This window comes from Gadus morhua, chromosome 3 (genome assembly GCF_902167405.1).
Source record: "Gadus morhua chromosome 3, gadMor3.0, whole genome shotgun sequence".
NCBI lineage: Eukaryota > Metazoa > Chordata > Actinopteri > Gadiformes > Gadidae > Gadus > Gadus morhua.
Window position 1 is genome coordinate 10,477,551 of NC_044050.1, and position 66,311 is coordinate 10,543,861.

Genomic DNA, 66,311 nt, shown 5'->3' on the forward strand with positions numbered 1-66,311 from the left:
TCTTCAGGTGCTCCTCTAACACACCGTCCAGTGACGCCACAACATCTACTTTGACTAATCCCCGAAAAATGCCAGGGTTGTTGGAGGATGCCGTCTCATCGTGGCCCCGCAATGCCAGCTCAAAAGCTCCACAGAATTTCGCACAATCAATGATCTTCGATAAAATGTGTCTGTTCTTATCAACCTCTTCGTTGTGTTACCTCACCCTAATCCTGTGTCCTTCATCCAGCTGTGCAGCTATGCTAATCCTTCCTAGCATAGCTAGCTTGACGGCGTTGTTCATGTGCACCTTCGAGCATTCATGTTTTTTAATGTGCTCGGATAAATGTTTTAGGTCTCTAACTCCTGTTACAGTCCACGTAGTATCTGTCCCCGGCATTTTAAAAAGTAAACACAGGAAGCAGAATACTGCATATGCAAAACCACAGTTAGCCAAACCTTCCTGTCATACCAGTTAAGAGAGAAGCTCCTCTGGTACGTTTTACCTTTCTCCTGTGTCTGCTGTGTTAAATTCAGGCCGGGCTTCTCAGGTCCAAGTTCTTTAACGCAGAGTTTTTCCCCTAAAGTTCTCCTTTCGAAGGGGTTTAGCAAGAGAGATTTTACAGAATTTTTGGGTAGCTGAAGCCCTGTGTGTTCTTGTTCTTGTCTACTTGACGCCGCCATCTCGATTTCCCACAATTATTTCTTGTTGCTAGGATACTTAAAGCTTGGGGCGATATTTTTAGCTCCCCAAGCTTATCAAATTTGATGACGCTCATTGGCTAATTTACTCGTTGCTATGTGTTTTTTCTTGCTCTGGACAGCCTCGATGGAGGGGAGTGAGGAACCGATGATGCGTTGCGCAGTTTTCACCACCCTCTGCAGTGCTTTCAGGTCAGAGACAGAGCAGTTGCCATACCATACTGTGACACAGTTGGTAAGGATGCTCTCGATGATGCAGCGGTAGAAGTTCACCAGGATCTGAGGAGACGGATGGGCCTTTTTTAATTTCCTCAAGAAGAAGAGACGCTGGTGAGCCTTCTTGATAAGTGTAGAGGTGTTGAGGGTCCAAGAGAGGTCCTCTGAGATGTGGACACCCAGGAACCTATAGCTGGTGACACGCCCAACCTCCGTCTCGTTGATACGGATGGGGGTGTGTGTGCCACCTCTAGACTTCCTGAAGTCCACAATGAGCTCTTTCTTCTTCTTAGTGTTGAGAGCCAGGTTGTTGTTGGCGCACCATGCAGTTAGATGCTGGACCTCCTCCCTATAGTCCGTCTCATCTTTGTTGCTGAGGGGACCAATTACCGTAGTGTCGTCTGCAAACTTGACAATCGTATTGGAACCATGTATAGTTGTACAGTCGTAGATGAAGAGGGAGTAGAGGAGGGGGCTCAGCACACAGCCCTGTGTGCTGAGCCCTGTCTGCCTGAGATAAGGCAGAAAAATCTAAATAATAAAATCTAAATAATCAGAGTCAGGCACCTTGCCTGTTGTGTTTATTGCGTTATCAACCAGCCCACCTCCTAGACCAACGTGACCAAGGAGATCCATATTAACATGGCCTACAACATAAGACAATTATAGGAAATGTTCATTGATTAAATACCTTTTCCCAAATGTTGTCATTTTTTTCTACCTCACAACTTATAACACACCCTTAAGAAATTTAGCATTATTCAAGACAATCAAATGCAGTTGTATAATGCAGAATATATCAGGAGTGGTCCAATACCAAAATTAGTATGTGGTTCAACGAGAGAGAATTAAGTGGACAATCGAAAATGCATGACTCAAGAATGTTGTTGAAATATTGAAGCACAGGCAGATCAGAGCATCATCTATATTGTGTGGGTATAGTGTTCCATAAACCTTTCTTTATTGTTTCTTTGAATCCTACCTAAGAAGTTTGAGTGTCACACAGGTATCTTCCGTTTGTTATCTATGTGTAATTATGCTTTATCATTTACTCATGTTCAAGTTTGTTAGGAATTCTACTGTTGCTTGCTATATGCTATACATTTTTCACTGCAAACATTTGTTTCAGCTTTACCCAGGAGCTAAACAGAGAATGAATGCATCATGTTGCGTCGGGTCATGAAAGGTTCTGGGTTAAAACTCTTACCTGTAGGCAGGGTCTGAAATTAATTTTCAACACATATATTTAGACTGTTTAACTGTTTGGCCCCAGAGTTTCCCACTTTGTCTAACAAAGATGACGCTTTGGTAATAATCTGGTGAATAGTTAAAAGTAAAAATAAGAAGGAAACAAAAAATATATACAATTAAAAAAGGTTCTCTAAAAAAATGACAATTTATTGACAAAAATAAGAATAAACTTAATTTAGGCCTACATATATTTTCATTGAGTGTCTACAACAGTTAGTAGATTAACATGGACATTCCATGATGTTAAGCACAAGTGAGAACATAAATTAAGCATTGAGTGAAGATTAGAGAAGTTAGAAATAAAGTGAAAATGTGTAATATGAAAAATAGGTTACTGCTGAAAGATTCTACCCCTTGATTTACTGCATTCTAGTCCTTTCCCCCCTCCTCTTCTACACAAACCGCTGCACCTCCAGTCATCAGTCAGTCAAGCTCCTGAAGTTGCAAGACAACAACAGCCTCATTGGGCTCATCTCTGGTTGACCATCTGGTGTCCTGATGAGATCAAAACAACCTGGAGTTCAATGCTTTAAAGAAAGTGGAGATGGTTGTGGACTACAGGAAGAACCCAGCCCCACCCACCCCCATCACCCTGTGTGACACCCAAGTCGATTCTGTAGAGTCCTTCTGCTTCCTGGGCATCATCATCACTCATGACCTGAAGTGGGGGATGAACATCAACAAAGAAAGGAAGCCCAGCAGAGGATCTAATGCCTGTGGCAGCTGAGGAAGAAAAAACTGCCCAAACCTATGATGATGCTCTTCAACACTGCCATCATAAAGTCCATCCTTTCCTCCTCCATCACCATCTGGTGGACTGCTCCCACTACAAAGGACAACATATCATTTGCTCAGCCGAAGACGGTGATTGGCTGCGATCTGCCATCTCTCCTGGACCTGCACCCCTCCAGGGCCCTTGGGCGGGCAGGCAAGATTGTGGCTGACCCCTCCCACCCTGGACACAAACATTCCCCTCCGGCAGGAGGCTGCGGTCCATCAAGAAAGAAAGAAAGAAAGTTCCCGCAACAACAACAGCAGTTGCCCCAACCAATACCAACCGTCGTGTAACACCCACTGACACCATACATACAGTCTAATACATAACTACTTAATCTCTTGTATTATCTATTCATCATCTCTCTATTATTTAATAATATTGTTATTACTAGTCATATTGTTTTCGCCTATCTTGGCCCAATATGTGTTAGGATTATGCACCAGGATGAATTTGTATGTATATATTTTTTGGGGCGTTAATGTTAACCTAACCAGGCTTTGAGCGCAACATACCTCGCTAACCCACTAATCGAGGTTTGTAATAGTAGACCCCACTGTTCACCCAGATCTGAACAGAGCCTTATTTACAAAAATATTCTAAGCAATACTTGCCAACAAATCCTCCTCGAAATAGATGTGTAACCACAGAATAAAGTCAACGCTGTAAATTTGATTACGTTTATTCATTTTGGTACACTGGTTTACATCAAGGTTCTACATATTTTAGAGCAGACCTTTGATAAACATAAAGAAGAAGGCTAAACAAACAGCAGTTCTGATGGTCATTTTCAGAGTTGGTCCTCCTGAGGTGGTAGCGTCACTCGATGTTGGTCCTGCAGTTGTACTTTGCCCTTGAGTAGAAGTGGGTCCTGCAGTGGTTGCTTGTCCTGAGGTTATTGTAGTTGGTCCTACTGAGGTTGGTCCTACCAAGGCAGGTCATGCAGAGGGTATGATTTTATATTGAAGTATATTATCTTGAGATGAATTAAAACTTTTACAGTACGTTTTACAGCCCACCAAATTTGCTTTGCTAACAAAGTGTTTAAACTAGCAATAGATGTGGAATTATAATTAACTTAATTGATCTAACATTTTTAAGTTGTGGTTACCTGCAGCAATAGTAGTAGTGTCCACATCAAGGAAAGTGATATGATGTTTTATTGCGTCCTTCAACACCTGCACTGCACGGCTTTTAGTGGGAACAGCAGATTCTTTGTTGAAGATCAGCAACATTTCCACAAAGACTGATCCCTTACTAGAAATGTAAAAATGAAAATGAAACGAAAAAAATTAATTTTTCTACCAGTATCGTATTGATTGGCTATCATCTATGTGATATTCATAAAGGTATTCATTAATAAATAAAGAGTATGGAAGTAATTCAATAAAATTGGTTGTGCTTACGCAAAGAATAATTCAATAAAATTGGTTGTACTTACGCAAAATAATTGATTGTACTCCTGGAATATGTTCCAGGAAAACTTGGTTTGAAGCCATTATTAACCTATGATAAAAGACAAAATGATTTAATATTCAACATATTTTATGTTTTTAATGTTCAAGTACAGGAATTCAATGTTTTTCATAAATCAAACTGAATTAAATCTTCATAACATTATCTCACCTCTGTTGTAACATTAGCAGCCAGCACCTGATAGGCAGTCGAGCTTGGATCTAAGTAGTCTTCTGTAAACGTACGTCTCATGCTGAATCTCAAATCAATCGTCCCTTCATTTTCTGTAGAGGGCTCAGTAGGCTCTGAGGGGATGGTAGTTTCTGTTACAGTACTTCTGACTGTCGGAGAGGAAGTTGTGGGAGCTATAGCCTGACTTGTTTGTCCAACTATAGTAGTTGTGGAAAATGTGGTCCTCAACATAGATGTGGGCCCTACTCTGATAGCAGTAGATCCTTCAGTTGTAGATATGAGTCCTAATTGGCTAGGTGTAAACCTTCTAGTGGTAGCTGAAGATACTGATGTCATTATTGTGCTTGTTGTTCCAGCTGTTCTTGTTGTTGTAGCAGAAGTGGGTCCGACATTGGAACTCATTTTTGTTGTTGTTGTTGGTCCTGCGGTTGTTGACACTGTATTTGTTGTTGCTGGTCCTCCCATTGTAGTTGTGGGTCCTGCTGTAGTAATTGTTGGCCCTGTAGTTGTTATTGTTGGTCCTGCGGTTATTGTATTGGGTTCCGCTGTGGTCATTGTTGTAGATCCTGCTACATTAGTTGTTGGCCCTGCAGTTGATTCTGTGTTTCTCAGAATAGTAGTTAATGGTTCTGCAATAGACGTTGTAGGTCCTGGAGTTGTTGTTACTTCAGAACTTGTCGTTGTTGGTCCTGCAGTTGTTGTTGTGGGTCCTGTGGTAGTAGCTCTTGGACCAGCAATTGTTGTGTTTGGATCAGGAGTTGTCAGTGTTGATACTGCAGTTGATGATGATCTTACAGTTGTTGTTTTTGTGTGTCCTGCAGTTGTAGCTCTTGGTCCTGCAGTTGTTGTTCTTCCTATAGTGGTTGTTTTTGTTGTTGTTGATGGAGAAGTGGTCGATGTTAGTCCTGCAGTGTTTGTTGGTCCTTCAGGTTTTGATCTTCTAGTTGTTATTGATTGTCCTGCAGTTGTTTCTCTTGGTCTATCAATTGTTGTTGTTGGATCACCATTTGACGTTGTTGGTACAGCAGTTGTCGTTGAAGACACTTGGGTTGCCAATGATCCTGCCGTTGCTGTTCTGGGTTCTGCGGTTGTAGCCCCTGATCCATGAATTGTTGTTGGTTCAGGATTTGGCGTTGTAGGTCCCGCAATGGTTGTTGCTCGTCCTGCAGTTGTTGTTGTGGATCCCGTGGTAGTAGTTAATGTTGTTGTTGTTGGTCCTGCGGTTGTTGTTGTTGTTGGTAAAGCAGTTGTCGATATTAGTTCTGCAGTTGAAGCTCTTGGTCCAGCAATTGTTGTTGGTTCAGCAGTTGGCATTGTTGGTCCTGCAGTCTTTGTTTTGGATCCCGCGGTAGCAGTTAATGTTGTTGTTGCTGGTCCTGCAGTTTTTGTTGGTAAAGCAGTTGTCGATATTGGTCCTGCAGTTGAAGCTCTTGTTCCAGCAGTTGTTGTTTTAGGTTCAACAGTTGTCGTTGTTGATTTTGCAGTTGTTGATGTTCCTGCAGTTGTAGCTCTTGTTCCATTAATTGTTGTTGTTGGTCCTGCAGTTTTTGTTGTGAGTCCGACAGGTGTTGTGGGTCCCCCCGTATTAGATAATGGTCCTGCAGTAGCATTGGTAGGTCCTTCTTTTGTTGCTGGTTCTGTAGTTGGCGTTTTTGGTCCTGCAGTTTTTATAGACCCTGCAGTTGTTGTTTTTGGCACTGCAGTAGTTGGTTCTGCGGATGCTGTTGTTTGTTCAGAAGTTGTAGTTGTTAGTCCTGCAATTTTTGTTGTTCCTGCAGTTGTTTTGGGTTGAGACATAGTAGTTAATGGTTCTGCGGTTGCAGTGGTAGGTCTTTCTTTTGATGTTGGTTCAGTAGTTGTCATTATTGATCCTGCAGTTTTTATTGTGAGTGCTGCCTCTGTAGCTCTTATACCAGCAGTTGTTGTTTGTTCAACCTTTGGCGTGGTAGGTCCTGCTGCTGTTATTTTTTGCACTGCAGTTTTTGGTTCAACAGATTGTTTTGTTTGTTCAATAGATGGCGTGGTTTGTCCTGCAGTTGCGGTTAATTGTCCTGCAGTAGCAGTGCTGGGTCCTTCTGTTGTTGTTGGTTCTGTAGTTGGCGTTGTTGGTCCTGCAGTTTTTGATGTTGGTAATACAGTTATTGTTGTGGGTCCCCCTTTAGAAGTTAATGGGCCTGTAGAGCCAGTGGTCTGTTCCGCAGTTGTTGATGGTTCAACAGTCGTTGTTGTTGGTCCTCCAGCGGTTGATGTTCCTGCAGTTGCTGTTGTAAGTCCTGCAGTTGTAGCTCTTGATCCATGAATTGTTAGTGGTTCAGGATTTGGCGTCATAGTGGTTTGTTTCGGAGTTGCTGTTGTCGGTCCTGCATCTGTTGTTGCTGACCCAGAAGTTTTCGATGTTGGTCTGGCAGTTATTGTTATTGGTCTCGCTGTAGTACTAAATGTTCCTGCAGTTGTTGTTAGTTCAGCATTTGTCGATGTTGGTCCTGCAGTTGTTGATGTTCCTGGAGTTGTACATCTTGTTCCAGCCATTGTAGTTGTGGGTTCAGAAGTTGTTGTTGATGGTCCTGCAGTTTTTGATGTAAGTCCTTCAGTTGTTGTGGTTCCCCCTGTATTAGTTAATTTTTCTGCAGTAGAAGGGGTAGGTCCTTCATTGGTTCTTGGTTCTGCAATTGGTGTTGTTGGTCCTTCAATTGTTGTTGTGAGTACTGCAGATGTAACTCTTGTTCGAGCAATTGTTCTTGTTGGTTCAATTGTTGGCGTTATTGGTCCGGCAAATGTTATTCCTCCTCTAGTTGTTGTTTTTGGTACTGCAACATTTGGTCCTGCGGATGGGGTTGTTTGTTGGGCAGTTGGCGTTGTTGGTCCACTAGTTGTTTTTCTTCCTTCAGTTGTTGTTGGTCCCCCCATATTAGTTAATGCTCCTGCAGAAGCAGTGGTATGTCCTTCTTTTGATGTTGGTTCTGCAGTTGGGGTTGTTGGTCCTGCAGTTTTTGTTGTGGGTCCCGCACTATTAGTTAATATTGTTGCAGTAGCAGTGGTAGGTCCTGCAATTGTTGTTGGTTCAACAGTTGTTGTTGGTCCTGCAGTTGTTGAGGTTCCTGCAGTTGTAGCACTTGTTACAGCAATTGAGGTTATTGGTTCAGAAGTTGTCGTTATTAGTCCTTCAGTTGTTATTTTTTGCACTGCAGTTTTTGGTCCCACAGATTGTTTTGTTTGTTCAACAGATGGCATGGTTTGTCCTGCAGTTGTGGTTAATTGTCCTGCAGTAGCAGTGCTGGGTCCCTCTGTTGTTGCTGATTTTGCAGTTGGCATTGTTGGTACTGCAGTTTTTGTTGAGAGTCCTTCAGTTGTAGCTCTTGTTCCTGCAGTTGTTGTTAGTTCAGCATTTGTCGATGTTGGTCCTGCAGTTGTTGATGTTCCTGGAGTTGTACATCTTGTTCCAGCAATTGTAGTTGTGGGTTCAGAAGTTGTTGTTGATGGTCCTGCAGTTTTTGATACAAGTCCTTCAGTTGTTGTGGTTCCCCCTGTATTAGTTAATTTTTCTGCAGTAGAAGGGGTAGGTCCTTCATTGGTTCTTGGTTCTGCAATTGGTGTGGTTGGTCCTTCAATTGTTGTTGTGAGTACTGCAGTTGTAACTCTTGTTCGAGCAATTGTTCTTGTTGGTTCAATTGTTGGCGTTATTGGTCTGGCAAATGTTATTCCTCCTCTAGTTGTTGTTTTTGGTACTGCAACATTTGGTCCTGCGGATGGGGTTGTTTGTTGGGCAGTTGGCGTTGTTGGTCCACTAGTTGTTTTTCTTCCTTCAGTTGTTGTTGGTCCCCCCGTATTAGTTAATGCTCCTGCAGAAGCAGTGGTATGTCCTTCTTTTGATGTTGGTTCTGCAGTTGGTGTTGTTGGTCCTGCAGTTTTTGTTGTGGGTCCCGCACTATTAGTTAATATTGTTGCAGTAGCAGTGGTAGGTCCTGCAATTGTTGTTGGTTCAACAGTTGTTGTTGGTCCTGCAGTTGTGGATGTTCCTGTAGTTGTAGCTCTTGTTCCAGTATTTGTAGTTGTTGGTTCAGAAGTTCTCATTATTGCTCCTGCAGTTGTTATTTTTGGCCCTGCAGTAGTTTGTCCTGCGGATGGTGGTGTTTGTTCAGCAGTTGGCGTTGTTGTTCCTGCAGTTGTTATGGGTCCCCAGGTAGGAGTTAATGGTCCTGCAGTAGCAGTGCTGCGTCTTTCTTTTGTTGTTGGATCTGCAGTTGGTGTTTTTGGTCCTTCAGTTGTTGTTGTGAATACTGCAGTTGTAGCTCCTGTTCGAGCAATTGTTCTTGTTGCTTCAACAGTTTGCGTTGTTGGTCCAGCAATTGTTATTTCTCCTGCCGTTGTTGTTGTTGGCACTGCAGTAGTTGGTCCTGCGGATAGGGTTGTTTGTTGGGCAGTTGGCATTCTTGGTCCTGCAGTTGTTGTTATTCCTTCAGTTGTTGTGGGTCGCCCCATATTGGTTAAGGGTCCTGCAGTAGCAGTGGAATTTCCTTTTGATGTTGGTTCAGGAGTTGTCGTTGGTCCTGCAGTTTTGGTTGTGAGTCCTTCAGTTGTAACTGTTGTTCCAGCAGTTTTTTTTGTTGGTTCAACAGTTGGCGTTGTTGGTCCAGCAGTTTTTGTTTTTGGCACTGCAATTGTTGTTGTTGTTCCTAGTGTTGTTTTGGGTCCCCACATAGATGTTAATGGTCCTGCAGTAGTTTTGCTAGGTCCTTCTTTTGTTGCTGGTTCTGCAGTTGGTGTTGTTGTTGTGGGTCCCGCAGTAGTAGTTAATAGATTTGCAGTAGAAGTGGTAACTCTTGTTCCATTAATTGTTGTTGTTGGTTCAGAAGTTGGCGTTGTTGGTACTGCAGTTGCTGTTGCGAGTCCTTCGGTTGTTGTGGGTCCCCCTGTATTAGTTAATGGTCCTGCAGTAGCATTGGTAGGTCTTTCTTTTGTTGCTTGTTCTGCAGTTGGGGTTGTTGGTCCTGCAGTTGTTACTGATCCTGCAGTTGTTGTTTTTGGCACTGCAGTAGTTGGTACTGCGGATGCTGTTCTTTGTTCAGAAGTTGTAGTTGTTAGTCCTGCAATTGTTGTTCCTGCAGTTGTTTTGGGTCGCAACATAGTAGTTAATGGTTCTGCAGTTGCAGTCGTAGGTCTTTCTTTTGATGTTGGTTCAGTTGTTGCCATTATTGGTCCTGCATTTTTTGTTGTGAGTGCTGTCTCTGTAGCTCTTGTTCCAGCAGTTGTTATTGGTTCAACCGTTGGCGTGGTAGGTCCTGCAGTTATTATTTTTTGCACTGCAGTTTTTGGTCCCAGAGATTGTTTTGTTTGTTCAACAGATGGCATGGTTTTTCCTGCAGTTGTGGTTAATTGTCCTGCAGTAGCAGTGCTGGGTCCTTCTGTTGTTGCTGGTTCTGCAGTTGGCGTTGTTGGTACTGCAGTTTTTGTTGAGCGTCCTGCAGTTGTAGCTCTTGTTCCAGCAGTTGTTGTTGTTGGTTCCAAAGTTGGCATTGTTCGTACTGCATTTGCAGATGTGGATCCCGCAGTAGTAGTTAATAGTCTTGCAGTAGTAGTGGCAGGTCCTGCAATTGTTTTTGGTTCAATAGTTGTCGTTGTTGGTATTGCGGTTGTTGATGTTCCTTCCGTTGTAGCTCTTGTTCCAGCGATTGTAGTTGTGGGTTCAGAAGTTGACGTTGTTGGTACTGCAGTTTTTGTTGTGAGTCCTTCAGTTGTTGTGGATCTCCCCGTAGTAGTTAATGGTCCTGCAGAAGAAGTGGTATGTCCTTCACTTGTTGTTTGTTCTGCAGTTGGTGTTGTAGGTGCTGCATTTGTTGTGGGTCCCACACTTTTACTTAATGGTCTTGCAGTAGAAGTAGTAGGTCCTGCAATTGTTTTTGGTTCAACAGTTGTCTTTGGTCCTGCAGTTGTTGAGGTTCCTGCAGTTGTAGCACTTGTTACAGCAATTGAGGTTATTGGTTCAGAAGTTGTCGTTATTAGTCCTGCAGTTGTTATTTTTTGCACTGCAGTTTTTGGTCCCACAGATTGTTTTGTTTGTTCAACAGATGGCATGGTTTGTCCTGCAGTTGTGGTTAATTGTCCTGCAGTAGCAGTGCTGGGTCCCTCTGTTGTTGCTGGTTCTGCAGTTGGCATTGTTGGTACTGCAGTTTTTGTTGAGAGTCCTTCAGTTGTAGCTCTTGTTCCTGCAGTTGTTGTTTTTGGTTCCACAGTTGGCATCGGTCGTACTGCATTTGCTGTTGTGAATCCCACAGTAATAGTTAATAGTCTTGCAGTAGTAGTGGTAGGTCCTGGTATTGTTTTTGCCTCAACAGTTGTAGTCGATGGTTTTGCAGTTGTTGATGTTCCTGTAGTTGTAGCACTTGTTCCATTCATTGTAGTTTTTGGTTCAGAAGTCGTCGTTTTTAGTCCTGCAGTTGTTTTGGGTCCCCCGGTATTAGTTAATGGTCCTGCAGTAGCAGTGGTAGGTCCTTCTTTTGTTGTTGATCCTGAAGTTGGTGGTGTTGGTGCTGCAGTTGTTGTGAGTACTGCAGTTGTAGCTATTGTTCCTGCAATTGTTGTTTTTGGTTCAATAATTGGTGTTGTTGGTCCGGCCATTGTTATAACTCCTGCATTTGTTGTTTTTGGCACTGCAGTAGTTGGTCCAGTTGGCGTTGTTGGTCCTGTAGTTCTTGTTGATCCTGCAGTTGTAACTCTTGTTCCAACCTTTATAGTTCTTTGTTCAGAAGTTGTCGTTGTTGGTCCTTCACTTTTTGTTGTGAGTCTTTCAGTTGTTGTGGTTCCCCCCGTAGTAGTTAATGGTCCTGAAGTAGAAGTGATATGTCCTTCTCTTGTCGTTGGTTCTGCATTTGGTGTTGTAGGTGCTGCAGGCGTTGTTGTGAGTTCCGCACTTTTAGTTAATAGTCTTGCAGTAGAAGTAGTAGGTCCTGCAATAGTTTTTGGTTCAACAGTTCTCATTGGTCCTGCAGTTGTTGAGGTTCCTGCAGTTGTAGCACTTTTTACAGCAATTGAGGTTGTTGGTTCAGAAGTTGTCGTTATTGGTCCTGCAGTTTTTGTTGCGGGTCCTGCAGTTGTAGGTCTTCTTCCAGCAGTTGTTGTTGTTGGTTCAACAGTTGGCTTAAATGATACTGCAATTGTTGTTTTTAGGACTGCAGTCGTAGGTCCTGCGGATGGTGTTGTTTGTTCAACAGTTGGCGTTGTTGATCCTGCAGTTGTTGTTGTGTTTCCTGCAGTTGTGGCAGTTTTTGATGACAGTTCTGCAGTTGAAGCTCTTGTTCCAGCAGTTGTTTTTTTTGGTTCAAAAGTTGTCGTTGTTGGTTTTGCAGTAGTTGATGTTCCTGCAGTTGTACCTCTTGTTCCATTAATTGTTGTTGTTGGTTCAGAAGTTGTCGTTGTTGGTCCTGCAGCTTTTGTTGTGAGTTCTACAGTTGTTGTGGGTCCCCCTGTATTGGTTAACGGTCCTGCAGTAGCATTGGTAGGTTCTTCTTTTGTTGCTGGTTCTGCAGTTGGCGTTGTTGGTCCTGCAGTTGTTATTGATCCTGCAGTTGTTGTGTTTGGCACTGCAGTAGTTGGTACTGCGGATGCTGTTGTTTTTTCAGAAGTTGTAGTTGTTAGTCCCGCAATTTTTGTTGTTCCTGCAGTTGGTTTGGGTCGCCACATAGTAGTTAATGGTTCTCCAGTTGCAGTGGTAGGTCTTTCTTTTGATGTTGGTTCAGTAGTTGTCATTATTGGTCCTGCAGTTTTTGTTGTGAGTGCTGCCTCTGTAGCTCTTCTTCCAGCAGTTGTTATTGGTTCTACCGTTGGCGTGGTAGGTCCTGCAGTTGTTATTTTTTGCAGTGCAGTTTTTGGTCCCAGAGATTGTTTTGTTTGTTCAACAGATGGCATGGTTTTTCCTGCAGTTGTGGTTAATTGTCCTGCAGTAGCAGTGCTGGGTCCTTCTGTTGTTGCTGGTTCTGCAGTTGGCGTTGTTGGTACTGCAGTTTTTGTTGAGTGTCCTGCAGTTGTAGCTCTTGTTCCAGCAGTTGTTGTTGTTGGTTCCAAAGTTGGCATTGTTCGTACTGCATTTGTTGCTGTGGATGCCGCAGTAGTAGTTAATAGTCTTGCAGTAGAAGTGGCAGGTCCTGCAATTGTTTTTGGTTCAATAGTTGTCGTTGTTGGTATTGCGGTTGTTGATGTTCCTTCCGTTGTAGCTCTTGTTCCAGCAATTTTAGTTCTGGGTTCAGAAGTTGACGTTGTTGGTACTGCAGTTTTTGTTTTGAGTCCTTCAGTTGTTGTGGATCTCCCCGTAGTAGTTAATGGTCCTGCAGAAGAAGTGGTATGTCCTTCACTTGTTGTTTGTTCTGCAGTTGGTGTTGTAGGTGCTGCATTTGTTGTGGGTCCCACACTTTTACTTAATGGTCTTGCAGTAGAAGTAGTAGGTCCTGCAATTGTTTTTGGTTCAACAGTTGTCTTTGGTCCTGCAGTTGTTGAGGTTCCTGCAGTTGTAGCACTTTTTACAGCAATTGAGGTTGTTGGTTCAGAAGTGGTCGTTATTGGTCCTGCAGTTTTTGTTGCGGGTCCTGCAGTTGTAGCTCTTCTTCCAGCAGTTGTTGTTGTTGGTTCAACAGTTGGCTTAAATGATACGGCAATTGTGGTTTTTAGGACTGCAGTCGTAGGTCCTGCGAATGGGGTTGTTTGTTCAACAGTTGGCGTTGTTGATCCTGCAGTTGTTGTGTTTCCCGCAGTTGTGGCAGTTTTTGATGACAGTTCTGCAGTTGAAGCTCTTGTTCCAGCAGTTGTTAGGACTGCAGTCGTAGGTCCTGCGAATGGGGTTGTTTGTTCAACAGATGGCATGGTTTTTCCTGCAGTTGTGGTTAATTGTCCTGCAGTAGCAGTGCTGGGTCCTTCTGTTGTTGCTGGTACTGCAGTTTTTGTTGAGCGTCCTGCAGTTGTAGCTCTTGTTCCAGCAGTTGTTGTTGTTGGTTCCAAAGGTGGCATTGTTCGTACTGCATTTGCAGATGTGGATCCCGCAGTAGTAGTGAATAGTCTTGCAGTAGTAGTGGCAGGTCCTGCAATTGTTTTTGGTTCAATAGTTGTCGTTGTTGGTATTGCGGTTGTTGATGTTCCTTCCGTTGTAGCTCTTGTTCCAGCGATTGTAGTTGTGGGTTCAGAAGTTGACGTTGTTGGTACTGCAGTTTTTGTTGTGAGTCCTTCAGTTGTTGTGGATCCGCCCGTAGCAGTTAATGGTCCTGCAGTAGAAGTGGTATGTCCTTCACTTGTTGTTTGTTCTGCAGTTGGTGTTGTAGGTGCTGCATTTGTTGTGGGTCCCACACTTTTACTTAATAGTCTTGCAGTAGTAGTAGGTCCTGCAATTGTTTTTGGTTCAACAGTTGTCTTTGGTCCTGCAGTTGTTGAGGTTCTTGCAGTTGTAGCACTTGTTACAGCAATTGAGGTTATTGGTTCAGAAGTTGTCGTTATTGGTCCTGCAGTTGTTATTTTTTGCACTGCAGTTTTTGGTCCCACAGATTGTTTTGTTTGTTCAACAGATGGCATGGTTTGTCCTGCAGTTGTGGTTAATTGTCCTGCAGTAGCAGTGCTGGGTCCCTCTGTTGTTGCTGGTTCTGCAGTTGGCATTGTTGGTACTGCAGTTTTTGTTGAGAGTCCTTCAGTTGTAGCTCTTGTTCCTGCAGTTGTTGTTTTTGGTTCCACAGTTGGCATCGGTCGTACTGCATTTGCTGTTGTGAATCCCACAGTAATAGTTAATAGTCTTGCAGTAGTAGTGGTAGGTCCTGGTATTGTTTTTGCCTCAACAGTTGTAGTCGATGGTTTTGCAGTTGTTGATGTTCCTGCAGTTGTAGCACTTGTTCCATTCATTGTAGTTTTTGGTTCAGAAGTCGTCGTTTTTAGTCCTGCAGTTTTTTTTGTGAGTCCTTCAGTTGTTTTGGGTCCCCCGGTATTAGTTAATGGTCCTGCAGTAGCAGTGGTAGGTCCTTCTTTTGTTGTTGATCCTGCAGTTGGTGGTGTTGGTGCTGCAGTTGTTGTGAGTACTGCAGTTGTAGCTATTGTTCCTGCAATTGTTGTTTTTGGTTCAATAATTGGTGTTGTTCGTCCGGCCATTGTTATAACTCCTGCATTTGTTGTTTTTGGCACTGCAGTAGTTGGTCCAGTTGGCGTTGTTGGTCCTGTAGTTCTTGTTGATCCTGCAGTTGTAACTCTTGTTCCAGCCTTTATAGTTCTTTGTTCAGAAGTTGTCGTTGTTGGTCCTTCACTTTTTGTTGTGAGTCTTTCAGTTGTTGTGGTTCCCCCCGTAGTAGTTAATGGTCCTGAAGTAGAAGTGATATGTCCTTCTCTTGTCGTTGGTTCTGCATTTGGTGTTGTAGGTGCTGCAGGTGTTGTTGTGAGTTCCGCACTTTTAGTTAATAGTCTTGCAGTAGAAGTAGTAGGTCCTGCAATAGTTTTTGGTTCAACAGTTCTCATTGGTCCTGCAGTTGTTGAGGTTCCTGCAGTTGTAGCACTTTTTACAGCAATTGAGGTTGTTGGTTCAGAAGTTGTCATTATTGGTCCTGCAGTTTTTGTTGCGGGTCCTGCAGTTGTAGGTCTTCTTCCAGCAGTTGTTGTTGTTGGTTCAACAGTTGGCTTAAATGATTCTGCAATTGTTGTTTTTAGGACTGCATTCGTAGGTCCTGCGGATGGTGTTGTTTGTTCAACAGTTGGCGTTGTTGATCCTACAGTTGTTGTTGTGTTCCCTGCAGTTGTGGCAGTTTTTGATGACAGTTCTGCAGTTGAAGCTCTTGTTCCAGCAGTTGTTTTTTTTGGTTCAAAAGTTGTCGTTGTTGGTTTTGCAGCTTTTGTTGTGAGTTCTACAGTTGTTGTGGGTCCCCCTGTATTGGTTAACGGTCCTGCAGTAGCATTGGTAGGTTCTTCTTTTGTTGCTGGTTCTGCAGTTGGCGTTGTTGGTCCTGCAGTTGTTATTGATCCTGCAGTTGTTGTGTTTGGCACTGCAGTAGTTGGTACTGCGGATGCTGTTGTTTGTTCAGAAGTTGTAGTTGTTAGTCCCACAATATTTGTTGTTCCTGCAGTTGTTTTGGGTCGCCACATAGTAGTTAATGGTTCTCCAGTTGCAGTGGTAGGTCTTTCTTTTGATGTTGGTTCAGTAGTTGTCATTATTGGTCCTGCAGTTTTTGTTGTGAGTGCTGCCTCTGTAGCTCTTCTTCCAGCAGTTGTTATTGGTTCAACCGTTGGCGTGGTAGGTCCTGCAGTTGTTATTTTTTGCACTGCAGTTTTTGGTCCCAGCGATTGTTTTGTTTGTTCAACAGATGGCATGGTTCGTCCTAAAGTTGTGGTCAATTGTCCTGCAGTAGCAGTGCTGGTTCCTTCTGTTGTTGCTGGTTCTGCAGTTGGCGTTGTTGGTACTGCAGTTTTTGTTGAGAGTCCTGCAGTTTTAGCTCTTGTTCCAGCAGTTGTTGTTGGTGTTTCCACAGTTGGCATTGGTCGTACTGCATTTGCTGTTGTGGATCCCGTAGTAGTAGTAGTTGATAGTCTTGCAGTAGTAGTGGCAGGTCCTGCAATTGTTTTTGGTTCAATAGTTGTCGTTGTTGGTATTGCAGTTGTTGATGTTCCTTCCGTTGTAGCTCTTGTTCCAGCAATTGTAGTTGTGGGTTCAGAAGGTGACATTGGTGGTCCTGCAATTGTTGTTGTTCCTGCAGTTGTTTTGGGTCGCAACATAGTAGTTAATGGTTCTGCAGTTGCAGTCGTAGGTCTTTCTTTTGATGTTGGTTCAGTTGTTGCCATTATTGGTCCTGCAGTTTTGGTTGTGAGTGCTGTCTCTGTAGCTCTTGTTCCAGCAGTTGTTATTGGTTCTACCGTTGGCGTGGTAGGTCCTGCAGTTGTTATTTTTTGCAGTGCAGTTTTTGGTCCCAGAGATTGTTTTGTTTGTTCAACAGATGGCATGGTTTTTCCTGCAGTTGTGGTTAATTGTCCTGCAGTAGCAGTGCTGGGTCCTTCTGTTGTTGCTGGTTCTGCAGTTGGCGTTGTTGGTACTGCAGTTTTTGTTGAGCGTCCTGCAGTTGTAGCTCTTGTTCCAGCAGTTGTTGTTGTTGGTTCCAAAGGTGGCATTGTTCGTACTGCATTTGCAGATGTGGATCCCGCAGTAGTAGTGAATAGTCTTGCAGTAGTAGTGGCAGGTCCTGCAATTGTTTTTGGTTCAATAGTTGTCGTTGTTGGTATTGCGGTTGTTGATGTTCCTTCCGTTGTAGCTCTTGTTCCAGCGATTGTAGTTGTGGGTTCAGAAGTTGACGTTGTTGGTACTGCAGTTTTTGTTGTGAGTCCTTCAGTTGTTGTGGATCCGCCCGTAGCAGTTAATGGTCCTGCAGTAGAAGTGGTATGTCCTTCACTTGTTGTTTGTTCTGCAGTTGGTGTTGTAGGTGCTGCATTTGTTGTGGGTCCCACACTTTTACTTAATAGTCTTGCAGTAGTAGTAGGTCCTGCAATTGTTTTTGGTTCAACAGTTGTCTTTGGTCCTGCAGTTGTTGAGGTTCTTGCAGTTGTAGCACTTGTTACAGCAATTGAGGTTATTGGTTCAGAAGTTGTCGTTATTGGTCCTGCAGTTGTTATTTTTTGCACTGCAGTTTTTGGTCCCACAGATTGTTTTGTTTGTTCAACAGATGGCGTGGTTTGTCCTGCAGTTGTGGTTAATTGTCCTGCAGTAGCAGTGCTGGGTCCTTCTGTTATTGCTGGTTCTGCAGTTGGCATTGTTGGTACTGCAGTTTTTGTTGAGAGTCCTGCAGTTGTAGCTCTTGTTCCTGCAGTTGTTGTTTTTGGTTCCACAGTTGGCATCGGTCGTACTGCATTTGCTGTTGTGAATCCCACAGTAATAGTTAATAGTCTTGCAGTAGTAGTGGTAGGTCCTGGTATTGTTTTTGCCTCAACAGTTGTAGTCGTTGGTTTTGCAGTTGTTGATGTTCCTGCAGTTGTAGCACTTGTTCCATTAATCGTATTTTTTGGTTCAGAAGTCGTCGTTTTTAGTCCTGCAGTTTTTGTTGTGAGTCCTTCAGTTGTTTTGGGTCCCCCGGTATTAGTTAATGGTCCTGCAGTAGCAGTGGTAGTTCCTTCTTTTGTTGTTGATCCTGCAGTTCGTGGTGCTGGTGCTGCAGTTGTGAGTACTACAGTTGTAGCTATTGTTCCTGCAATTGTTGTTTTTGGTTCAATAATTGGTGTTGTTGGTTCGGCCATTGTTATAACTCCTGCATTTGTTGTTTTTGGCACTGCAGTAGTTGGTCCTGCGGATGGTGTTATTTTTTTAGCAGTTGGTGTTGTTGGTCCTGTAGTTCTTGTTGATCCTGCAGTTGTAACTCTTGTTCCAGCCTTTATAGTTCTTTGTTCAGAAGTTGTCGTTGTTGGTCCTACACTTTTTGTTCTGAGTCTTTCAGTTTTTGTGGTTCCCCCCGTAGTAGTTAATGGTCCTGCAGTAGAAGTGGTATGTCCTTCTCTTGTTGTTGGTTCTGCATATGGTGTTGTAGGTGCTGCAGGTGTTGTTGTGAGTTCCGCACTTTTAGTTAATAGTCTTGCAGTAGAAGTAGTAGGTCCTGCAATTGTTTTTGGTTCAACAGTTGTCATTGGTCCTGCAGTTGTTGAGGTTCCTGCAGTTGTAGCACTTTTTACAGCAATTGAGGTTGTTGGTTCAGAAGTTGTCGTTATTGGTCCTGCAGTTTTTGTTGCGGGTCCTGCAGTTGTAGCTCTTCTTCCAGCAGTTGTTGTTGTTGGTTCAACAGTTGGCTTAAATGATACGGCAATTGTTGTTTTTAGGACTGCAGTCGTAGGTCCTGCGGATGGTGTTGTTTGTTCAACAGTTGGCGTTTTTGATCCTGCAGTTGTTGTTGTGTTTCCTGCAGTTGTGGCAGTTTTTGATGACAGTTCTGCAGTTGAAGCTCTTGTTCCAGCAGTTGTTTTTTTTGGTTCAAAAGTTGTCGTTGTTGGTTTTGCAGTAGTTGATGTTCCTGCAGTTGTACCTCTTGTTCCATTAATTGTTGTTGTTGGTTCAGAAGTTGTCGTTGTTGGTCCTGCAGCTTTTGTTGTGAGTTCTACAGTTGTTGTGGGTCCCCTTGTATTGGTTAACGGTCCTGCAGTAGTATTGGTAGGTTCTTCTTTTGTTGCTGGTTCTGCAGTTGGCGTTGTTGGTCCTGCAGTTGTTATTGATCCTGCAGTTGTTGTGTTTGGCACTGCAGTAGTTGGTACTGCGGATGCTGTTGTTTGTTCAGAAGTTGTAGTTGTTAGTCCCGCAATATTTGTTGTTCCTGCAGTTGTTTTGGGTCGCCACATAGTAGTTAGTGGTTCTCCAGTTGCAGTGGTAGGTCTTTCTTGTGATGTTGGTTCAGTAGTTGTCATTATTGGTCCTGCAGTTTTTGTTGTGAGTGCTGCCTCTGTAGCTCTTCTTCCAGCAGTTGTTATTGGTTCAACCGTTGGCGTGGTAGGTCCTGCAGTTGTTATTTTTTGCACTGCAGTTTTTGGTCCCAGCGATTGTTTTGTTTGTTCAACAGATGGCATGGTTCGTCCTAAAGTTGTGGTCAATTGTCCTGCAGTAGCAGTGCTGGTTCCTTCTGTTGTTGCTGGTTCTGCAGTTGGCGTTGGTAGTACTGCAGTTTTTGTTGAAAGTCCTGCATTTGCAGCTCCTATTCCAGCAGTTGTTGTTGGTTCCACAGTTGGCGTTGGTAGTACTGCATTTGCTGTTGTGAGTCCCGCAGTAGTAGTTAATTGTCTTGCAGTAGTAGTGGCAGGTCCTGCAATTGTTTTTTGTTCAGCAGTTGTCGTTGTTGGTATTGCAGTTGTTGATGTTCCTTCCGTTGTAGCTCTTGTTCCAGCAATCGTAGTTGTGAGTTCAGACGTTGAAGTTTTTGGTCCTGCAGTTTTTGTTGTGAGTCCTTCAGTTGTTGTGGATCCCCCGGTATTAGTTAATGGTCCTGCAGTAGCAGTGGTTTGTCCTTCTTTTGTTGTTGGTTCTGCAGTTGTTGATGTTCCTGCAGTTTTAGTTCTTGTTCCAGAAATTGAGGTTGTTGGGTCAGAAGTTGTCGTTATTGGTACTGCAATTGTTGTTTTTGGCACTGCAGGTGTTGGTCCTGCAGATGGTGTTGTATGCTCATCAGTTGGCGTTGTTCGTCCTGCTGTTGTGGTTAATTGTCCAGCAGTTTTTGTTGAGAGTCCTGCAGTTGCAGTTGTTGTTGTTGGTTCCACAGTTGGCGCTGGTCGTACTGCAATTGCTGTTGTGAGTCCCGCAGTAGTAGTTAATTGTCTTGCAGTAGTAGTGGCAGGTCCTGAAATAGTTTTTTGTTCAACAGTTGTCGTTATTGTTATTGCAGTTGTTGATGTTCCTTCCGTTGTAGCTCTTGTTCCAGCAATTGTAGTTGTGCGTTCAGACGTTGACGTTTTTGGTCCTGCAGTTTTTGTTGTGAGTCCTTCAGTTGTTGTGGATCCCCCGGTATTAGTTAATGGTCCTGCAGTAGCAGTGGTAAGTCCTTCTTTTGTTGTTGGTTCTGCAGTTGGTGGTGTTGGTGCTACAGTTGTTGTGAGTACTGCAGGTGTAGCTCTTGTTCCAGCAATTGGGGTTGTTGGTTCAGAAGTTGTCGTTGTTGGTCCTGCAGTTGTTGTTTTTGGCACTGCAGTTGTTGGTCCTGTGGATGGTTTTATTTGTTCGACAGTTGGAGTTGTTGGTCCTGCAGTTGTTGTTGTTCCCGCTGTTGTAGTGGGTCCCAACATAGTAGTTAATGGTTCTGCAGTAGCAGTGGTTGGTCCTTCTTTTGTTGCTGGTTCTGTAGATGGCATTGTTGGTACTGCAGATTTAGTTGGGAGTCCGGCAATTGAAGTTGTTGTTTCAGAAGTTGTCGTTGTTGGTCCTGCAGTTGTTGTTGAGGGTCCCGCAGTAGTTGTTAATTGTCTTGCAGGAGAAGTGGTAGGTCCTGTAATTGTTGTTGTTTCAACAGTTGTTGTCGGCCTTGCAATTGTTGATGTTTCTGACGTTGTTGCTCTTCTTCCATCGATTGAGGTTGTTGGTTCAGAAGTTTTATTTTTTGGTCCTGCAGTTGTTGATGTTCCTGCAGTTTTAGTTCTTGTTCCAGAAATTGAGGTTGTTGGGTCAGAAGTTCTCGTTATTGGTAGTGCAATTGTAGTTTTTGGCACTGCAGGTGTTGGTCCTGCAGATGGTGTTGTTTGCTCATCAGTTGGCGTTGTTGGTCCTGTTGTTGTGGTCAATTGTCCAGCAGTAGCAAGGCTGGGTCCTTCTGTTGTTGCTGGTTCTGCAGTTGGCGTTGTTGGTACTGCAGTTTTTGTTGAGGGTCCTGCAGTTGCAGCTCTTATTCCAACAGTTGTTGTTGTTGGTTCCACAGTTGGCGTTGGTCGTACAGCATTTGCTGTTGTGAGTCCCGCCGTAGTAGTTAATTGTCTTGCAGTAGTAGTGGCAGGTCCTGCAATTTTTTTTTGTTCAACAGTTGTCGTTGTTGGTATTGCAGTTGTTGATGTGCCTTCCGTTGTAGCTCTTGTTCCAGCAATTGTAGTTGTTCGTTCAGACGTTGACGTTTTTGGTCCTGCAGTTGTTGTTTTTGGCACTGCAGTTGTTGGTCCTTTTGATGGTTTTGTTTGTTCAACAGTTGGAGTTGTTGCTCCTACAGTTTTTGTTTTGAGACTTTCAGTTGTTGTTGTTCCCTCCGTAGTAGTTAATCGTCCTGCAGTGGTATATCCTTCATTTGTTGTTGGTTCTGCAGTTGGTGTTGTATGTGCTGCAGGTGTTGTTGTGGGTCCCGCACTTTTAGTTAATAGTCTTGCAGTAGAAGTGTTAGGTCCTGCAATTGTTTTTGGTTCAACAGTTGTCGTTGGTCCTGCAGTTGTTGATGTTCCTACAGTTGTTTTTGTTGGTTCAACAGTTGGCGTTATTGGTCCGGCAGTTGTAACTCTTGTTCCAGCAGTTGTTGTTGTTGGTTCAACAGTTGCCGTGATTGGTACTGCAGTTGTTGGTCCTGTGGTTGCTGTCGTTTGTTCAACAGCTGGCGTAGTTGGTCCTGCAGTTGTTTTTGTTGTTTCTAGTGTTGTTTTGGGTCCCCACGTAGATGTTGATGGTCCTGCAGTAGCATTGCTAGGTCCTTCTTTTCTTGCTGTTTCTGCAGTTGGTGTTGTTGTTGTGGGTCCCGCAGTAGTAGTTAATAGATTTGCAGTAGAAGTTGTAGGTCCTGCAATTGTTCTTGGTACAACAGTTGTCGTTGTTGGTTCTGCAGTTGTAGCTCTTGTTCCAGTAATTGCAGTTGTTTCTTCTGAAGTTGTCATTACTGCTCCTGCAGTTGTTGTTTTTGGCGCTGCAGTACTTGTTCCTGCGGATGGTGGCGTTTGTTCAGCACTTGGTTTTGTTGTTTCTACAGTCGTTATGGGTCCCCACATATTTGTTAATGTTCCTGTAGTAGCAGTGCTGGATCCTTCTTTTTTTGTTGGCTCTAGAGTTGGCGTTGTTGGTCTTGCAGTTGTTGTTTTGGGTCCCGCACTTTTAGTTATTAGTCTTGCAGTAGAAGTTGTAGCTCTTGTTCCAGCAAATGAGGTTGTTGGTTCAGAAGTTGTCGTTAGTGGTCCTGCAGCTTTTGTTGCTTGTCCTGCAGTTGCAGCTATTGTTCCAGCAGTTGTTGTTGTTGGTTCAACAGTTAGCGTTGTTGGCCCTGCAGTTGTTGTTTTTGGCACTGCAGTTGTTGGTCCTTTGGATGGTTTTGTTTGTTCAACAGTTGGAGTTGTTGCTCCTACAGTTTTTGTTGTGAGACTTTCAGTTGTTGTTGTTCCCCCCGTAGTAGTTAATCGTCCTGCAGTGGTATATCCTTCTTTTGTTGTTGGTTCTGCAGTTGGTGTCATATGTGATGCAGGTGTTGTTCTGGGTCCCGCACTTTTAGTTAATAGTCTTGCAGTAGAAGTGGTAGGTCCTGCAATTGTTTTTGGTTCAACAGTTGTCGTTGGTCCTGCAGTTGTTGTTGTTCCTGCAGTTGTAGCTCTTGTCCCAGCAATTGAAGTTATTGGTTCAGAAGTTGTCGTTATTGGTCCTGTAGTTGTAGCTCTTGTTCCAGCAGTTGTTGTTGTTGGTTCAACAGTTGGCGTAATTGGTACTGCAGTTGTTGGTCCTGTGGATGCTGTCGTTTGTTCAACAGCTGGAGTTGTTGGTCCTGCAGTTGTTTTTGTTGTTTTTAGTGTTGTTTTGGGTCCCCACGTAGATGTTGATGGTCCTGCAGTAGCATTGCTAGGTCCTTCTTTTGTTGCTCGTTCTGCATTTGGTGTTGTTGTTGTGGGTCCCGCAGTAGTGGTTAATAGTTTTGCGGTAGAAGTGGTAGGTCCTTTAGTTGTTCTTGGTTCAACAGTTGTCGTTGTTGGTTCTGAAGTTGTAGCTCTTGTTCCAGTAATTGCAGTCGTTTGTTCTGAAGTCGTCATTACTGCTCCTGCAGTTGTTTTTGGCACTGCAGTTGTTGGTCCTTTTGAGGGTTTCGTTTGTTCAACAGTTGTTGTTGGTCCTGCAGTTGTTTTTGTTGTTTCTGCTGTTGCAGCGGGTCCCCATGTAGTAGTTAATGGTTCTACAGTAGCAGTGGTAGGTCCTTTTGTTGCTTGTTCTGTGGATGGCATTGTTGGTACTGCAGTTGTGGTTAAAATTCCTGCAGTAGCAGTGCTGGGTCCTTCTTTTGTTGCTGGTTCTGCAGTTGGCGTTGTTGGTACTGCAGTTTTTGTTGAGAGTCCTGCAGGTGTTGTTCCTGCGGATGATGTTGTTTGTTCAATTGTTGGCGTTGTTGGTCCTGCAGTTGTGGTAAATATTCCTGCAGTAGCAGCGATGGGTCCTTCTTTTGTTGCTGGTTCTGCATTTGTAGCTCTTGTTCCAGCAGTTGTCTTTGTTGGTTCTGCAGTTGGCGTTTTTGATACTGCAGTTGCTGCTCTGGGTACCGCAGTAGTAGTAGTTAATAGTCTTGCAGTAGTAGTGGTAGGTCCTGCTATTGTTTTTTGTTCAACAGTTGCCTTTGTTGGTTTTGCATTTGTTGATGTTCCTGCAGTTACAGCTCTTGTTCCATTAATTGTAGTTGTTGGTTCAGAAGTTGTCGTTGTTGGTCCTGCATTTTTTGTTGTGAATCCTTCAGTTGCTGTGTGTCCCTCCGGATAAATGAATGGTCCTGTAGTGGCATTGGTAGGTCCTTCTTTTGTTGCTGGTTCTGCAGTTCGTGTTGTTGATCCTGCAGTTGTTGTTTTTAGCACTGAAGTAGTTGGTACTGCGGATGCTGTTATTTGTTCAGATGTTGTTGTTGTTGTTGGTCCTGCAGTTTTTGTTGTTCCTGCAGTTGTTTTGGGTCGTGACATAGTAGTTAATAGTTCTGCAGTTGCAATGGTAGGACTTTCTATTGTTGTTGGTTCAATAGTTGTCATTATTGGTCCTGCAGTTTTTGTTGTGAGTGCTGCCTCTGTAGCTCTTGTTCCAGCAGTTGTTGCTGTTGGTTCAACCATTGTCGTGGTAGGTCCTGCAGTTGTTATTTTTGGCACTGCAGTTTTTGGTCCCACAGATTGTCTTGTTTGTTCACCCGATGGCGTGGTTTGTGCTGCAGTTGTTGCTGTTGTACCTGCTGTTGTTTTGTGTCCCCACATAGTAGTTAATGCTCTTGGAGTAGCAGTGGTAGGTCCTTCTTTTGATGCTGGTTCTGCAGTTGGCGTTGGTCGTACTGCATTTGCTGTTGTGGATCCTGCAGTAGTAGTTAATAGCCTTGCAGTAGAAGTGGCAGGTACCGCAATTGTTTTTTGTTCAACAGTTGTCGATGTTTGTTCAGCAGCTGTAGTTGTTGGATCTGCCATTGTTCTTGCAGGTTTTGCCGTCATGGATGTTGGTCCTGCAGTTGTTGATGTCAGTACAGCAGTCGTCGTTATTGGTCCTGTTATAGTGGTTGGTCCAACAGTTGTTGATGTTCCTTCAGCAGTTGTCCTTTTTGGTCTTGCATTTGTTGATATTTGTCGTGCAGATAGCCTTGTACTTCCTGCAGTTGGTTGTCCTCCTGTTGTGGATGTGGGTGCTTTTGTTGTGGATGTAGATTCTGGAGTGGTTGTTGCTCCTGCAGTTGTAGCAAGTTCGGCAGTTATTTTTTTTTGTCCAGCTGTTGATGGTCCTGCAGTGGTTTCTGTTAGACCACCAGTTGTCGTTATTGGTCCGGTTGTTGTTGATGTGGGTCCTGCTTTAGTAATTGAAGGTTCTGAGGCTGTTATTGTTGGTCCTTTAGTTGTTGTTTTGGGTACTGCAATAGGAGTGAAAGGTCTTGCAGTTTTTGTGATGGGTCTACCTGTTGTTGTTGTTGTTGTTGTACCTGAAGACGATGTTGCATGTTTTGCTGTCGTCGTTGTAGGTCCTGCTGTTGTTGGTGTGGGTCCTGCTTTAGTACTTTTTAGTTCTGAGGCTGTTGTTGTTGTATGTCCTTCAGTTGTTGTTTTGGGTTCTGCAGTAGAAGTGAATGGTCTTGCAGTTTTTGTGTTTGGCCTTCCTGTTGTTGTTGGTCCTGTAGACGATTTTGCAGTTTTTTGGTTCATAGTTGTTGGTCCTGCAGTTGTGGATGTTAGTTCAGCAGTTGTCTTTGTTGGTCCTGCAGTTGTTCTTGCAGGTTTTTCTGTCGTTGTTGTGGATCTTGCTGTTTTCATTGGTCCTACAATTGTTGTTGGTCCTGCAGTTGATGTTGCAGGTTTGGCTGTCAAAGTTGTTGGTCCTGCAGCTGTTAATGTCAGTCCAGCAGTTGTCGTTCTTCGTCCTTCAGATGTTTGTCCTCCTGTTGTGGATGTGTCTGTTGTTGTTTTGGGTCCTGCTTTAGTAGTTGTTGGTACCTCAGTTGATGTTGTTGGTACTGTAGTCATTTTTGTTATTCCTGCAGTTGTTGATTTCTGTACTGCAGCTGAAGTAAGTCCTGCTGAAGTAGTTCTGGGTCTTGCATTCGTTGTTATTGGTCCTGCAGTTGTCATTGTTCGTCCTGCTATCGTTGTGGATGTGGCTCCTTCTGTTGTGGATGTAGATCCAGCAGATGTTGTTGTTGCTAATGCGGTTGTCACAAGTTCGGCAGTTGTTGTTTTTCGTCCTTTTGTTGATGGTCCTGCAGTGGTTTTTGTTAGTCCACCAGTTGTCTTTATTGGTGCGGTTGTTGTTGTTGTGGAGCCTGATGTAGAAGTGGTTGGTTCTGTGGCTGTGGTTGTTTTTCCTTCAGTTATTGTTTTGGGTATAGCAGCAGAAGTGATAGGTCTTGCAGTTTTTGTTGGTCCTACAATTGTTGTTGGTCCTGCAGTTGATGTTGCAGGTTTGGCTGTCAAAGTTGTTGGTCCTGCAGCTGTTAATGCCAGTCCAGCAGTTGTCGTTCTTCGTCCTTCAGATGTTTGTCCTCCTGTTGTGGATGTGGGTCTATCTGTTTTGGATGGAGGTCTTGCAGATGTTGTTGTTGGTCCTGCCGTTATGGTTGCAGTTATTGTTTTGGCTACAACAGTAGAAGTGATAGGTCTTGCAGTTTTCATTGGTCCTACATTTGTTGTTGGTCCTGCAGTTTTGGTTGCAGGTTTTTCTGCAGAAGTTCTTGATCCTGCAGTTGCCAATGTTAGTTCAGCAGTTGTAGTTGTTGGTCCTACCGTTGTTCTTGGAATTTTTGCAGTGGTAGTTGTTGGTCCTGCAGTTTTTGATGTCAGTTCAGCAGTTGTCATTATTGGTCCTGTTGTTGTTTTGGGTCCTGCTTTAGTAGTTGTTGGTACAGCAGTTGATGTTGTTGGTACTGTAGTCATTTTTGTTATTCCTGCAGTTGTTGATTTCTGTACTGCAGCTGAAGTAAGTCCTGCTGAAGTAGTTCTGGGTCTTGCATTCGTTGTTATTGGTCCTGCAGTTGTCATTGTTCGTCCTGCTCTCGTTGTGGATGTGGCTCCTTCTGTTGTGGATGTAGATCCAGCAGATGTTGTTGTTGCTAATGCGGTTGTCACAAGTTCGGCAGTTGTTGTTTTTCGTCCTTTTGTTGATGGTCCTGCAGTGGTTTTTGTTAGTCCACCAGATGTCGTTATTGGTGCGGTTGTTGTTGTTGTGGGTGCTGATGTAGAAGTTGTTGGTTCTGAGGCTGTTGTTGTTTTTCCTTCAGTTTTGGTTTTTGGTACAGCAGTAGAAGGGATAGATCTTGCAGTTTTTGTTGGTCCTCCAGTTGTTGGTGGTACTGCAGTTGTGTTTGCAGGTTTTACTGCAAAAGTTATTGATACTGCAGTTGTCGATGTTAGTTCAGCAGTTGTACTTGTTGGTTCTGCCGTTGTTCTTGCAGTTTTCTCAGTCGTAGTTGTTGGTCCTGCAGTGGTTTTTGTTAGTCCACCAGTTGTTGTTGTTGTGGGTCCTGATGTAAAAGTTGTTGTTTCTGAGGCTGTTGTTGTTTTTCCTTCAGTTTTTGTTTTGGGTACAGCAGCAGAAGTGATAGGTCTTGCAGTTTTGGTTGGTCCTACAGTTGTTGTTGGTACTGCAGTTGTGGTTGCAGATTTTTCTGCAAAAGTTCTTGATCCTGCAGTTGTCGATGTTAGTCCAGTAGTTGTAGTTGTTGGACCTGTCGTTGTTCTTGGAGTTTTCGCAGTCGTAGTTGTTGGTCCTGCAGATGTTGATGTCAGTTCATCAGTTGTCTTTATTGGCCCTGTTGTTGTTTTGGGTTCTGCTTTAGTAGTTGTTGGTACAGCAGTTGATGTTGTTGGTACTGTCGTCATTTTTGTTATTCCTGCAGTTGTAGATTTCTGTACTGCAGCCGAAGTAAGTCCTGCTGAAGTAGTTCTGGGTCTTGCATTCATTGTTATTAGTCCTTCAGTTGTTTTTGTTCGTCTTGCTGTCGTTGTGGATGTGGCTCCTGCAGATGTTGTTGTTGCTACTGCGCTTGTCACAAGTTCGGCAGTTGTTGTTTTTCGTCCTTTGGTTGATGGTCCTGCATTGGTTTTTGCTAGTCCACCAGTTGTCGTTATTGGTCCGGTTGTTGTTGTTGTTGTTGGTCCTGATGTAGAAGCTGTTGGTTCTGAGGCTGATGTGGTTTTTCCTCCAGTTATTATTTTGTGTGCAACAGTTGAAGTGATAGTTCTTGCATTTTTTGTGGGTGATATAGTTGTTGTTGGTCCTGCAGTTGTTGTTGCAGGTTTTTCTGCAAAAGATGTTAATCCTGCAGTTGTCGATGTTAGTTCAGCAGTTGTAGTTGTTGGTCCTGCCGTTGTTCTTACAGTTTTCGCAGTCGTAGTTGTTGGTTCTGCAGTGGTTTTTGTTAGTCCACCAGTTGTTGTTGTTGTGGGTCCTGATGTAGAAGTTGTTGGTTCTGAGGCTGTTGTTGTTTTTCCTTCAGTTTTGGCTTTTGGTACAGCAGTAGAAGTGATAGATCTTGCAGTTTTTGTTGGTCCTCCAGTTGTTGGTGGTACTGCAGTTGTGTTTGCAGGTTTTACTGCAAAAGTTATTGATACTGCAGTTGTCGATGTTAGTTCAGCAGTTCCAGTTGTTGGACCTGCCGTTGTTCTTGGAGTTTTTGCAGTCGTAGTTCTTGGTCCTGCAGTGGTTGATGTCAGTTCAGCAGTTGTCTTTATTGGTCCTGTTGTTGTTTTGGGTCCTGCTTTAGTAGTTGTTGGTACAGCAGTTGATGTTGTTGGTACTGTAGTCATTTTTGTTATTCCTGCAGTTGTTGATTTCTGTACTGCAGCTGAATTAAGTCCTGCTGAAGTAGTTCTGGGTCTTGCATTCGTTGTTATTGGTCCTGCAGTTGTCATTCTTCGTCCTGCAGGTGTTAGTCTTCTCGTTGTGGATGTGGTTCCTTCTGTTGTGGATGTAGATCCTGCAGATGTTGTTGTTGCTACTGCGGTTGTCACAAGTTCGGCAGTTGTTGTTTTTCGTCCTTTTGTTGATGGTCCTGCAGTGGTTTTTGTTAGTCCACCAGTTGTCGTTATCGGTGCGGTTGTTGTTGTTGTGGATCCTGATGTAGAAGTTGTTGGTTCTGAGCCTGTTGTTGTTTTTCCTTCAGTTTTGGTTTTTGGTACAGCAGTAGAAGTGATAGATCTTGCAGTTTTTGTTGTTCCTCCAGTTGTTGTTGGTACTGCAGTTGTGGTTTCAGGTTTTACTGCAAAAGTTGTTGATACTGCAGTTGTCGATGTTAGTTCAGCAGTTCCAGTTGTTGGACCTGCCGTTGTTCTTGGAGTTTTCGCAGTCGTAGTTGTTGGTTCTGCAGTTCTTGATGTCAGTTCAGCAGTTGTCTTTATTGGTCCTGTTGTTGTTTTGGGCCCTGCTTTAGTAGTTGTTGGTACAGCAGTTGATGTTGTTGGTACTGTAGTCATTTTTGTTATTCCTGCAGTTGTTGATTTCTGTACAGCAGCTGAAGTAAGTCCTGCTGAAGTAGTTCTGGGTCTTGCATTCGTTGTTATTGGTCCTGCAGTTGTCATTGTTCGTCCTGCTATCGTTGTGGATGTGGCTCCTTCTGTTGTGGATGTAGATCCTACAGATGTTGTTGTTGCTACTGCGGTTGTCACTAGTTCGGCAGTTGTTGTTTTTCGTCCTTTCGTTGATGGACCTGCAGTGGTTTTTGTAAGTCCACCAGTTGTCGTTATTGGTCCGGTTTTTGTTGTTGTGGGTCCTGATGTAGAAGCTGTTGGTTCTGAGGCTGATGTTGTTTTTCCTTCAGTTATTGTTTTGTGTGCAACAGTTGAAGTGATAGGTCTTGCAGATTTGGTTGGTCCTATAGTTGTTGTTGGTCCTGCATTTGTCGATGTTAGTTCAGCAGTTGTAGTTCTTTGTTCTGCCGTTGTTCTTGCAGTTTTCGCAGTCGTAGTTGTTGGTCCTGCAGTGTTTTTTATTAGTCCACCAGTTGTTGTTGTTGTTGTGTTTTCCAATGTAGAAGTTGTTGTTGCTGAGGCTGTTGTTGATTTTCCTTCAGTTTTTGTTTTGGGTATAGCAGCAGAAGTGATAGGTCTTGCAGTTTTGGTTGGTCCTACAGTTGTTGTTGGTACTGCAGTTGTGGTTGCAGGTTTTTCTGCAAAAGTTGTTGATCCTGCAGTTGTCAATGTTAGTTCAGCAGTTCTAGTTGTTGGACCTGCCATTGTTCTTGGAGTTTTCGCAGTCGTAGTTGTTGGTCCTGCAGTTGTTGATGTCAGTTCAGCAGTTGTCGTTATTGGTCCTGTTGTTGTTTTGGGTCCTGCTTTAGTAGTTGTTACAGCAGTTGATGTTGTTGGTGCTGTAGTCGTTTTTGTTATTCCTGCAGTTGTTGATTTCTGTAGTGCAGTTGAAGTGAGTCCTGCTGTAGTAGTTCTGGGTCTTGCATTCGTTGCTATTGGTCCTGCATTTGTCATTGTTCGTCCTGCTCTCGTTGTGGATGTGGCTCCTTCTGTTGTGGATGTAGATCCTGCAGATATTGTTGTTGCTACTGCGGTTGTCACAAGTTCGGCAGTGGTTGTTTTTCGTCCTTTCGTTAATGGACCTGCAGTGGTTTTTGTTAGTCCACCAGTTGTCGTTATTGGTCCGGTTGTTGTTGTTGTGGGTCCTGATGTAGAAGCTGTTGGTTCTGAGGCTGATGTTGTTTTTCCTTCAGTTATTGTTTTGGGTACAACAGTATTAGTCATGGTTCTTTCAGTTTTTGTTGGTCCTACAGTTGTGGTTGGTCCTGCAGTTGTTTTTGGTCCTGCAGTTGTTGTTGCAGGTTTTTCTGCAAAAGATGTTGATCCTGCAGTTGTCGATGTTAGTTCAGCAGTTGTAGTTGTTGCGGGTCCCAATGTAGAAGTTGTTGGTTCTGAGGCTGTTGTTTTTCCTTCAGTTTTGGTTTTTGGTACAGCAGTAGAAGTGATAGATCTTGCAGTTTTTGTTGGTCCTCCAGTTGTTGTTGGTACTGCAGTTGTGGTTGCAGGTTTTACTTCAAAAGTTGTTGATACTGCAGTTGTCGATGTTAGTTCAGCAGTTGTAGTTGTTGGACATGCCGTGGTTCTTGGAGTTTTCGCAGTCGTAGTTGTTGGTCCTGCAGTTGTTGTCGGTTCAGCAGTTGTCTTCATTGGTCCTGTTGTTGTTTTGGGTCCTGCTTTAGTAGGTGTTGGTACTGTGGTCATTTTTGTTATTCCTGCAGTCGTTGATTTCTGTACTGCAGCTGAATTGGGTCCTGCTGAAGTAGTTCTGGGTCTTGCATTCGTTGTTATTGGTCCTGCAGTTGTCATTGTTTGTCCTGCTCTCGTTGATGATGTGGCTCCTTCTGTTGTGGATGTAGATCCTGCAGATGTTGTTGTTGCTACTGCGGTTGTCACAAGTTCGGCAGTTGTTGTTTTTCGTCCTTTTGTTGATGGTCCTGCAGTGGTTTTTGTTAGTCCACCAGTTGTCGTTATCGGTGCGGTTGTTGTTGTTGTGGATCCTGATGTAGAAGTTGTTGGTTCTGAGCCTGTTGTTGTTTTTCCTTCAGTTATTGTTTTGGGCACAACAGTAGAAGTGATAGGTCTTTCAGTTTTTGTTGGTCCTACAGTTGTTGTTGGTCCTGCAGTTGTTGTTGCAGGTTTTTCTGCAAACCTTGTTGATCCTGCAGTTGTTGACGTTGGTTCAACAGTTGTAGTTGTTGGTTCTGCCATTGTTCTTGCAGTTTTCGCATTCTTAGTTGTTGGTCCTGCAGTTGTTATTGGTCCTTCCGTTGTTCTTGCAGTTTTCGCAGTCGTAGTTGTTGGTCCTGCAGTGGATTTTCTTAGTCCACCAGATGTTGTTGTTGTGCGTCCTGATGTAGAAGTTGTTTGTTCTGAAGCTTTTGTAGTTTTTCCTTCAGTTTTTGTTTTGTGTACAGCAGCAGAAGTGATAGGTTTTGCAGTTTTTGTTGGTCCTACAGGTTTTGTTGGTACTGCAGTTGTGGTTGCAGGTTTTTCTGCAAAGGTTGTTGATCCTGCAGTTGTCGATGTTAGTTCAGCAGTTGTAGTCGTTGGTTCTGCCATTGTTCTTGCAGTTTTCGCATTCTTAGTTGTTGGTCCTGCAGTGGTTTTTGTTAGTCCACCAGTTGTTGTTGTTGTTGTGGGTCCTGATGTATAATTTGTTGTTTCTGAGGCTGCTGTTGTTTTTCCTTCAGTTTTTGTTTTGGGTACAACAATAGAAGTGATAGGTCTTGCAGTTTTGGTTGGTCCTGCAGTTGTTGTTGCAGGTTTTTCTGCAAAAGTTGTTGATCCTGCAGTTGTCGATGCTAGTTCAGCAGTTGTAGTTGTTGGTCCTGCCGTTGTTCTTGCAGTTTTCGCAGTCGTAGTTGTTGGTCCTGCAGTGGTTTTTCCGAGTCCACCAGTTGTTGTGGTGGGTCCTGATGTAAAAGTTGTTTGTTTTGAGGCTTTTGTTGTTTTTCCTTCAATTTTTGTTTTGTGTACCGCAGCAGAGGTGATAGGTCTTGCAGTTTTTGTTGGTCCTGCAGTTGTTGTTGGTCCTGCCGTTGTTCTTGCAGTTTTTGCAGCCGTAGTTGTTGTTCCTGCAGTGGTTTTTCTTAGTCCACCAGATGTTGTTGTTGTGGGTCCCGATGTAGAAGTTGTTTGTTCTGAAGCTTTTGTTGTTTTTCCTTCAGTTTTTGTTTTGTGTACAGCAGCAGTGATAGGTCTTGCTGTTTTTGTTGGTCCTACAGTTGTTGTTGGTACTGCAGTTGTGGTTGCACGTTTTTCTGCAAAGGTTGTTGATCCTGCAGTTGTCGATGTTAGTTCAGAAGTTGTAGTTGTTGGACCTGCCGTTGTTCCTGCACTTTTCGCAGTCGTAGTTGTTGGTCCTGCAGTGGTTTTTGTTAGTTCATCAGTTGTCGTTATTGGCCCTGTTGTTGTTTTGGGTTCTGCTTTAGTAGTTGTTGGTACAGCAGTTGATGTTGTTGGTACTGTCGTCATTTTTGTTATTCCTGCAGTTGTTGATTTCTGTACTGCAGCTGAAGTAAGTCCTGCTGAAGTAGTTCTGGGTCTTGCATTCGTTGTCATTGGTCCTGCAGTTGTCATTCTTCGTCCTGCAGGTGTTAGTCTTCTCGTTATGGATGTGGCTCCTTCTGTTGTGGATTTAGATCCTGCAGATGTTGTTGTTGCTACTGCGGTTGTCACAAGTTCGGCAGTTGTTGTTTTTCGTCCTTTTGTTGATGGACCTGCAGTGGTTTTTGTTAGTCCACCTGTTGTCGTTATTGGTGCGGTGGTTGGTCCTGCAGCGGTTGATGTCAGTTCAACAGTTGTCTTTATTGGTCCTGTTGTTGTTTTGGGTCCTGCTTTAGTAGTTGTTGGTACAGCAGTTGATGTTGTTGGTTTGGTAGTCATTTTTGTTATACCTGCAGTTGTGGATGTCTGTACTGCAGCTGAAGTGAGTCCTGCTGAAGTAGTTCTGGGTCTTGCATTCGTTTTTATTGGTCCTGCAATTGTCATTGCTCGTCCTGCTCTCGTTGTGGATGTTGCTCCTTCTGTTGTGGATGTAGATCCTGCAGATGTTGTTGCTACTGCAGTTGTCACAAGTTCGGCATTTGTTGTTTTTCGTCCTTTTGTTGACGGACCCGCAGTGGTTTTTGTTAGTCCACCAGTTGTCGTTATTGGTCTGGTTGTTGATGTTGTGGGTCCTAATGTAGAAGCTGTTGGTTCTGAGGCTGATGTTGTTTTTCCTTCATTTATTGTTTTGGGTACTACAGTAGAAGTGATAGGTCTTGCAGTTTTCATTGGTCCTACATTTGTTGTTGGTCCTGCAGTTGTGGTTGCAGGTTTTTCTGCAAAGGTTGTTGATCCTGCAGTTGTCGATGTTAGTTCAACAGTTGTAGTTGTTGGTCCTGCCGTTGTTCTTGCGGATTTCGCAGTCGTAGTTGTTGTTCCTGCAGTGGTTTTTGTTAGTTCAGCAGTTGTCTTTATTGGTCCTGTTGTTGTTTTGGGTTCTGCTTTAGTAGTTGTTGTTACAGCAGTTGATGTTGTTGGTACTGTAGTAGTTTTTGTTATTCCTGCCGTTGTTGGTTTCTGTAGTGCAGTTGAAGTGAGTCCTGCTGTAGTAGTTCTGGGTCTTGCATTTGTTGCTATTGGTGCTGCACTTGTCATTGTTCCTCCTGCAGGTGTTAGTCCTCTCCTTGTGGATGTGGCTCCTTCTTTTGTTGATGTAGATCCTGCAGATGTTGTTGCTACTGCAGTTGTCACAAGTTCGGCATTTGTTGTTGCTGGTTCTGCAGTTATTGATCCTGTAGATGTTGTTGGTCCTACAGTTTTTGCTTTGGTTCCTGCTGATTTATTAATTGTTTTTTTAGTTGTAGTCGTTGTTGATCCTCCGGATGGTTTTGTTGCGGGTCCTGGAGTTGTAGCTCTTGTTCCGGCAGTTGTTGATGTTGCTGTAACAGTTGGCGTTGTTTTTGATCCTACAGTTGTTATTGATCCTGCATTTGTTTGTCCTGCGGATGGTGTTGTTTGTTGAACTGTTGGCTTTGTTGGTCTGTCATTTGTTGTTGTTACTGCAGTTTTTGTGGGTCTTCCAGTAGTAGTTAATAGTCCTGCATTAGAAGTGGTAGGTCTGGCTGTTGTTGTTGGTCCTGCATTTGTTGTTGGTCGTGCAATCTTTGAATCTGTAGTTGTTGTTCTTGATCCAGCAGTTGTTTCTCTTAGTCCAGCATCTGTTGTACTTGGTTCTGCAGTTGGCAATGTTGGTCCTGCAGTAGTTGTTAAAGGTCCCCCCGTGGTACTTAATGGTCCTACGGTGGCAGCGGGAGGTCCTACTTTTTTTGTTGGTTCTGCAGTTTGCGTTGATGGTCCGGCAGTTTTTGCTGTGAGTAACTCACTAGTAGTTAATAGTCTTGCAGTAGCAGTGGTTGGTCCTGCAATTGTTGTTGGTCCTGCAGTTGTTGATGTTTCTGCAGTTGTAGCTCTTGTCCCAGCAATTGGAATTGTTTGTTCAGAAGTTGTCATTGTTGGTCCTGCAACTTTTTTTGTGGGTCTTGTAGGTATAGCTCTTGTTCCAGCAGCTGTCGTTGTCGTGGGCGTTATTGCTACTGCAGTTGTTGTTTTTGGCACTGTATTTGCGGGTGCTGCGGATGGTGTTGTTTGTTCAGCAGTTGGCGGTTTTTGTCCTGCAGTTTTTGATGTTGGTAATGCAGTTGTTTTTGTTGTGGGTCCCCCCTTAGAAGTTAATGGGCCTGCAGAGCCAGTGGTATGTTCTGCAGTTGTTGATGGTTCAACAGTTGTTGTTGGTCCTCCAGTGGTTGATGTTCCTGCAGTTGCTGTTGTAAGTCCAGTTGTAGCTCTTGATACATGAATTGTTAGTGGTTCAGGAATTGGCGTTGCAGTGGTTTGTTCCGGAATTGGCGTTGTCGGTCCTGTATCTGTTGTGGCTGACCCAGCAGTTGTCGATGTTGGTCTGGCAGTTATTGTTATTGGACCTGCTGTAGTACTTAATGTTCCTGCAGTTGTTGTTGCTGGTCCTGCAGTGGTTGGTTTTCCTAAAGTTGTTGTAGTTGCTCCTACCAAGGTAGGTCATGAAGAGGGAGGGATTTCATATTTAAGTCTATTATCTTGAGATGAATGAAACCTTTTAAAATACTTTTTACAACCCACCCATCTTGCTTTGCTAATGGAGTGTTTAAACTAGTAATTTATTTGAAATTATAATTGTACTGTTACAGTTACCTGCAGCAATAGTAGTAGTGTCTACATCGAGGAAGGTGAGTAGATCATCTATTGCGTCCTTCAATACCTGCACTGCACGGCTTTCAGTCGGAACAGCAGATTCTTTGTTGAAGATCAGCTTCATGTCCACAAAGACTGATCCCTTGCTAGAAAAGAAAAAATGAAAATGACGAAAGCACCAGAATAAGGATAATCAACTTTCAGAGCTTCTTTGCTTTTTTCATCGGTATCATATTGATTGGCAATCTTCTATGTTAAATAAATAAAGGTATTCATTGATAGATAAAGAGTATGAAAGTAATTAAATAAAACTGGGTTTACTCACGCAAAAAGTTATGCAATAAAATTGGTTGTACTTACGCAAAAGAGTTTATTGTACTCCGAGAATATGTTCCAGGAAAACTATGTTTGAAGCCATTGCTAACCTTTTATAAGAAATAAAATCATTAATATTCAATATGTTCCTTCTTTTTCATGTTAAAATGCAGGAAGATAATGTTTTTCATAATTCAAACTGAATTAAATCTTCATAACATTATCTCACCTCTGTTGTAACATTAGCAGTCAGCTCCTGACAGGCTGTTGAGCTTGAATCTAAGTAGTCTTCGATAAACGTACGTCTCATGCTGAATCTCAAATCAATAGTCCCTTCATTTTCTGTATGGGGATCAGCACTTTTCGTTGTTGACACTACAGTTGTCGATGATCCTGCTGTTGCTGTTGTGGTTCCTGCAGTTGTAGCTCCTGATCCAAGGATTGTAGTTGGTTCAGGATTTGGCGTTGTAGGTCCTGCAGTGGTTGTTGTTGGTCTTGCAGTTGTTGTTGTTGATCCAGCGGTAGTGGGTAATGTTGTTGTTGATGGTCCTGAACATGGTGTTGGTAAAACAGTTGTCATTATTGGTCCTGCAGTTGATTTTGTTGATTCAGAATTTGACGTTGTTTGTCCTGCAGTTTTTATTGGTCCTGCAGCCGTAGCTTTTGGACCATTAGCTGTTGTTGGTTCAGCAGTTGTTGCTATGGGAATCGTGATAATTGCTTTTGGTACAGCTGTAGTAATTGTCGGTCGTGCAGTCGTTGTTTTTGGCAATGCAGTCGTTGGTCCTGCAGTTGGTGTTGTTTTTTCAGCAGTTGTTGTTGTTGGTCCTACAGTTGTTATTGTTCCTCCAGTTGGAGCTCTTGGACCAGCATTTGTTGTTGGTCCTGCAGTTGTTGAAGAGGGACCCTTGATAGCAGTTCTCGGTCCTGCAGTCGTTGTTTTTGGCAATGCAGTCGTTGGTTCTGCAGTTGGTGTTGTTTTTTCAGCAGTTGGCGTTGTTGGTCCTGCAGTTGTTGATGTTGGTGCAGCAGTTGTTGGTCCCTCCATAGAAGTTAATGGTGCTGTTGTAGCAGTGGCAGGTACTGCAGTTGTTGGTTCAACGTTTCTTGTTGTTGGTTTTGTAATTGTTGTTGGTTCAGCAGTTGTCGCTGTTGGACCTGCAGTTTTTGTTGTTAGTTCTGCAGTTGTGGCTCTTGGTCCAGCAGTTGTTGTTCGTTCAGCAGTTTGCGTTGTTGGTCTTGCAGTTGTAATTGCTCCTGCAGTTGTTGTTGTGGGTCCCATGATACTAGTTAATGGTCCTGCAGTTGTTGTTGCTGGTTCTGCAGTTATTGATCCTGAGGACGATGTTGGTCCTACAGTTATTGCTTTGGGTCCTGCTGATGTAGGAATTGTTTTTTTAGTTGTAGTAGTTGTTTTGGGCACTGCAGTTGTTGATCCTCCGGATGGTGTTGTTGCGGGTCCTGAAGTTGTAGCTCTTGTTCCGGCAGTTGTTGATGTTGGTGCAACAGCTGGCGTTGTTGGTCCTGCAGTAGTTATTGAACCTGCAGTTGTTGATTTTGGCACTGCAGTTGTTTGTCCTGCTGAGGGTGTTGTTTGTTCAACCGTTGGTTTTGTTGGTCTTGCATATGTTGTTGTTACTGCAGTTGTTGTGGGTCTCCCAGTAGTAGTTAATAGTCCAACATTAGCAGCGGTAGGTCTTGCTGTTGTTTTTGGTTCTGCATTTGTTGTTGGTCGTGCAATCCTTGAATCTGTAGTTGTTGTTATTGATCCAGAAGTTGTTTCTCTTTGTCCAGCAACTCTGGTGCTTGGTTCTGCAGTTGGCAATGTTGGTCCTGCAGTAGTTGTTAAAGGTACCCCCGTAGTATTTAATGGTCCAACAGTGGTGCTTACAGTAGGTCCTTCTTTTTTTGTTGGTTCTGCAGTAGTCGTTGTTGGTCCTGCAGCTGTTGTTGTGAGTCCCGCAGTATAAGTTAATAGTCTTGCAGTAGCAGTGGTAGGTCCTGCAATTATTGTTGGTCCTGCAGTTGTTGACGTTTCTGCAGTTGTATCTCTTGTTCCAACAATTGAAATTGTTTGTTTCGAAGTTGTCGTTGTTGGTCCTGCAACTTCTTTTGTGGCTCTTGTTCCAGCAGCTGTCGTTGTCGTGGGCGTTATTGCTACTGCAGTTGTTGTTTTTGCCACTGTATTTGCGGGTGCTGCGGATGGTGTTGTTTGTTCAGCAGTTGGCGTTTTTTGTCCTGCAGTTTTTGATGTTGGTAATGCAGTTGTGGTGGGTCCCCCCTTAGAAGTTAATGGGCCTGCAGAGCCAGTGGTATGTTCTGCAGTTGTTGATGGTTCAACAGTTGTTGTTGGTCCTCCAGTGGTTGATGTTCCTGCAGTTGCTGTTGGAAGTCCTGCAGTTGTAGCTCTTGATCCATAAATTGTTAGTGGTTCAGGATTTGCCGTCGTAGTGGTTTGTTCTGGAGTTGATGTTGTCGGTCCTGCATCTGTTGTTTCTGACCCAGCAGTTGTCGATGTTGGTCTGGCAGTTAATGTTATTGGTCCCGCTGTAGTACTAAATGTTCCTGCAGTTGTTGTTAGTTCAGCATTTGCCGATGTTGGTCCTGCAGTTGTTGATGTTCCTGGAGTTGTACCTCTTGTTCCAGCAATTGTAGTTGTGGGTTCAGAAGTTATTGTTGATGGTCCTGCAGTTTTTGATGTTAGTCCTTCAGTTGTTGTTGGTCCCCCTGTATTAGTTAATGGTCCTGCAGTAGAAGTGGTAGGTTCTTCTTCGGTTGTTGGTTCTGCACTTGGTGCTGTTGGTCCTTCCATTGTTGTTGTGAGTACAGCAGTTGTAACTCTTGTTCGAGCAATTGTCCTTGTTGGTTCAATAGTTGGCGCTGTTGGTCCGGTAATTGTTATTGCTCCTCTAATTGTTGTTTTTGGCACTGCAGCAGTTGGTCCTGTGGATTGGGTTGTTTGTTGGGCAGTTGGCGTTGTTGATCCTGCAGTTGTTGTTCTTCCTTCAATTGTTGTGGGTCCTCCCGCATTAGTTAATGCTCCTGCAGAAGCAGTGGTATGTCCTTCTTTTGATGTTGGTTCTGCAGTTGGTGTTGTTGGTCCTGCAGTTTTTGTTGTGGGTCCCGAACTATTAGTTAATAGTGTTTCAGTAGCAGTGGTAGGTCCTGCAATTGTTGTTGGTTCAACAGTTGTTGTTGGTCCTGCAGTTGTGGATGTTCCTGTGGTTGTAGCTCTTGTTTCAGTAATTGTAGTTGTTGGTTCAGAGGGTCTCATTATTACTCCTGCAGTTGTTGTTTTTGGTGCAGCAGTAGTTGGTCCTGCGGATGGTGGTGTTTGTTCAGCAGTTGGCGTTGTTGGTCCTTCAGTTGTTATGGGTCCCCAGGTAGTAGTTAATGGTCCAGCAGTAGCAGTGTTGGGTTGTTCTTTTGTTGTTGGATCTGAAGTTGGTGTTTTTGGTCCTTCAGTTGTTGTTGTGAGTACTGCAGTTGTAGCTCCTGGTCGAGCAATTGTTCTTGTTGCTTCAACAGTTGGCATTGTTGGTCCAGCAATTGTTATTTCTCCTGCAGTTGTTGTTGTTGGCACAGCAGTAGTTGGTCCTGCGGATGGGGTTGTTTGTTGGGCAGTTGGCATTTTTGGTCCTGCAGTTGTTGTTATTCCTTCAGTTGTTGCTTTTTTTGGATCAGCAGTGGTCGATATTTGTGGTTGACTTGTAAGATCAGAAGTTTTCGTTGTTGGTACATTTGCTGCCGATTCTGGTTCAGCATTTGCCGTTGTCGGCCCCTCAGTCAGTGCTGCTTTTGCTGCAATTGTTGATCCTGCAGACGTTGTTGCTGATCCTGTAGTTGTCGTGGTTGGTCCTACCGTTGATGATGTTCCCGAAGTTTCTATTATGAGTCTTGCAGTAAACGTAATGGGTCCTACAGTTGATGATGTTCCAGCAGTTGTTCTTAATCCTGCAGTTGTTGGAAATTTGGCAGTTGTTGTTATTCGTCCAGTTGTTGAAGGTCTTGCAGTTGTTTTAATTAGTCCATCTGTTGTCGTTATTGGTCTGGTTGTTAATGTTGTGGGTCCTGATGTAGAAGCTGTTGGTTCTGAGGCTGATGTTGTTTTTCCTTCAATTATTGTTTTGGGTACAACAGTAGAAGTGATAGGTCTTGCAGTTTTTGCAGTTTTCGCAGTCGTAGCTGTTGGTCCTGCATTGATTTTTGTTAGTTCAGCAGTCGTCTTTATTGGTCCTGTTGTTGTTTTGGGTCCTGCTTTAGTAGTTGTTGGTACAGGAGTGGATGTTGTTGGTACTGTAGTCGTTTTTGTTATTCCTGCATTAGTTGGTTTCTGTACTGCAGTTGAAGTGAGTCCTGCAGAAGTAGTTCTGGGTCTTGCATTCGTTGTTATTGGTCCTGCAGTTGTCATTGTTCGTCCTGCAGGTGTTTGTCCTCTTGTTTTGGATTTTGCTCCTTCTGTTGTGGATGTAGATCCTGCAGACGTTGTTGTTGCTACTGCGGTTGTCAATAGTTCAGCAGTTGTTGTTTGTCGTCCATTTGTTGATGGTCCTGCAGTGGTTTTTGTTAGTCCACCAGTTGTTGTTGTCGTGGGTCCTGATGTAGAAGTGGTTTGTTCTGAGGCTTTTGTTGTTTTTCCTTCAGTTTTTGTTTTGTGTACAGCAGCAGAATTGATAGGTCTTGCAGTTTTTGTTGGTCCTACAGTTGCTGTTGGTACTGCAGTTGTAGTTGCAGGTTTTTCTGCAAAAGATGTTGATCCAGCAATTGTCGATGTTAGTTCAGCAGTTGTAGTTGTTGGTCCGGCTGTTGTTCTTGCAGTTTTAGCAGTCGTAGTAGTTGGTCCTGCAGGGGTTTTTCTCAGTCCACCAGTTGTTGTTGTTGTGGGTCCTGATGTTGAAGTTGTTGGTTCTGAGAATGTTGTTGTTTTTCCTTCAGTTTTTGTTTTTGGTACAGCAGTAGGAGAGATAGATCTTGCAGTTTTCGTTGGTCCTCCAGTTGTTGTTGGTACTGCAGTAGTGGTTGCAGGTTTTTCTGCAAAAGTTGTAGATCCTGCAGTTGTTCGTCCTGCAGGTGTTTGTCCTCTTGTTTTGGATTTTGCTCCTTCTGATGTGGATGTAGATCCTGCAGATGTTGTTGTTGCTACTGCGGTTGTCACAAGCTCTGCAGTTGTTGTTTTTCGTCCTTTTGTTGATGGTCCTGCAGTGGTTTTTGTTAGTCCACCAGTTGTTGTTGTTGTTGTGGGTCCTGTAGTAGAAGTTGTTGGTTCTGAGGCCATTGTTGTTTTTCCTTGACTTATTGTTTTGTGTGCAACAGTAGAAGTGATAGGCCTTGCAGTTTTTGTTGGTCCTACAGTTGTTGTTGGTCCTGCAGTTGTGGTTGCAGGTTTTTCTGCAAAAGTTGTTGATCCTGCAGTTGTCGATGTTAGTTCAGCAGTTGTAGTTGTTGGACCTGCCGTTGCTCTTGAAGTTTTCGCAGTCGTAGTTGTTGGTCCTGCAGTGGTTTTTGTTAGTAAATTGGTTGTCTTTATTGGTCCTGTTGTTGTTTTGGGTTCTGCTTTAGTAGTTGTTGGAACAGCAGTTGATGTTGTTGGTACTGTAGTCGTTTTTGTTATTCCTGCAGTTCTAGGTTTCTGTACTGCAGCTGAAGTGAGTCCTGCTGAAGTAGATCTGGGTCTTGCATTCGTTGTTATTGGTCCTGCAGTTGTCATTGGTCGTCCTGCTCTCGTTGTGGATGTGGCGCCTTCTGTTGTGGATGTAGATCCTGCAGATGTTTTTGTTGCTACTGCGGTTGTCACAAGTTCTGCAGTTGTTGTTTTTCGTCCTTTTGCTGATGGTCCTGCAATGGTTTTTGTTAGTCCACCAGTTGTTGTTGTTGTTGTGGGACCTGATGTAGAAGTTGTTGGTTCTGCGGCTGTTGTTGTTTTTACTTCAGTTTTTGTTTTGTGTACTGCAGTAGAAGTGATAGTTCTTGCAGTTTTTGTCAGTCCTACAGTTGCTGTTGGTACTGCAGTTGTAGTTGCAGGTTTTTCTGCAAAAGATGTTGATCCAGCAATTGTCGATGTTAGTTCAGCAGTTGTAGTTGTTGGTCCGGCAGTTGTTCTTGCAGTTTTAGCAGTGGTAGTAGTTGGTCCTGCAGGGGTTTTTCTCAGTCCACCAGTTGTTGTTGTTGTGGGTCCTGATGTTGAAGTTGTTGGTTCTGAGAATGTTGTTGTTTTTCCTTCAGTTTTTGTTTTTGGTACAGCAGTAGGAGAGATAGATCTTGCAGTTTTCGTTGGTCCTCCAGTTGTTATTGGTACTGCAGTAGTGGTTGCAGGTTTTTCTGCAAAAGTTGTAGATCCTGCAGTTGTTCGTCCTGCAGGTGTTTGTCCTCTTGTTTTGGAATTTGCTCCTTCTAATGTGGATGTAGATCCTGCAGATGTTGTTGTTGCTACTGCGGTTGTCACAAGTTCTGCAGTTGTTGTTTTTCGTCCTTTTGTTGATGGTCCTGCAGTGGTTTTTGTTAGTCCACCAGTTGTTGTTGTTGTGGGTCCTGTTGTAGAAGTTGTTGGTTCTGAGGCCATTGTTGTTTTTCCTTGACTTATTGTTTTGTGTGCAACAGTAGAAGTGATAGGCCTTGCAGTTTTTGTTGGTCCTACAGTTGTTGTTGGTCCTGCAGTTGTGGTTGCAGGTTTTTCTGCAAAAGTTGTTGATCCTGCAGTTGTCGATGTTAGTTCAGCAGTTGTAGTTGTTGGACCTGCCGTTGCTCTTGAAGTTTTCGCAGTCGTAGTTGTTGGTCCTGCAGTGGTTTTTGTTAGTAAATTGGTTGTCTTTATTGGTCCTGTTGTTGTTTTGGGTTCTGCTTTAGTAGTTGTTGGAACAGCAGTTGATGTTGTTGGTACTGTAGTCGTTTTTGTTATTCCTGCAGTTCTAGGTTTCTGTACTGCAGCTGAAGTGAGTCCTGCTGAAGTAGATCTGGGTCTTGCATTCGTTGTTATTGGTCCTGCAGTTGTCATTGGTCGTCCTGCTCTCGTTGTGGATGTGGCGCCTTCTGTTGTGGATGTAGATCCTGCAGATGTTTTTGTTGCTACTGCGGTTGTCACAAGTTTTGCAGTTGTTGTTTTTCGTCCTTTTGCTGATGGTCCTGCAATGGTTTTTGTTAGTCCACCAGTTGTTGTTGTTGTTGTGGGTCCTGATGTAGAAGTTGTTGGTTCTGCGGCTGTTGTTGTTTTTACTTCAGTTTTTGTTTTGTGTACAGCAGTAGAAGTGATAGTTCTTGCAGTTTTTGTCAGTCCTACAGTTGTTGTTGGTCCTGCAGTTGTGGTTGCAGGTTTTTCTGCAAAAGTTGTTGATCCTGCAGTTGTCGATGTTAGTTCAGCAGTTGTAGTTATTGGTCCTGATGTAGAAGTTGTTGGTTCTGAGGCTGTTGTTGTTTCTCCTTCAGTTTTTCTTTTGGGTACAACAGTAGAAGTGATAGGTCCTTCAGTTGTTGTTGGTACTGCAGTTGTGGTTGCAGGTTTTTCTGCAAAAGTTGTTGATCCTGCAGTTATCGATGTTACTTCAGCAGTTGTAGTTGTTGGTCCTGCCATTGTTCTTGCAGTATTCGCAGTCGTAGTTGTTGGTCCTGCATTGGTTTTTGTTAGTCCACCAGTTGTTGTTGTTGTGGGTCCTGATGTAGAAGTTGTTGGTTCTAAGGCTGTTGTTGTTTTTCCTTCAGTTTTTGTTTTGGGTACAGCAGTAGAAGTGATAGTTCTTGCAGTTTTTGTTAGTCCTACAGTTGTCGTTGGTACTGCAGTTGTGGTTGCAAATTTTTCTACAAATGTTATTGATCCTGCAGTCGTCGATGTTACTTCAGCAGTTGTAGTTTTTGGTCCTGCCATTGTTCTTGCAGTTTTCGCAGTCGTAGTTGTTGGTCCTGCAGTGGTTTTTGTTAGTCCACCAGTTGTTGTTGTGGGTCCTGATGTAGAAGTTGTTGGTTCTGCGGCTGTTGTTGTTTTTACGTCAGTTTTTGTTTTGGGTACAGCAGTAGAAGTGATAGGCCTTGCAGTTTTTGTTGGTCCCACAGTTGTTGTTGGTCCTGCAGTTGTGGTTGCAGGTTTTTCTGCAAAAGTTGTTGATCCTGCAGTTGTCGATGTTTGTTCAGCAGTTGTAGTTGTTGGACCTGCCGTTGTTCTTGCAGTTTTCGCAGTCGTAGTTGTTGGTCCTGCAGTGGTTTTTGTTAGTTCATCAGTTGTCTTTATTGGTCCTGTTGTTGTTTTGGGTTCTGCTTTAGTAGTTGTTGGAACAGCAATTGATGTTGTTGGTACTGTCGTCGTTTTTGTTATTCCTGCAGTTTTAGATTTCTGTATTGCAGCTGAGGTGAGTCCTGCTGAAGTAGATCTGGGTCTTGCATTCGTTGTTATTGGTCCTGCAGTTGTCATTGTTCGTCTTGCTCTCGTTGTGGATGTGGCTCCTTCTGTTGTGGATGTAGATCCTGCAGATGTTGTTGTTGCTACTGCGGTTGTCACAAGTTCGGCAGTTGTTGTTTTTAGCCCTTTTGTTGACGGACCTTCAGTGGTTTTTGTTAGTCCACCAGTTGTCGTTATTGGTCCGGTTGTTGTTGTTGTGGGTCCTGATGTAGAAGCTGTTGGTTCTGAGGCTGTGGATGTTTTTCTACCTTCAGTTATTGTTTTGTGTGCAACAGTTGACGTAATAGGTCTTGGAGTTTTTGTTGGTCCTGCAGTTGTGGTTGCAGGTTTTTCTGCAAAAGTTGTTGATCCTGCAGTTGTCGATGTTACTTCAGCAGTTGTAGTTGTTGGTCCTGCCGTTGTTCTTGCAGTTTTCGCAGTCGTAGTTGTTGGTCCTGCAGTGGTTTTTGTTAGTCCACCAGTTGTTGTTGTTGTGGGTCCTGATGTAGAAGTTGTTGGTTCTGCGGCTGTTGTTGTTTTTCCTTCAGTTTTTGTTTTGGGTTCAGCAGTAGAAGTGATAGTTCTTGCAGTTCTAGATTTCTGACCTGCGGCTGAAGTGAGTCCTGCTGAAGTAGATCTGGGTCTTGCATTCGTTGTTATTGGTCCTGCAGTTGTCATTGTTCGTCCTGCTCTCGTTGTGGATGTGGCTCCTTCTGTTGTGGATGTAGATCCTGCAGATGTTGTTGTTGCTACTGCAGTTGTCACAAGTTCGGCAGTTGTTGTTTTTCGTCCTTTTGTTGATGGTCCTGCAATGTTTTTTGTTAGTCCACCAGTTGTTGTTGTGGGTTCTGTTATAGAAGTTGTTGGTTCTGAGGCCGTTGTTTTTCCTTCAGTTTTTGTTTTGGGTACAGCAGTAGAAGTGATAGTTCTTGCAGTTTTTGTTAGTCCTACAGTTGTTGTTGGTACTGCAGTTGTGGCTGCAGGTTTTTCTGCAAGATTTGTTGATCCTGCAGTTGTCGATGTTAGTTCAGCAGTTGTAGTTCTAGGACCTGCCGTTGTACTTGGAGTTTTCGCAGTCGTAGTTGTTGGTTCTGCAGTTGTTGATGTCTGTTCAGCAGTTGTCTTTATTGTTCCTATTGTTGCTTTGGGTCCTGCTTTAGTCGTTGTTGGTACAGCAGTTGATGTTGTTGGTACTGTTGTCGTTTTTCTTATTTCTGCAGTTGTTGATTTCTGAACTGCAGTTAAAGTGAGTCCTGCTGAAGTAGTTGTGGGTCTTGCATTCGTTGTTATTGGTCCTGATGTAGAAGTTGTTGGTTCTGAGGCTGTTGTTGTTTTTCCTTCAGTTTTTCTTTTGGGTACAACAGTAGAAGTGATAGTTCCTTCAGTTTTTGTTGGTCCTGCAGTTGTTGTTGCAGGTATTTCTGCAAAAGTTGTTGATCCTGCAGTTGTCGATGTTAGTTCAGCAGTTGTAGTTGATGGACCTGCCGTTTTTCTTGGAGTTTTCGCAGTCGTAGTTGTTGGTCCTCCAGTGGTTTTTGTTAGTCCACCAGTTGTTGTTGTGGGTCCTGATGTTGCAGTTGTTGGTTCTGCGGCTGTTGTTGTTTTTACTTCAGTTTTTGTTTTGGGTACAGCAGTAGAAGTGATAGTTCTTGCAGTTTTTGTTAGTCCTACAGTTGTTGTTGGTACTGCAGTTGTTGTTGCAGGTTTTTCTGCAAAAGTTGTTGATCCTGCAGTTGTCGATGTTAGTTCAGCAGTTGTAGTTGTTGGACCTGCCGTTGTACTTGGAGTTTTCGCAGTCGTAGTTGTTGGTCCTGCAGTTGTTGATGTCAGTTCAGCAGTTGTCTTTATTGTTCCTATTGTTGCTTTGGGTCCTGCTTTAGTAGTTGTTGGTGCAGCAGTTGATGTTGTTGGTACTGTTGTCGTTTTTGTTATTTCTGCAGTTGTTGATTTCTGAACTGCAATTAAAGTGAGTCCTGCTGAAGTAGTTGTGGGTCTTGCATTCGTTGTTATTGGTCCTGATGTAGAAGTTGTTGGTTCTGAGGCTGTTGTTGTTGTTTTTCCTTCAGTTTTTCTTTTGGGTACAACAGTAGAAGTGATAGGTCCTTCAGTTTTTGTTGGTCCTGCAGTTGTTGTTGCAGGAATTTCTGCAAAAGTTGTTGATCCTGCAATTGTCGATGTTAGTTCAGCAGTTGAGGTTGATGGACCTGCCGTTTTTCTTGGAGTTTTCGCAGTCGTAGTTGTTGGTCCTCCAGTGGTTTTTGTGAGTCCACCAGTTGTTGTTGTTGTGGGTCCTGTTGTAGAAGTTGTCGGTTCTGAAGCTGTTGTTGTTTTTCCTTCAGTTTTTGTTTTTGGTACAGCAGTAGAAGTGATAGATCTTGCAGTTTTTGTTGGTCCTCCAATTGTTGTTGGTACTGCAGTTGTGTTTGCAGGTTTTTCTGCAAAAGTTGTTGATCCTGCAGTTGTCGATGTAACTTCAGCCGTTGTCGTTGTTGGTCCTGCCGTTGTTCTTGCAGTTTTCGCAGTTATAGTTGTTGGTCCTGCAGTGGTTTTTGTTAGTCCACCTGTTGTCGTTATTGGTGCGGTTGTTGCTGTTGTGGGTCCTGATGTAGAAGTTTTTGGTTCTGAAACTTTTGTTGTTTTTCCTTCAGTTATTGTTTTGGGTTCAACAGTAGAAGTGATAGGCCTTGCAGTTTTTGTTGGTCCTACAGTTGCTGTTGGTCCTGCAGTTGTGGTTGCAGGTTTTTCTGCAAAAGTTGTTGATCCTGCAGTTGTCGATGTTAGTTCAGCAGTTGTAGTTGTTGGACCTGCCGTTGTTCTTGCAGTTTTTGCAGTCGTAGTTGTTGGTCCTGCAGTGGTTTTTGTTAGTTCATCAGTTGTCTTTATTGGTCCTGTTGTTGTTTTGGGTTCTGCTTTAGTAGTTGTTGGAACAGCGGTTGATGTTGTTGGTACTGTAGTTGTTTTTGTTATTCCTGCAGTTCTAGATTTCTGTACTGCAGCTGAAGTTAGTCCTTCTGAAGTAGATCTGGGTCTTGCGTTCGTTGTTATTGGTCCTGCAGTTGTCATTGTTCGTCCTGCTCTCGTTGTGGATGTAGATCCTGCAGATGTTGTTGTTGCTACTGCAGTTGTCACAAGTTCGGCAGTTGTTGTTTTTCGTCCTTTTGTTGATGGTCCTGCAGTGTTTTTTGTTAGTCCACCAGTTGTTGTTGTTGTGGGTTCTGTTGTACAAGTTGTTGGTTCTGAGGCCGTTGTTGTTTTTCCTTCAGTTTTTGTTTTTGGTACAGCAGTAGACGTGATAGATCTTGCAGTTTTTGTTGGTCCTCCAGTTGTTGTAGGTACTGCAGTTGTGGTTGCAGGTTTTTCTGCAAAAGTTGTTGATCCTGCAGTTGACGATGTTAGTTCAGCAGTTCTAGTTTTTGGACCTGCCGTTGTTCTTGGAGTTTTCGCAGTCGTAGTTGTTGGTCCTGCAGTTGTTGATGTCAGTTCAGCAGATGTCTTTTTTGGTCCTGTTGTTGTTTTGGGTCCTGCTTTAGTAGTTGTTGGTACAGCAGTTGATGTTGTTGGTACTGTAGTCGTTTTTGTTATTCCTGCAGTTGATTTCTGTAATGCAGCTGAAGTGAGTCCTGCTGAAATAGTTCTGGTTCTTGCATTCGTTTTTATTGGTCCTGCAGTTGTCATTGTTGGTCCTGCAGGTGTTAGTCCTCTCGTTGTGGGTGTGGGTCCTTCTGTTGTGGATGTAGATCCTGCAGATGTGGTTGTTGCTACTTTGGTTGGCAGAAGTTCGGCAGGTGTTGTTTTTCGTCCTTTTGTTGATGGTCCTGCAGTGGTTTTTGTTCGTTCAACATTTGTCGTTATTGGCCCGGTTGTTGTTGTCGGTAGTCCTGATGTAGAAGTTGTTGGTTCTGCGGCTGTTGTTGTTTTTCCTTCAGTTTTTGTTTTGGGTTCAGCAGTAGAAGTGATAGTTCTTGCAGTTCTAGATTTCTGTACTGCGGCTGAAGTGAGTCCTGCTGAAGTAGATCTGGGTCTTGCATTCGTTGTTATTGGTTCTGCAGTTGTCATTGGTCGTCCTGCTCTCGTTGTGGATGTGGCTCCTTCTGTTGTGGATGTAGATCCTGCAGATGTTGTTGTTGCTACTGCGGTTGTCACAAGTTCTGCAGTTGTTGTTTTTCGTCCTTTTGTTGATGGTCCTGCAGTGGTTTTTGTCAGTCCACCAGTTGTTGTTGTTGTGGGTCCTGTTGTGGAAGTTGTTGGTTCTGAGGACGTTGTTGTTTTTCCTTCAGTTATTGTTTTGTGTGCAACAGTTGAAGTGATAGGTCTTGCAGTTTTTGTTGGTCCTATAGTTGTTGTTGGTCCTGCAGTTGTTGTTGCAGGTATTTCTGCAAAAGTTGTAGATCCTGCAGTTGTCGATGTTAGTTCAGCAGTTGTAGTGGTTGGACCTGCCGTGGTACTTGGAGTTTTCCCAGTCGTAGTTGTTGTTCCTGCAGTTGTTGATGTAAGTTCAGCAGTTGTCTTTATTGTTCCTATTGTTGCTTTGGGTCCTGCTTTAGTAGTTGTTGGTACAGCAGTTGATGTTGTTGGTAATGTTGTCGTTTTTGTTATTTCTGCAGTTGTTGATTTCTGAGCTGCAGTTAAAGTGAGTCCTGGTGAAGTAGTTGTGGGTCTTGCATTCGTAGTTATTGGTCCTGATGTATAAGTTGTTGGTTCTGAGGTTGTTGTTGTTTTTCCTTCAGTTTTTCTTTTGGGTACAACAGTAGAAGTGATAGGTCCTTCAGTTTTTGTTGGTCCTGCAGTTGTTGTTGCAGGTATTTCTGCAAAAGTTTTTGATCCTGCAATTGTCGATGTTAGTACAGCAGTTGTAGTTGATGGACCTGCCGTTTTTCTTGGAGTTTTCGCAGTCGTAGTTGTTGGTCCTCCAGTGGTTCTTGTTAGTCCACCAGTTGTTGTTGTTGTTGTGGGTCCTGTTGTAGAAGTTGCTGGTTCTGAAGCTGTTGTTGTTTTTCCTTCAGTTTTTTTTTTTGGTACAGCAGTAGAAGTGATACATCTTGCAGTTTTTGTTGGTCCTCCAATTGATGTTGGTGCTGCAGTTGTGGTTGCAGGTTTTTCTGCAAAAGTTGTTGATCCTGCAATTGTCGATGTTACTTCAGAAGTTGTCGTTGTTGGTCCTGCCGTTGTTCTTGCAGTTTTCGCAGTTGTAGTTGTTGGTCCTGCAGTGGTTTTTGTTAGTCCACCTGTTGTCGTTATTGGTGCGGTTGATGCTGTTGTGGGTCCTGATGTAGAAGTTTTTGGTTCTGAGGCTGTTGTTGTTTTTCCTTCAGTCATTGTTTTGGGTTCAACAGTAGAAGTGATAGGCCTTGCAGTTTTTGTTGGTCCTACAGTTGTTGTTGGTCCTGCAGTTGTGGTTGCAGTTTTTTCTGCAAAAGTTGTTGATCCTGCAGTTGTCGATGTTAGTTCAGCAGTTGTAGTTGTTGGACCTGCCGTTGTTCTTGCAGTTTTCGCAGTCGTAGTTGTTGGTCCTGCAGTGGTTTTTGTTAGTTCATCAGTTGTCTTTATTGGTCCTGTTGTTGTTTTTGGTTCTGCTTTAGTAGTTGTTGGAACAGCGGTTGATGTTGTTGGTACTGTGGTCGTTTTTGTTATTCCTGCAGTTCTATATTTCTGTACTGCAGCTGAAGTGAGTCCTGCTGAAGTAGATCTGGGTCTGGCATTCGTTGTTATTGGTCCTGCAGTTGTCATTGTTCGTCCTGCTCTCGTTGTGGATGTGGCTCCTTCTGTTGTGGATGTAGATCCTGCAGATGTTGTTGTTGCTACTGCAGTTGTCACAAGTTCGGCAGTTGTTGTTTTTCGTCCTTTTGTTGATGGTCCTTCAATGTTTTTTGTTAGTCCACCAGTTGTTGTTGTTGTGGGTTCTGTTGTAGAAGTTGTTGGTTCTGAGGCCGTCGTTGTTTTTCCTTCAGTTTTTGTTTTGGGTACAGCAGTAGAAGTGATAGTTCTTGCAGTTTTTGTTAGTCCTACAGTTGTTGTTGGTACTGCAGTTGTGGTTGCAGGTTTTTCTGCAAAAGTTGTTGATCCTGCAGTTGTCGATGTTAGTTCAGCAGTTGATGTTGTTGGTACTGTTATCGTTTTTGTTATTTCTGCAGTTGTTGATTTCTGTACTGCAGCTGAAGTGAGTCCTGCTGAAGTAGATCTGGATCTTGCATTCGTTGTTATTGGTCCTGCAGTTGTCATTGTTCGTCCTGCTCTCGTTGTGGATGTGGCTCCTTCTGTTGTGGATGTAGATCCTGCAGATGTTGTTGTTGCTACTGCGGTTGTCACAAGTTCGGCAGTTGTTGTTTTTCGTCCTTTAGTTGATGGTCCTGCAGTGTTTTTTGTTAGTCCACCAGTAGTTGTAGGTACTGCAGTTGTGGTTGCAGGTTTTTCTGCAAAAGTTGTTGATCCTGCAGTTGACGATGTTAGCTCAGCAGTTCTAGTTGTTGGACCTGCCGTTGTTCTTGGAGTTTTCGCAGTCGTAGTTGTTGGTCCTGCAGTTGTTGATGTCGGTTCAGCAGATGTCTTTATTGGTGCTGTTGTTGTTTTGGGTCCTGCTTTAGTAGTTGTTGGTACAGCAGTTGAAGTTGTTGGTACTGTAGTCGTTTTTGTTATTCCTGCAGTTGATTTCTGTAATGCTGCTGAAGTGAGTCCTGCTGAAATAGTTCTGGGTCTTGCATTTGTTGTTATTGGTCCTGCAGTTGTCATTGTTTGTCCTGCTCTCGTTGTGGATGTGGCTCCTTCCGTTGTGGATGTAAATCCTGCAGATGTTGTTGTTGCTACTGCAGTTGTCACAAGTTCGGCAGTTGTTGTTTTTCGTCCTTTTGTTGATGGTCCTGCATTGGTTTTTGTTCGTCCAACATTTGTCGTTATTGGCCCGGTTGTTGTTGTCGGTAGTCCTGATGTAGAAGTTGTTGGTTCTGCGGCTGTTGTTGTTTTTACTTCAGTTTTCGTTTTGGGTACAGCAGTAGAAGTGATAGTTCTTGCAGTTTTTGTTAGTCCTACAGTTGTCGTTGGTACTGCAGTTGTGGTTGCAAATTTTTCTGCAAAAGTTAATGATCCTGCAGTCGTCGATGTTACTTCAGCAGTTGTAGTTGTTGGTCCTGCCATTGTTCTTGCAGTTTTCGCAGTCGTAGTTGTTGGTCCTGCAGTGGTTTTTGTTAGTCCACCAGTTGTTGTTGTTGTGGGTCCTGATGTAGCAGTTGTTGGTTCTGAAGCTGTTGTTGTTTTTCTTTCAGTTTTTGTTTTTGGTACAGCAGTAGAAGTGATAGATCTGGCAGTTTTTGTTGGTCCTCCAATTGTTGTTGGTACTGCAGTTGTGGTTGCAGGTTTTTCTGCAAAAGTTGTTGATCCTGCAGTTGTCGATGTTAGTTCAGCAGTTGTAGTTGTTGGAACTGCCGTTGTATTTGGAGTTTTCGCAGTCGTAGTTGTTGGTCCTGCAGTGGTTTTTGTTAGTCCACCAGTTGTTTTTGTTGTGGGTCCTGATGTAGAAGTTGTTGGTTCTGCGGCTGTTGATGTTTTTACTTCAGTTTTTGTTTTGGGTTCAGCAGTAGAAGTGATAGTTCTTGCCGTTTTTGTTAGTCCTACAGTTGTTGTTTGTACTGCAGTTGTGGTTGCAGGTTTTTCTGCAAAAGTTGTTGATCCTGCAGTTGTCGATGTTAGTTCAGCAGTTGTAGTTGTTGGACCTGCCGTTGTACTTGGAGTTTTCGCAGTCGTAGTTGTTGTTCCTGCAGTTGTTGATGTCAGTTCAGCAGTTGTCTTTATTGTTCCTATTGTTGCTTTGGGTCCTGCTTTAGTAGTTGTTGGTACAGCAGTTGATGTTGTTGTTACTGTTGTCGTTTTTGTTATTTCTGCAGTTGTTGATTTCTGAACTGCAGTTAAAGTGAGTCCTGCTGAAGTAGTTGTGGGTCTTGCATTTGTAGTTATTGGTCCTGATGTAGAAGTTGTTGGTTCTGAGGCTGTTGTTGTTTTTCCTTCAGTTATTGTTTTGGGTTCAACAGTAGAAGTGATAGTCCTTGCAGTTTTTGTTGGTCCTACAGTTGTTGTTGGTCCTGCAGTTGTGGTTGCAGGTTTTTCTGCAAAAGTTGTTGATCCTGCAGTTGTCGATGTTAGTTCAGCAGTTGTAGTTATTGGTCCTGATGTAGAAGTTGTTGGTTCTGAGGCTGTTGTTGTTTCTCCTTCAGTTTTTCTTTTGGGTACAACAGTAGTTGTAATAGGTCCTTCAGTTGTTGTTGGTACTGCAGTTGTGGTTGCAGGTTTTTCTGCAAAAGTTGTTGATCCTGCAGTTATCGATGTTACTTCAGCAGTTGTAGTTGTTGGTCCTGCCATTGTTCTTGCAGTTTTCGCAGTCGTAGTTGTTGGTCCTGCAGTGGTTTTTGTTAGTCCACCAGTTGTTTTTGTTGTGGGTCCTGATGTAGAAGTTGTTGGTTCTGCGGCTGTTGATGTTTTTACTTCAGTTTTTGTTTTGGGTTCAGCAGTAGAAGTGATAGTTCTTGCCGTTTTTGTTAGTCCTACAGTTGTTGTTTGTACTGCAGTTGTGGTTGCAGGTTTTTCTGCAAAAGTTGTTGATCCTGCAGTTGTCGATGTTAGTTCAGCAGTTGTAATTGTTGGACCTGCCGTTGTACTTGGAGTTTTCGCAGTCGTAGTTGTTGTTCCTGCAGTTGTTGATGTCAGTTCAGCAGTTGTCTTTATTGTTCCTATTGTTGCTTTGGGTCCTGCTTTAGTAGTTGTTGGTACAGCAGTTGATGTTGTTGTTACTGTTGTCGTTTTTGTTATTTCTGCAGTTGTTGATTTCTGAACTGCAGTTAAAGTGAGTCCTGCTGAAGTAGTTGTGGGTCTTGCATTCATAGTTATTGGTCCTGATGTAGGAGTTGTTGGTTCTGAGGCTGTTGTTGTTTTTCCTTCAGTTATTGCTTTGGGTTCAACAGTAGAAGTGATAGGCCTTGCAGTTTTTGTTGGTCCTACAGTTGTTGTTGGTCCTGCAGTTGTGGTTGCAGGTTTTTCTGCAAAAGTTGTTGATCCTGCAGTTGTCGATGTTAGTTCAGCAGTTGTAGTTATTGGTCCTGATGTAGAAGTTGTTGGTTCTGAGGCTGTTGTTGTTTCTCCTTCCGTTTTTCTTTTGGGTACAACAGTAGAAGTGATAGGTCCTTCAGTTGTTGTTGGTACTGCAGTTGTGGTTGCAGGTTTTTCTGCAAAAGTTGTTGATCCTGCAGTTATCGATGTTACTTCAGCAGTTGTAGTTGTTGGTCCTGCCATTGTTCTTGCAGTTTTCGCAGTCGTAGTTGTTGGTCCTGCAGTGGTTTTTGTTAGTCCACCAGTTGTTTTTGTTGTGGGTCCTGATGTAGAAGTTGTTGGTTCTGCGGCTGTTGATGTTTTTACTTCAGTTTTTGTTTTGGGTTCAGCAGTAGAAGTGATAGTTCTTGCCGTTTTTGTTAGTCCTACAGTTGTTGTTTGTACTGCAGTTGTGGTTGCAGGTTTTTCTGCAAAAGTTGTTGATCCTGCAGTTGTCGATGTTAGTTCAGCAGTTGTAGTTGTTGGACCTGCCGTTGTACTTGGAGTTTTCGCAGTCGTAGTTGTTGTTCCTGCAGTTGTTGATGTCAGTTCAGCAGTTGTCTTTATTGTTCCTATTGTTGCTTTGGGTCCTGCTTTAGTAGTTGTTGGTACAGCAGTTGATGTTGTTGTTACTGTTGTCGTTTTTGTTATTTCTGCAGTTGTTGATTTCTGAACTGCAGTTAAAGTGAGTCCTGCTGAAGTAGTTGTGGGTCTTGCATTCGTAGTTATTGGTCCTGATGTAGAAGTTGTTGGTTCTGAGGCTGTTGTTGTTTTTCCTTCAGTTATTGCTTTGGGTTCAACAGTAGAAGTGATAGGCCTTGCAGTTTTTGTTGGTCCTACAGTTGTTGTTGGTCCTGCAGTTGTGGTTGCAGGTTTTTCTGCAAAAGTTGTTGATCCTGCAGTTGTCGATGTTAGTTCAGCAGTTGTAGTTATTGGTCCTGATGTAGAAGTTGTTGGTTCTGAGGCTGTTGTTGTTTCTCCTTCCGTTTTTCTTTTGGGTACAACAGTAGAAGTGATAGGTCCTTCAGTTGTTGTTGGTACTGCAGTTGTGGTTGCAGGTTTTTCTGCAAAAGTTGTTGATCCTGCAGTTGTCGATGTTACTTCAGCAGTTGTAGTTGTTGGTCCTGCCATTGTTCTTGCAGTTTTCGCAGTCGTAGTTGTTGGTCCTGCAGTGGTTTTTGTTAGTCCACCAGTTGTTTTTGTTGTGGGTCCTGATGTAGAAGTTGTTGGTTCTGCGGCTGTTGATGTTTTTACTTCAGTTTTTGTTTTGGGTTCAGCAGTAGAAGTGATAGTTCTTGCCGTTTTTGTTAGTCCTACAGTTGTTGTTGTTTGTACTGCAGTTGTGGTTGCAGGTTTTTCTGCAAAAGTTGTTGATCCTGCAGTTGTCGATGTTAGTTCAGCAGTTGTAGTTGTTGGACCTGCCGTTGTACTTGGAGTTTTCGCAGTCGTAGTTGTTGTTCCTGCAGTTGTTGATGTCAGTTCAGCAGTTGTCTTTATTGTTCCCATTGTTGCTTTGGGTCCTGCTTTAGTAGTTGTTGGTACAGCAGTTGATGTTGTTGTTACTGTTGTCGTTTTTGTTATTTCTGCAGTTGTTGATTTCTGAACTGCAGTTAAAGTGAGTCCTGCTGAAGTAGTTGTGGGTCTTGCATTCGTAGTTATTGGTCCTGATGTAGAAGTTGTTGGTTCTGAGGCTGTTGTTGTTTTTCCTTCAGTTATTGCTTTGGGTTCAACAGTAGAAGTGATAGTCCTTGCAGTTTTTGTTGGTCCTACAGTTGTTGTTGGTCCTGCAGTTGTGGTTGCAGGTTTTTCTGCAAAAGTTGTTGATCCTGCAGTTGTCGATGTTAGTTCAGCAGTTGTAGTTATTGGTCCTGATGTAGAAGTTGTTGGTTCTGAGGCTGTTGTTGTTTCTCCTTCCGTTTTTCTTTTGGGTACAACAGTAGAAGTGATAGGTCCTTCAGTTGTTGTTGGTACTGCAGTTGTGGTTGCAGGTTTTTCTGCAAAAGTTGTTGATCCTGCAGTTATCGATGTTACTTCAGCAGTTGTAGTTGTTGGTCCTGCCATTGTTCTTGCAGTTTTCGCAGTCGTAGTTGTTGGTCCTGCAGTGGTTTTTGTTAGTCCACCAGTTGTTTTTGTTGTGGGTCCTGATGTAGAAGTTGTTGGTTCTGCGGCTGTTGATGTTTTTACTTCAGTTTTTGTTTTGGGTTCAGCAGTAGAAGTGATAGTTCTTGCCGTTTTTGTTAGTCCTACAGTTGTTGTTGTTTGTACTGCAGTTGTGGTTGCAGGTTTTTCTGCAAAAGTTGTTGATCCTGCAGTTGTCGATGTTAGTTCAGCAGTTGTAGTTGTTGGACCTGCCGTTGTACTTGGAGTTTTCGCAGTCGTAGTTGTTGTTCCTGCAGTTGTTGATGTCAGTTCAGCAGTTGTCTTTATTGTTCCCATTGTTGCTTTGGGTCCTGCTTTAGTAGTTGTTGGTACAGCAGTTGATGTTGTTGTTACTGTTGTCGTTTTTGTTATTTCTGCAGTTGTTGATTTCTGAACTGCAGTTAAAGTGAGTCCTGCTGAAGTAGTTGTGGGTCTTGCATTCGTAGTTATTGGTCCTGATGTAGAAGTTGTTGGTTCTGAGGCTGTTGTTGTTTTTCCTTCAGTTATTGCTTTGGGTTCAACAGTAGAAGTGATAGGCCTTGCAGTTTTTGTTGGTCCTACAGTTGTTGTTGGTCCTGCAGTTGTGGTTGCAGGTTTTTCTGCAAAAGTTGTTGATCCTGCAGTTGTCGATGTTAGTTCAGCAGTTGTAGTTATTGGTCCTGATGTAGAAGTTGTTGGTTCTGAGGCTGTTGTTGTTTCTCCTTCCGTTTTTCTTTTGGGTACAACAGTAGAAGTGATAGGTCCTTCAGTTGTTGTTGGTACTGCAGTTGTGGTTGCAGGTTTTTCTGCAAAAGTTGTTGATCCTGCAGTTGTCGATGTTACTTCAGCAGTTGTAGTTGTTGGTCCTGCCGTTGTTCTTGCAGTTTTCGCAGTCGTAGTTGTTGGTCCTGCAGTGGTTTTTGTTAGTCCACCAGTTGTTTTTGTTGTGGGTCCTGATGTAGAAGTTGTTGGTTCTGCGGCTGTTGATGTTTTTACTTCAGTTTTTGTTTTGGGTTCAGCAGTAGAAGTGATAGTTCTTGCCGTTTTTGTTAGTCCTACAGTTGTTGTTTGTACTGCAGTTGTGGTTGCAGGTTTTTCTGCAAAAGTTGTTGATCCTGCAGTTGTCGATGTTAGTTCAGCAGTTGTAGTTGTTGGACCTGCCGTTGTACTTGGAGTTTTCGCAGTCGTAGTTGTTGTTCCTGCAGTTGTTGATGTCAGTTCAGCAGTTGTCTTTATTGTTCCTATTGTTGCTTTGGGTCCTGCTTTAGTAGTTGTTGGTACAGCAGTTGATGTTGTTGTTACTGTTGTCGTTTTTGTTATTTCTGCAGTTGTTGATTTCTGAACTGCAGTTAAAGTGAGTCCTGCTGAAGTAGTTGTGGGTCTTGCATTCGTAGTTATTGGTCCTGATGTAGAAGTTGTTGGTTCTGAGGCTGTTGTTGTTTTTCCTTCAGTTATTGCTTTGGGTTCAACAGTAGAAGTGATAGGCCTTGCAGTTTTTGTTGGTCCTACAGTTGTTGTTGGTCCTGCAGTTGTGGTTGCAGGTTTTTCTGCAAAAGTTGTTGATCCTGCAGTTGTCGATGTTAGTTCAGCAGTTGTAGTTATTGGTCCTGATGTAGAAGTTGTTGGTTCTGAGGCTGTTGTTGTTTCTCCTTCCGTTTTTCTTTTGGGTACAACAGTAGAAGTGATAGGTCCTTCAGTTGTTGTTGGTACTGCAGTTGTGGTTGCAGGTTTTTCTGCAAAAGTTGTTGATCCTGCAGTTATCGATGTTACTTCAGCAGTTGTAGTTGTTGGTCCTGCCATTGTTCTTGCAGTTTTCGCAGTCGTAGTTGTTGGTCCTGCAGTGGTTTTTGTTAGTCCACCAGTTGTTTTTGTTGTGGGTCCTGATGTAGAAGTTGTTGGTTCTGCGGCTGTTGATGTTTTTACTTCAGTTTTTGTTTTGGGTTCAGCAGTAGAAGTGATAGTTCTTGCCGTTTTTGTTAGTCCTACAGTTGTTGTTGTTTGTACTGCAGTTGTGGTTGCAGGTTTTTCTGCAAAAGTTGTTGATCCTGCAGTTGTCGATGTTAGTTCAGCAGTTGTAGTTGTTGGACCTGCCGTTGTACTTGGAGTTTTCGCAGTCGTAGTTGTTGTTCCTGCAGTTGTTGATGTCAGTTCAGCAGTTGTCTTTATTGTTCCCATTGTTGCTTTGGGTCCTGCTTTAGTAGTTGTTGGTACAGCAGTTGATGTTGTTGTTACTGTTGTCGTTTTTGTTATTTCTGCAGTTGTTGATTTCTGAACTGCAGTTAAAGTGAGTCCTGCTGAAGTAGTTGTGGGTCTTGCATTCGTAGTTATTGGTCCTGATGTAGAAGTTGTTGGTTCTGAGGCTGTTGTTGTTTTTCCTTCAGTTATTGCTTTGGGTTCAACAGTAGAAGTGATAGGCCTTGCAGTTTTTGTTGGTCCTACAGTTGTTGTTGGTCCTGCAGTTGTGGTTGCAGGTTTTTCTGCAAAAGTTGTTGATCCTGCAGTTGTCGATGTTAGTTCAGCAGTTGTAGTTATTGGTCCTGATGTAGAAGTTGTTGGTTCTGAGGCTGTTGTTGTTTCTCCTTCCGTTTTTCTTTTGGGTACAACAGTAGAAGTGATAGGTCCTTCAGTTGTTGTTGGTACTGCAGTTGTGGTTGCAGGTTTTTCTGCAAAAGTTGTTGATCCTGCAGTTATCGATGTTACTTCAGCAGTTGTAGTTGTTGGTCCTGCCATTGTTCTTGCAGTTTTCGCAGTCGTAGTTGTTGGTCCTGCAGTGGTTTTTGTTAGTCCACCTGTTGTTTTTGTTGTGGGTCCTGATGTAGAAGTTGTTGGTTCTGCGGCTGTTGATGTTTTTACTTCAGTTTTTGTTTTGGGTTCAGCAGTAGAAGTGATAGTTCTTGCCGTTTTTGTTAGTCCTACAGTTGTTGTTGTTTGTACTGCAGTTGTGGTTGCAGGTTTTTCTGCAAAAGTTGTTGATCCTGCAGTTGTCGATGTTAGTTCAGCAGTTGTAGTTGTTGGACCTGCCGTTGTACTTGGAGTTTTCGCAGTCGTAGTTGTTGTTCCTGCAGTTGTTGATGTCAGTTCAGCAGTTGTCTTTATTGTTCCCATTGTTGCTTTGGGTCCTGCTTTAGTAGTTGTTGGTACAGCAGTTGATGTTGTTGTTACTGTTGTCGTTTTTGTTATTTCTGCAGTTGTTGATTTCTGAACTGCAGTTAAAGTGAGTCCTGCTGAAGTAGTTGTGGGTCTTGCATTCGTAGTTATTGGTCCTGATGTAGAAGTTGTTGGTTCTGAGGCTGTTGTTGTTTTTCCTTCAGTTATTGCTTTGGGTTCAACAGTAGAAGTGATAGGCCTTGCAGTTTTTGTTGGTCCTACAGTTGTTGTTGGTCCTGCAGTTGTGGTTGCAGGTTTTTCTGCAAAAGTTGTTGATCCTGCAGTTGTCGATGTTAGTTCAGCAGTTGTAGTTATTGGTCCTGATGTAGAAGTTGTTGGTTCTGAGGCTGTTGTTGTTTCTCCTTCCGTTTTTCTTTTGGGTACAACAGTAGAAGTGATAGGTCCTTCAGTTGTTGTTGGTACTGCAGTTGTGGTTGCAGGTTTTTCTGCAAAAGTTGTTGATCCTGCAGTTATCGATGTTACTTCAGCAGTTGTAGTTGTTGGTCCTGCCATTGTTCTTGCAGTTTTCGCAGTCGTAGTTGTTGGTCCTGCAGTGGTTTTTGTTAGTCCACCAGTTGTTTTTGTTGTGGGTCCTGATGTAGAAGTTGTTGGTTCTGCGGCTGTTGATGTTTTTACTTCAGTTTTTGTTTTGGGTTCAGCAGTAGAAGTGATAGTTCTTGCCGTTTTTGTTAGTCCTACAGTTGTTGTTTGTACTGCAGTTGTGGTTGCAGGTTTTTCTGCAAAAGTTGTTGATCCTGCAGTTGTCGATGTTAGTTCAGCAGTTGTAGTTGTTGGACCTGCCGTTGTACTTGGAGTTTTCGCAGTCGTAGTTGTTGTTCCTGCAGTTGTTGATGTCAGTTCAGCAGTTGTCTTTATTGTTCCTATTGTTGCTTTGGGTCCTGCTTTAGTAGTTGTTGGTACAGCGGTTGATGTTGTTGTTACTGTTGTCGTTTTTGTTATTTCTGCAGTTGTTGATTTCTGAACTGCAGTTAAAGTGAGTCCTGCTGAAGTAGTTGTGGGTCTTGCATTCGTAGTTATTGGTCCTGATGTAGAAGTTGTTGGTTCTGAGGCTGTTGTTGTTTTTCCTTCAGTTATTGCTTTGGGTTCAACAGTAGAAGTGATAGGCCTTGCAGTTTTTGTTGGTCCTACAGTTGTTGTTGGTCCTGCAGTTGTGGTTGCAGGTTTTTCTGCAAAAGTTGTTGATCCTGCAGTTGTCGATGTTAGTTCAGCAGTTGTAGTTATTGGTCCTGATGTAGAAGTTGTTGGTTCTGAGGCTGTTGTTGTTTCTCCTTCCGTTTTTCTTTTGGGTACAACAGTAGAAGTGATAGGTCCTTCAGTTGTTGTTGGTACTGCAGTTGTGGTTGCAGGTTTTTCTGCAAAAGTTGTTGATCCTGCAGTTATCGATGTTACTTCAGCAGTTGTAGTTGTTGGTCCTGCCATTGTTCTTGCAGTTTTCGCAGTCGTAGTTGTTGGTCCTGCAGTGGTTTTTGTTAGTCCACCAGTTGTTTTTGTTGTGGGTCCTGATGTAGAAGTTGTTGGTTCTGCGGCTGTTGATGTTTTTACTTCAGTTTTTGTTTTGGGTTCAGCAGTAGAAGTGATAGTTCTTGCCGTTTTTGTTAGTCCTACAGTTGTTGTTTGTACTGCAGTTGTGGTTGCAGGTTTTTCTGCAAAAGGTGTTGATCCTGCAGTTGTCGATGTTAGTTCAGCAGTTGTAGTTGTTGGACCTGCCGTTGTACTTGGAGTTTTCGCTGTCGTAGTTGTTGTTCCTGCAGTTGTTGATGTCAGTTCAGCAGTTGTCTTTATTGTTCCTATTGTTGCTTTGGGTCCTGCTTTAGTAGTTGTTGGTACAGCAGTTGATGTTGTTGTTACTGTTGTCGTTTTTGTTATTTCTGCAGTTGTTGATTTCTGAACTGCAGTTAAAGTGAGTCCTGCTGAAGTAGTTGTGGGTCTTGCATTCGTAGTTATTGGTCCTGATGTAGAAGTTTTTGGTTCTGAGGCTGTTGTTTTTTTTCCTTCAGTTATTGTTTTGGGTTCAACAGTAGAAGTGATAGGCCTTGCAGTTTTTGTTGGTCCTACAGTTGTTGTTGGTCCTGCAGTTGTGGTTGCAGGTTTTTCTGCAAAAGTTGTTGATCCTGCAGTTGTCGATGTTAGTTCAGCAGTTGTAGTTATTGGTCCTGATGTAGAAGTGGTTGGTTCTGAGGCTGTTGTTGTTTCTCCTTCAGTTTTTCTTTTGGGTACAACAGTAGAAGTGATAGGTCCTTCAGTTGTTGTTGGTACTGCAGTTGTGGTTGCAGGTTTTTCTGCAAAAGTTGTTGATCCTGCAGTTATCGATGTTACTTCAGCAGTTGTAGTTGTTGGTCCTGCCATTGTTCTTGCAGTTTTCGCAGTCGTAGTTGTTGGTCCTGCAGTGGTTTTTGTTAGTCCACCAGTTGTTTTTGTTGTGGGTCCTGATGTAGAAGTTGTTGGTTCTGCGGCTGTTGATGTTTTTACTTCAGTTTTTGTTTTGGGTTCAGCAGTAGAAGTGATAGTTCTTGCCGTTTTTGTTAGTCCTACAGTTGTTGTTTGTACTGCAGTTGTGGTTGCAGGTTTTTCTGCAAAAGTTGTTGATCCTGCAGTTGTCGATGTTAGTTCAGCAGTTGTAGTTGTTGGACCTGCCGTTGTACTTGGAGTTTTCGCAGTCGTAGTTGTTGTTCCTGCAGTTGTTGATGTCAGTTCAGCAGTTGTCTTTATTGTTCCTATTGTTGCTTTGGGTCCTGCTTTAGTAGTTGTTGGTACAGCAGTTGATGTTGTTGTTACTGTTGTCGTTTTTGTTATTTCTGCAGTTGTTGATTTCTGAACTGCAGTTAAAGTGAGTCCTGCTGAAGTAGTTGTGGGTCTTGCATTCGTAGTTATTGGTCCTGATGTAGAAGTTGTTGGTTCTGAGGCTGTTGTTGTTTTTCCTTCAGTTATTGTTTTGGGTTCAACAGTAGAAGTGATAGGCCTTGCAGTTTTTGTTGGTCCTACAGTTGTTGTTGGTCCTGCAGTTGTGGTTGCAGGTTTTTCTGCAAAAGTTGTTGATCCTGCAGTTGTCGATGTTAGTTCAGCAGTTGTAGTTATTGGTCCTGATGTAGAAGTTGTTGGTTCTGAGGCTGTTGTTGTTTCTCCTTCCGTTTTTCTTTTGGGTACAACAGTAGAAGTGATAGGTCCTTCAGTTGTTGTTGGTACTGCAGTTGTGGTTGCAGGTTTTTCTGCAAAAGTTGTTGATCCTGCAGTTATCGATGTTACTTCAGCAGTTGTAGTTGTTGGTCCTGCCATTGTTCTTGCAGATTTCGCAGTCGTAGTTGTTGGTCCTGCAGTGGTTTTTGTTAGTCCACCAGTTGTTTTTGTTGTGGGTCCTGATGTAGAAGTTGTTGGTTCTGCGGCTGTTGATGTTTTTACTTCAGTTTTTGTTTTGGGTTCAGCAGTAGAAGTGATAGTTCTTGCCGTTTTTGTTAGTCCTACAGTTGTTGTTTGTACTGCAGTTGTGGTTGCATGTTTTTCTGCAAAAGTTGTTGATCCTGCAGTTGTCGATGTTAGTTCAGCAGTTGTAGTTGTTGGACCTGCCGTTGTACTTGGAGTTTTCGCAGTCGTAGTTGTTGTTCCTGCAGTTGTTGATGTCAGTTCAGCAGTTGTCTTTATTGTTCCTATTGTTGCTTTGGGTCCTGCTTTAGTAGTTGTTGGTACAGCAGTTGATGTTGTTGTTACTGTTGTCGTTTTTGTTATTTCTGCAGTTGTTGATTTCTGAACTGCAGTTAAAGTGAGTCCTGCTGAAGTAGTTGTGGGTCTTGCATTCGTAGTTATTGGTCCTGATGTAGAAGTGGTTGGTTCTGAGGCTGTTGTTGTTTCTCCTTCAGTTTTTCTTTTGGGTACAACAGTAGAAATGATAGGTCCTTCAGTTGTTGTTGGTACTGCAGTTGTGGTTGCAGGTTTTTCTGCAAAAGTTGTTGATCCTGCAGTTATCGATGTTACTTCAGCAGTTGTAGTTGTTGGTCCTGCCATTGTTCTTGCAGTTTTCGCAGTTGTAGTTGTTGGTCCTGCAGTGGTTTTTGTTAGTCCACCTGTTGTCGATATTGGTGCGGTTGTTGCGGTTGTGGGTCCTGATGTAGAAGTTTTTGGTTCTGAGGCTGTTGTTGTTTTTCCATCAGTTATTGTTTTGGGTTCAACAGTAGAAGTGATAGGCCTTGCAGTTTTTGTTGGTCCTACAGTTTTTGTTGGTCCTGCAGTTGTGGTTGCAGGTTTTTCTGCAAAAGTTGTTGATCCTGCAGTTGTCGATGTTAGTTCAGCAGTTGTAGTTATTGGTCCTGATGTAGAAGTTGTTGGTTCTGAGGCTGTTGTTGTTTCTCCTTCAGTTTTTCTTTTGGGTACAACAGTAGAAGTGATAGGTCCTTCAGTTGTTGTTGTTGGTACTGCAGTTGTGGTTGCAGGTTTTTCTGCAAAAGTTGTTGATCCTGCAGTTATCGATGTTACTTCAGCAGTTGTAGTTGTTGGTCCTGCCATTGTTCTTGCAGTTTTCGCAGTCGTAGTTGTTGGTCCTGCAGTGGTTTTTGTTAGTCCACCAGTTGTTTTTGTTGTGGGTCCTGATGTAGACGTTGTTGGTTCTGCGGCTGTTGTTGTTTTTACTTCAGTTTTTGTTTTGGGTTCAGCAGTAGAAGTGATAGTTCTTGCCGTTTTTGCTAGTCCTACAGTTGTTTGTACTGCCGTTGTGGTTGCAGGTTTTTCTGCAAAAGTTGTTGATCCTGCAGTTGTCGATGTTAGTTCAGCAGTTGTAGTTGTTGGACCTGCCGTTGTACTTGGAGTTTTCGCAGTCGTAGTTGTTGTTCCTGCAGTTGTTGATGTCAGTTCAGCAGTTGTCTTTATTGTTCCTATTGTTGCTTTGGGTCCTGCTTTAGTAGTTGTTGGTACAGCAGTTGATGTTGTTGTTACTGTTGTCGTTTTTGTTATTTCTGCAGTTGTTGATTTCTGAACTGCAGTTAAAGTGAGTCCTGCTGAAGTAGTTGTGGGTCTTGCATTCGTAGTTATTGGTCCTGATGTAGAAGTTGTTGGTTCTGAGGCTGTTGTTGTTTTTCCTTCAGTTTTTCTTTTGGCTACAGCAGTAGAAGTGATAGGTCCTTCAGTTTTTGTTGGTCCTGCAGTTGTTGTTGCAGGAATTTCTGCAAAAGTTGTTGATCCTGCAATTGTCGATGTTAGTTCAGCAGTTGAGGTTGATGGACCTGCCGTTTTTCTTGGAGTTTTCGCAGTCGTAGTTGTTGGTCCTCCAGTGGTTTTTTGGAGTCCACCAGTTGTTGTTGTTGTGGGTCCTGTTGTAGAAGTTTTTGGTTCTGAGGCTGTTGTTGTTTTTCCTTCAGTTATTGTTTTGGGTTCAACAGTAGAAGTGATAGGCCTTGCAGTTTTTGTTGGTCCTACAGTTTTTGTTGGTCCTGCAGTTGTGTTTGCAGGTTTTTCTGCAAAAGTTGTTGATCCTGCAGTTGTCGATGTTAGTTCAGCAGTTGTAGTTGTTGGACCTGCCGTTGTACTTGGAGTGTTCGCAGTCGTAGTTGTTGTTCCTGCAGTTGTTGATGTCAGTTCAGCAGTTGTCTTTATTGTTCCTATTGTTGCTTTGGGTCCTGCTTTAGTAGTTGTTGGTACAGCAGTTGATGTTGTTGTTACTTTTGTCATTTTTGTTATTTCTGCAGTTGTTGATTTCTGAACTGCAGTTAAAGTGAATCCTGCTGAAGTAGTTGTGGGTATTGCATTTGTAGTTATTGGTCCTGATGTAGAAGTTGTTGGTTCTGAGGCTGTTGTTGTTTTTCCTTCAGTTTTTCTTTTGGGTACAGCAGTAGAAGTGATAGGTCCTTCAGTTTTTGTTGGTCGTGCAGTTGTTGTTGCAGGAATTTCTGCAAAAGTTGTTGATCCTGCAATTGTCGACATTAGTTCAGCAGTTGTAGTTCTTGGTCCTGATGTAGAAGTTGTTGGTTCTGCGGCTGTTGTTGTTTTTACTACAGTTTTTGTTTTGGGTACAGCAGTAGAAGTGATAGTTCTTGCAGTTTTTGTCAGTCCTACAGTTGTTGTTGGTACTGCAGTTGTGGTTGCAGGTTTTTCTGCAAAAGTTGTTGATCCTGCAGTTGTCGATGTTAGTTCAGCAGTTGTAGTTATTGGTCCTGATCTAGAAGTTGTTGGTTCTGAGGCTGTTGTTGTTTCTCCTTCCGTTTTTCTTTTGGGTACAACAGTAGAAGTGATAGGTCCTTCAGTTGTTGTTGGTACTGCAGTTGTGGTTGCAGGTTTTTCTGCAAAAGTTGTTGATCCTGCAGTTGTCGATGTTAGTTCAGCAGTTGTAGTTGTTGGTCCTGCCATTGTTCTTGCAGTTTTCGCAGTCGTAGTTGTTGGTCCTGCAGTGGTTTTTGTTAGTCCACCAGTTGTTTTTGTTGTGGGTCCTGATGTAGAAGTTGTTGGTTCTGCGGCTGTTGTTGTTTTTACTTCAGTTTTTGTTTTGGGTTCAGCAGTAGAAGTCATAGTTCTTGCCGTTTTTGTTAGTCCTACAGTTGTTGTTTGTACTGCAGTTGTGGTTGCAGGTTTTTCTGCAAAAGTTGTTGATCCTGCAGTTGTCGATGTTAGTTCAGCAGTTGTAGTTGTTGGACCTGCCGTTGTACTTGGAGTTTTCGCAGTCGTAGTTGTTGTTCCTGCAGTTGTTGATGTCAGTTCAGCATTTGTCTTTATTGTTCCCATTGTTGCTTTGGGTCCTGCTTTAGTAGTTGTTGGTACAGCAGTTGATGTTGTTGTTACTGTTGTCGTTTTTGTTATTTCTGCAGTTGTTGATTTCTGTACTGCAGTTAAAGTGAGTCCTCCTGAAGTAGTTGTGGGTCTTGCATTCGTAGTTATTGGTCCTGATGTAGAAGTTGTTGGTTCTGTGGCTGTTGTTGTTTTTCCTTCAGTTTTTCTTTTGGGTACAGCAGTAGAAGTGATAGATCTCGCAGTTTTTGTTGGTCCTCCAATTGTTGTTGGTACTGCAGTTGTGGTTGCAGGTTTTTCTGCCAAAGTTGTTGATCCTGCAGTTGTCGATGTTACTTCAGCAGTTGGCGTTGTTGGTCCTGCCGTTGTTCTTGCAGTTTTCGCAGTTGTAGTTGTTGGTCCTGCATTGGTTTTTGTTAGTCCACCTGTTGTCGTTATTGGTGCGGTTGTTGCTGTTGTGGGTCCTGATGTAGAAGTTTTTGGTTCTGAGGCTGTTGTTGTTTTTCCTTCAGTTATTGTTTTGGGTTCAACAGTAGAAGTGATAGGCCTTGCAGTTTTTGTTGGTCCTACAGTTTTTGTTGGTCCTGCAGTTGTGTTTGCAGGTTTTTCTGCAAAAGTTGTTGATCCTGCAGTTGTCGATGTTAGTTCAGCAGTTGTAGTTGTTGGACCTGCCGTTGTACTTGGAGTGTTCGCAGTCGTAGTTGTTGTTCCTGCAGTTGTTGATGTCAGTTCAGCAGTTGTCTTTATTGTTCCTATTGTTGCTTTGGGTCCTGCTTTAGTAGTTGTTGGTACAGCAGTTGATGTTGTTGTTACTTTTGTCGTTTTTGTTATTTCTGCAGTTGTTGATTTCTGAACTGCAGTTAAAGTGAGTCCTGCTGAAGTAGTTGTGGGTATTGCATTTGTAGTTATTGGTCCTGATGTAGAAGTTGTTGGTTCTGAGGTTGTTGTTGTTTTTCCTTCAGTTTTTCTTTTGGGTACAGCAGTAGAAGTGATAGGTCCTTCAGTTTTTGTTGGTCCTGCAGTTGTTGTTGCAGGAATTTCTGCAAAAGTTGTTGATCCTGCAATTGTCGATGTTAGTTCAGCAGTTGAGGTTGATGGACCTGCCGTTTTTCTTGGAGTTTTCGCAGTCGTAGTTGTTGGTCCTCCAGTGGTTTTTGTGAGTCCACCAGTTGTTGTTGTTGTGGGTCCTGTTGTAGAAGTTGTTGGTTCTGAAGCTGTTGTTGTTTTTCCTTCAGTTTTTGTTTTGGGTTCAGCAGTAGAAGTGATAGTTCCTGCCGTTTTTGTTAGTCCTACAGTTGTTGTTGGTACTGCAGTTGTGGTTGCAGGTTTTTCTGCAAAAGTTGTTGATCCTGCAGTTGTCGATGTTAGTTCAGCAGTTGTAGTTATTGGACCTGCCGTTGTACTTGGAGTTTTTGCAGTCGTAGT

General features: G+C 43.1%; 4 protein-coding genes across 4 annotated transcripts; all 4 read right to left on the minus strand.

Annotated features, from left to right (window-relative positions):
- Nucleotides 1–3,589: 3,589 nt before the first annotated feature.
- Nucleotides 3,590–25,440, minus strand: LOC115540953 (mucin-19). Its single transcript, XM_030352634.1, has 4 exons — nt 4,550–25,440; nt 4,365–4,429; nt 4,035–4,180; nt 3,590–3,848 (listed from the first exon to the last, which is right to left on the minus strand). The coding sequence occupies exons 1-4, from the start codon at nt 25,229–25,231 to the stop codon at nt 3,649–3,651; spliced, it is 21,093 nt and encodes a 7,030-aa protein (XP_030208494.1). The 5' UTR covers nt 25,232–25,440; the 3' UTR covers nt 3,590–3,648.
- Nucleotides 25,441–28,699: 3,259 nt separating this feature from the next.
- LOC115540289 (probable beta-glucosidase btgE) lies at nt 28,700–32,296 on the minus strand (the record flags this gene model as incomplete). The annotated part of the gene is made up of 3 exons (XM_030351444.1): nt 28,700–28,756; nt 28,919–29,146; nt 32,246–32,296. Coding segments are annotated over 3 exons (336 nt in total), but the record flags the coding sequence as incomplete, so codon positions are not given.
- Nucleotides 32,297–34,793: 2,497 nt separating this feature from the next.
- LOC115540290 (mucin-5AC-like) lies at nt 34,794–39,062 on the minus strand. Its single transcript, XM_030351446.1, has 3 exons — nt 35,697–39,062; nt 35,220–35,254; nt 34,794–34,986 (listed from the first exon to the last, which is right to left on the minus strand). Exons 1-3 carry the CDS (start codon nt 39,000–39,002, stop codon nt 34,794–34,796), a joined length of 3,534 nt encoding a protein of 1,177 aa, XP_030207306.1. The 5' UTR covers nt 39,003–39,062.
- A 26,274-nt stretch (nt 39,063–65,336) lies between these two features.
- LOC115540264 (cell wall protein DAN4-like) lies at nt 65,337–65,834 on the minus strand (the record flags this gene model as incomplete). Its single annotated transcript, XM_030351410.1, has 1 exon — nt 65,337–65,834. A coding segment is annotated over one exon (498 nt), but the record flags the coding sequence as incomplete, so codon positions are not given.
- Between the last annotated feature and the right edge of the window lie 477 nt (nt 65,835–66,311).

Excerpts from the sequence above, each read along its gene's own strand:
- LOC115540953 (XM_030352634.1), bottom strand. The coding sequence starts at position 25,231 with ATGAAAACAGCAAGATCCACAACAACGACAGAAAAACCTGCAAGAACA. Across the intron at positions 4,430-4,549 it reads CTGCTAATGTTACAACAGAG|GTTAATAATGGCTTCAAACC; the intron begins GTGAGATAATGT and ends CTTTTATCATAG. Across the intron at positions 4,181-4,364 it reads AGTACAATCAATTATTTTGC|TAAGGGATCAGTCTTTGTGG; the intron begins GTAAGTACAACC and ends TTACATTTCTAG.
- LOC115540290 (XM_030351446.1), bottom strand. The coding sequence starts at position 39,002 with ATGCCAACTGTTGAAGCAACAAGAACAATTGCTCGACCAGGAGCTACA. Across the intron at positions 35,255-35,696 it reads CTGCTAATGTTACAACAGAG|AATCTGCTGTTCCGACTGAA; the intron begins GTGAGATAATGT and ends TCTTCAACAAAG. Across the intron at positions 34,987-35,219 it reads CTGAAAGCCGTGCAGTGCAG|GAGCAACTACAACAACTTTA; the intron begins GTATTGAAGGAC and ends CTACCTTGGTAG.